This window comes from Ovis canadensis, chromosome 1, assembly GCF_042477335.2.
Source record: "Ovis canadensis isolate MfBH-ARS-UI-01 breed Bighorn chromosome 1, ARS-UI_OviCan_v2, whole genome shotgun sequence".
NCBI lineage: Eukaryota > Metazoa > Chordata > Mammalia > Artiodactyla > Bovidae > Ovis > Ovis canadensis.
Genome location: NC_091245.1, coordinates 18,170,408 through 18,242,496, shown reverse-complemented (window position 1 = coordinate 18,242,496; position 72,089 = coordinate 18,170,408). Strand labels below are relative to the sequence as shown.

Sequence of the window (72,089 nt, the reverse complement as noted above, 5' to 3'; positions counted from 1 at the left end):
TCTTCCACGTTGTCCATTTTATTGGCATACAACTGCTGATAGTAGTCTCTTATGATCCTTTGTATTTCTGTGTTGTCTGTTGTGATCTCTCCATTTTCATTTCTAATTTTATTGATTTGATTTTTCTCTCTTTGCTTCTTGATGAGTCTGGCTAATGGTTTGTCAATTTTATTTATCCTTTCAAAGAACCAGCTTTTGGCTTTGTTGATTTTTGCTATGGTCTCTTTTGTTTCTTTTGCATTTATTTCTGCCCTAATGTTTAAGATTTCTTTCCTTCTACTAACTCTGGGGTTCTCCAATTCTTCCTTTTCTAGTTGCTTTAGTTGTAGAGTTAGGTTATTTATTTGACTTTTTTCTTGTTTCTTGAGGTATGCCTGTATTGCTATGAACTTTCCTCTTAGCACTGCTTTTATAGTGTCCCACAGGTTTTGGGTTGTTGTGTTTTCATTTTCATTAGTTTCTATGCATATTTTGATTTCTTTTTTGATTTCTTCTGTGATTTGTTGGTTATTCAGAAGCATGTTGTTCAACCTCCATATGTTGGAATTTTTAATAGTTTTTCTCCTGTAATTGAGATCTAATCTTAATGCATTATGGTCAGAAAAGATGCTTGGAATGATTTCGATTTTTTTTGAATTTATCAAGTTCAGATTTATGGCCCAGGATGTGATCTATCCTGGAGAAGGTTCCATGAGCACTTGAAAAAAAGGTGAAATTCATTGTTTTGGGGTGAAATGTCCTATAGATATCAATTAGGTCTAACTGATCTAATGTATCATTTAAAGTTTGTGTTTCTTTGTTAATTTTCTGTTTAGTTGATCTGTCCATAGGTGTGAGTGGGGTATTAAAGTCTCCCACTATTATTGTGTTATTGTTGATTTCCCCTTTCATACTTGTTAGCATTTGTCTTACATATTGCGGTGCTCCTATATTGGGTGCTTATATATTTATAATTGTTATATCTTCTTCTTGGATTGATCCTTTGATCATTATGTAGTGGCCTTCTTTGTCTCTTTTCACAGCCTTTGTTTTAAAGTCTATTTTATCGGATATGAGTATTGCCACTCCTGCTTTCTTTTGGTCTCTATTTGCATGGTATATCTTTTTCCAGCCCTTCACTTTCAGTCTGTATGTGTCCCTTGTTTTGGGTGGGTCTCTTGTAAGCAGCATATAGAGGGGTCTTGTTTTTGTATCCATTCGGCCACTCTTTGCCTTTTGGTTGGGGCATTCAACCCATTTACGTTTAAGGTAATTATTGATAAGTATGATCCCGTTACCATTTACTTTATTGTTTTGGGTTCAGGTTTATACACCCTTTTCGTGTTTCCTGTCTAGAGAATATCCTTTAGAGTTTGTTGGAGAGCTGGTTTGGTGGTGCTGAATTCTCTCAGCTTTTGCTTGTCTGTAAAGCTTTTGATTTCTCCTTCGTATTTGAATGAGATCCTTGCTGGGTACAGTAATCTGGGCTGTAGGTTATTGTCTTTCATCACTTTAAGTATGTCTTGCCATTCCCTCCTGGCCTGAAGAGTTTCTATTGAAAGATCAGCTGTTATCCTTATGGGAATCCCCTTGTGTGTTATTTGTTGTTTTTCCCTTGCTGCTTTTAATATTTGTTCTTTGTGTTTGATCTTTGTTAATTTGATTAATATGTGTCTTGGGGTGTTTCGCCTTGGGTTTATCCTATTTGGAACTCTCTGTGTTTCTTGGACTTGGGAGATTATTTCCTTCCCCATTTTAGGGAAGTTTTCAACTATTATCTCCTCAAGGATTTTCTCATGATCTTTCTTTCTGTCTTCTTCTTCTGGGACTCCTATAATTCAAATGTTGGAGCGTTTCATATTGTCCTGGAGGTCTCTGAGATTGTCCTCGTTTTTTTTTAATTCGTTTTTCTTGTTTCCTCTCTGATTCATTTATTTCTAGTATTCTATCTTCTATTTCACTAATCCTATCTTCTGCTTCCGTTATTCTACTATTTGTTGCCTCCAGAGTGTTTCTGATCTCATTTATTGCGTTATTCATTATATTTTGACTCTTTTTTATTTCTTCTAGGTCCTTGTTAAACCTTCCTTGCATCTTCTCAATCCTTGTCTCTAGGCTATTTATCTGTGATTCCATTTTGATTTCAAGATTTTGGATCATTTTCACTATCAATATTCAGAATTCCTTCTCAGGTAGATTCCCTACTTCTTCCTCTTTTGTTTGGTTTGGTGGGCAACTCTCCTGTTCCTTTACCTGCTGAGTATTCCTCTGTCTCTTCATCTTGGTTATATTGCTGCGTTTGGGGTGGCCTTTTTATATTCTGGTAATTTGTGGAGTTCTCTTTATTATGGAGCTTCCTCACTGTGGGTGGGGTTCTATCAGTGGCTTGTCAAGGTTTCCTGGTTAGGGAGGCTTTTGCTGGAGTTCTGGTGGGTGGAGCTGGGTTTCTTCTCTCTGGAGTGCAGTGGAGTGACCAGTAATGGGTTATGGGACATCAAAGGTTTTGGAATAATTTTGAGCTGCCTGTATATTGAAGCTCAGGGGAGTGTTCCTGTGTTGCTGGAGAATTTGAGTAGTATGTCTTGTTTTGGAACTTGTTGGCCCTTGGGTGGAGCTTGGTTTCAGTGTAGGTATGAAGGCATTTGATGAGCCCCTATTGCTTAATGTTCCCTGAATTCAAGAGTTCTCTAATGTTTTCAGGCTTTGGATTTAAGCCTCCTGCTTCTGGTTTTCAGTTTTATGTTTACAGTAGCCTCTAGACTTCTCCATCTATACAGCACTGATGATAAAACATCTAAGTTAAAGATGAAAAGTTTCTCCACATTGAGGGACACTCAGAGAGGTTCACTGAGTTACAAGGAGAAGAGAAGATGGAGGGGGTAGTTAGAGGTAACTGGAATGAGATGCGGTGAGATCAAAAGAGGAGAGAGCAAGCTAGCCAGTAGTCACTTCCTTATGTGCGCTCTATAGTCTGGACCACTCAGAGGTATTTACGGAGTTATACGGGGAAGAGAAGAGGGAGGAAGTAGACAGAGGTGACCAGGAGGATAAGAGAGAGGAATGAGAAGGAGAGAGACAAATCCTGCCAGTAACCAGTTCCTTAGGTGTTCTCCACCGTCTGGAACACACAGCGATTCACAGAGTTGGATAGAGAGAGATGGGGGAGAAAAGAGACAGAGGCCACCTGCTGGAGAAAAAGGAGAGTCCAAAGGAGGAGAGAGTGGTCAAGCCAGTAATCTCGCTCTCAGGTAAACTTGGGTAGTGAAGTTTGGGTTTTTAAATGTACAAAATTGACAACAAAAACCTAAGAGCAAAGATTAAAAATCTAGAGTAGAGGTTGGATTTTCAAAAATACAATATTAAAGAAAAGAAGCAGAAGGAAAAAGGAAGAAAGAAAAAAAATAACAAGAATTATTTTAAAAAAAAGAAAAACAACAACAACAAAAAAAAACCACCAACAACCATCCAAAGACTATATATGGTGTTTGCCTTAAAAAAAAAAGTCTTTTTTTTAAAAATAGTAATAGTAGGTTATAGAAATAAAAATTAGAGGAGAAATAGAAGACTTAACAATTAAAAAAAAAGTTAGAAAAAAATACCAAAAAAAAAAGGAATGATTTTAAAAATAGTAAAAATATATCTGGCCCTTCTCTGATGTTGTGGGCCATGTGTGATCACTTCCAAGGTGGTTCCCTCTGTTTAACTTCTTCTGTTTGCTGGTTTTTTAGGCTCACTAGTTCAGTCGCGCTGTGGGGAGGGGGGATGCTGCAAACAAATAGCACTGTCGTGTGCACACAGTGTCTCAGTCCCGCTTGACCTGTCCCTTCTCGCGGCGCACAAACCACTCCGGCTCTACAATGCTCAGCCGGGAACCATCTGGGGCCGGCCCTAGGCTGCGTGCACTTCCCCGGTCCAAGCTGCTCAGGTTCGGCGCTCAGGCTGCCCTCAGAGGCACAGATTCGGCTGGGACTGCGCTTTGTGCCCTTCCCAGGTCCGAGTAGCTCAGGAGTTTGGCGAGCGCGATCCCTGCGACTTGTCGCCTTTTCTGCCGCTGCTGCTCAGCTTTCTGGGTGAACCACTGGTGCCCCCCGTGAGGCAGATGGTGACTGTCCAGCACCCCCAGAAGTCTTAGCAAAGAAGCCTGCTTGCAGTTAGGTAAGTAAAGTCTCTCCAGGTCTGCAATTGCCCCTTTCCAGTCCTTACGGCTCTGGCTGCCTGTCCCCGGCGGGGGATGGTCTGCAGCCGGCTTTTTCCGTTCCGTCCTTTGTTCTGTGCTTGGTCCTGGCGGTGTCTTATGTTCGAGCTTTTCGCGTGGTAGCTATCCCACAGTCTGGTTTGCTAGCCCAAGTTAGATCGTTCTGGTTGCGCGTGGGGCGTTCCTGCCCGATTCTTACAAAGCACTGCAGCCCGCACCTCCCGCGCGTCCCTGCCCTGCCCCCACTTCCCAATGGTGGATGCAGGCGTCTGTGCTGCTTTTCTGCTGGGGGAGTTACTGTTGGGCTTGCAATCTCTTGGTTTTAATTATTTATTTATTTTTCCTTCCTGCTATGCTGCCCTCTGTGTTTCCAAGGCTCGCCACAGACTCGGCAGGGAGAATGTTTCCTGGTGTTTGGAAACCTCTCTTCTTAAAATTCCCTTCCCGGGACGGGCTTCCCTTCCCAGGACGGAGCTCCCTCCCCACCTCCTTTGTCTCCTTTTTCATCTTTTATATTTTTTCCTACCTGTTTTTGAAGACAATGGTCTGCTTTTCTGGTTGCCTGATGTCCTCTGCCAGCCTACAGAAGTTGTTTCGTGGAGTTTGCTTGGCGTTGAAATGTTCTTTTGAGGAATTTGTGAGGGAGAAAGTGGTCTTCCCGTCCTATTCCTCCGCCATGTTTTTCTCAATTTCAGAATTTTTTTTTAATTACACTTTTTATGCCCTTTATATATTTCTGTCTCTACCATGACTTCCCTGGTGGCTCAGATGGTAAAGCGTCTGTCTACAGTGTGCAATACTGTGGAGTTTCTGTTTTGTTTTACTGTTTGTTTAAAATATTTTTAATTGAAAAAGTTTTTTACATTTATTCTTTGGTTGCTTTTCGTATTGTTCTTTTTCCTGCCATCAGTTCAATTCAATCGTTCAGTAGTGTCCAACTCTTTGTGACCCTATGGACAGCAGCACGCCAAGCTTCCCTGTCCATCATCAACTCCTAGATCTTGCTTAAACTCATGTCCATCGAGTCAAGGATGCTATCCAACCATCATCTCATCCTCTGTTGTCCCCTGTCCTCCTGCCTTCAATCTTGCCCAGCATCAGGGCCTTTTCTAATGAGTCAGTTCTTTGAATCACATGCCCAAAGTATTGGAGTTTCAGTTTCAGCATCAGTCCTTCCAATGAACGTTCAGGACTGATTTCCTTTAGGATGGACTGGTTGGATCTCCTTGCAGTCCAAGGGACTCTCAAGAGTCTTCTCCAACACCACAGTTCAAAAGCATCAATTCTTCGGCACTCAGCTTTTTTATAGCCCAACTCTCACATCCATACATGACTACTTGGAAAACCATAGCCTTTACTAGATGGACCTTTGTCAGCAAAGTAATGTCTCTGCTCTTTAGTATGCTGCCTAGTTTGGTCATAGCTTTTCTTCCAAGGAGTAAGCATCTTTTAATTTCATGGCTGCAGTCACCATCTGCAGTGATTTTGGAGCCCAAGAAAATAAAGTCTCTCACTGTCTCCATTGTTTTCCCACCTATTTGCCATGAAGTGATGGGACTGGATGCCATGATCTTAGTTTATTGATTGTTGAGGTTTAAGCCACCTTTTGACTCTCCTCTTTCACCTTCATCAAGAGGCTCTTTAGTTCTTTGCTTTCTGCGTAAGGGTGGTGTCATCTGCACATCTGAGGTTCCTGATACTTCTCCTGGCAACCTTGATTCCAGCTTGCACTTCATCCAGCCTGGCATTTTGAATGATGTACTCTGCATATAAGTTAAATGAGCAAGATGACAATATATACCCTTGATGTACTCCTTTCCCAATTTGGAACCATTCCATTGTTCCATGTCTGGTTCTAACTGCTGCTTCTTGACCTGCATACAGATTTCTCAGGAGGCAGGTCAGGTGGTCTGGTATTCCTATCTCTTTCAGAATTTTCCACAGTTTATTGTGATCCATACAGTCAAAGGCTTTGGCATAGTCAATAAAGCAGAAATAGATGTTTTTCTGGAACTCTCTTGCTTTTTTGATGATTCAACGGATGTTGGCAATTTGATCTCTGGTTCCTCTGCCTTTTCTAAATCCAGCTTGAACATCTGGAAGTTCACAGTTCATGTACTGTTGAAACCTGGCTTAAAGAATTTTGAGCATTACTTTGCTAGCATGTAAGATGAGTGCAATTGTGCAGTAGTTTGAACATTCTTTGGCATTGCCTTTCTTTGGGACTGGAATGAAAACTGACCTTTTCCAATACTATGGCATTAATACTAAATTTTCCAATTTGCTGGCATATTGAGTGCAGCACTTTCATAGCATCATCTTTTAGGAGTTGAAATAGCTCAGCTGGAATTCTGTCACCTCCACTAGCTTTGTTCATAGCAATGCTTCCTAAAGACCCCTTGACTTCTTCGCATTCCAGGATGTCTGGCTTAGGTGAGTGATCACATCATCGTGGTTATCTGGTCATGAAGACCTTTTTTTATAGTTCTGTGGATTCTGGCCACCTCTTCTTAATATCTTCTGCTTCTGTTAGGTCTATACCATTTCTGTCTTTATTGTGCCCATCTTTGCATGAAATGTTCCCTTGGTATCTATAATTTTCCTGAAGAGATCTCTAGTCTTACCCATTCTATTGTTTTCCTCTATTTCTTTGCATTGATCAATGAGGAAGGCTTTCTCACCTCTCCTTGCTATTCTTTGGAACTCTGCATTCAAATGGGTATATCTTTCCTCTTCTTTACTTTTAGCTTCTCTTCTTTTTTCAGCTATTTGTAAGGCCTCCTCAGGCAAGCATTTTGCCTTTTTGCATTTTTTTTTCTTGGGATGGTCTTGATCACTGCCTCTGTACAATGTCACAAACCTAGGTCCATAGTTCATCAGGCACTCTGTCTATCAGATCTAATCCCTTGAATCTATTTGTCACTTCCACTATATAATCGAAAGAGATTTGACTTAGGTCATGCCTAAATGGTCTTGTGGTTTTCCCCACTTTCTTCAATTTCAGTCTGAATTTGGCAATAAGGAGTTTACGATCTCCGCCACAGTCAGTTCCTGGTCTTGTTTTTGCTGACTTCTCCATCTCTGGCTGCAAAGAATGTAATCAATCTGATTTCAGTATTGACCATCTGGTGATGTCCATGTGTAGAGTCTCCTTTTGTGTTGTTGGAAGAGGGGGTTTGCTATGAATAGTGCATTCTCTTTGCAAAACTTTATTAGCCTTTGCCCTGCTTCATTTTGTACTCTAAGACCAAATTTGCCTATTACTCCAGATATCTCCTGATTTCCTACTTTTGCATTCCAGTCCCCTTAGATGAAAAGGACATCTTTTTGGGGTATTAGTTCTAGAAGGTCTTGCAGGTCTTTATATAACTGTTCAACTTCAGCTTCTTTACTGGTTGGGGCATAGACTTGGATCACTGTGACAGTGAATGGTTTCCCTTAGAAACAAACAGAAAGCATTCTGTCATTTTTGAGATTGCACCCAAGTACTGCATTTTGGACTCTTTTGTTGACTATGAGGGCTACTCCATTTCTTCCAAGGGATTCTTGCCCACAGTAGTATATATAATAATCATCTGAATTAAATTCACCCATTCTAGCTCATTTTAGTTCACTGATTCCTAAAATGTCAATGTTCACTCTTACCATCTCCTGTTTAACCACTTCCAATTTGCCTTGATTCATGGACCTGACATTCCAGGTTTCTATGCAGTATTGCTCTTTACAGCATTGGACCTTGCTTCCATCACAAGTCTCATCCACAACCGGGTGTTGTTTTCACTTTGGCTCTGTCTCTTAATTCTTTCTGGAGTTATTTCTCCACTGATCTCCAGTAGCATATCGGGCACCTACCAACCTGGAGAGTTCATCTTTCAGTGTCCTATCTTTTTGCTTTTTCATACTGTTTATGGGGTTCTCAAGGCAAAATACTGAAGTGGTTTGCCATTCCTTTTTCCAGTGGATCATGTGTTGTCAGAATTCTCCACCATCCGTCTTGGGTGGCCTACACGGCATGGTTCATAATTTCATTGAGTTAAACAAGGCTGTGGTCCATGTGATCAGTTTGATTAGTTTTCTGTGATTGTGGTAGATTTTCCTGCTGTAATTATTCTTTAACATATATAAATTATTTTATATTCCTCTAGTTAACTTTGCTGTTCTATTCTTTCTTTCTTTTCTTTCTGTTTTTCATGATGTTTGTTAGTTTCTTTTTTTTATGTTCCTAAATTCCATATATATGCATTAGTATACTGTATTGGTGTCTTTCTTTCTGGCTTACTTCACTCTGTATAATAGGCTCCAGTTTCATCCACCTCATTAGAAATGATTCAAATGTATTCTTTGTAATGGCTGAGTAATACTCCATTGTGTATATGTACCACAGCTTTCTTATCCATTCATCTGCTGATGGACATCTAGGTTGCTTCCATGTCCTGGCTATTATAAACAGTGCTGTGATGAACATTGGAATACATGTAGAACTGCCTTATGACCCAGCAATCCCACTACTTGGCATACACACCGAGGAAACCAGAATTGAAAGAGACACGTGTATCCCAATGTTTGTTAGTTTCTTTTGTTTTCTTTGGTTTATTCCCCAGTTGGCACCTTGCTTTGGTTTTGTTTTCTGGTTTGTGTTTTAGTTAGTTTTGTTTCTAATTGGTTGATATTATTTTTGGTTTCCTTTGCTTGCCAGGTCAATCTCCTGTATTTTCTTTTCTTTGGACTGTTTTGGTTTTGTTTGTGTATGTGTGCTCCATTGTTTTTGTTATTATTTGTCTGATTTTGTATTTACCACTTGTCTGGCATTCACCTTTTGCTTCTTTTTTTGTTTGTTTTTGTGTGTTTGCTTCAATCCCCTTTAATGCTGTAACAAATGACTTGTAGAGTCTGGTTCCCCAGCCAGAGATTGGACCTGAGTGGGAGCACTGAGTCCAAGACCCTAGACTGCCAGAGAATGCCTAACCCCAGGGAGTATTAGTTAGTGAGAACTCCCATGAAAGCCTCCACTTGTATACAAGACCTGGAGTCACCCAACTGCGGCAACACCCAGTGCAGGATGCCTCACCCAAACAATAAGCAAGACACAAACCCAATCATCAGTGGACAGGATTATCACCACACACAGCCCTGCCCATCAGGAAAAAAAAAAAAAAAAAAACCTCACTTCCTCCCTCCAGAACACAAGCACAAGTCACATCCAACATGAAGCCTACATAAACCACTGGCCCAAACTTACCCACTGAGGGCAGAAACCAAAAGGAAGAAGGAATACAACCGCAAAGCCTGGGAAAAGGAGACATCACACACAGTAAGCGAGAAAAAATTGAAAAGGCAGAGAAATATTGAGCAAATGAAGGAACAAGGTAGAAACTCACAAGACCAAATAAACTAAGAGGAAATAAGCAAACTACCTGAAAAAGAATTCAGAGTAATGATAGTAAAGATGATCCAAAATCTCAAAAATAGAACAGAGTAAATGCAAGAATCAATTAACACATTTAACAAGGACCTAGAAGAAAACACAAGAGAAGGAAAAGATCTACAAAAACAAATCCCAAAATCATTCCCTCTAAGATCAAGAACAAGACAAGGTGCCCACTCTCACCACTATTATTCAACATGGTTTTGACAGTCCTAGCTATGGCAATCAGAGAAAAAGGAGGGGGTTCAGCATGGGGAATATGTGTATACCAGTGGCGGATTCATGTTGATGTATGGCAAAACCAATACAATATTGTAAAGTAATTAACCTCTAATTAAAATAAATAAATTTATATTTTTTAAAAAAAGGAATCCAGATTGGAAAAGAAGAAGTAAAATTCTCACTGCTTGCAGATGGCATGATACCATACATAGAAAACCCTAAAGATATTACCAGAACATTACTAGAGCTAATCAGTGAAGTTAGTAAAGTCTCAGGAAACAAAATCAATACACAGAAATCACTTGCATTCCTATAAACTAACAATGAAAAGTTAGAAAGAGAAATTAAGGAATCAGTCCCCTTTACCGTTGCAACAGAAAGAATAAAATATCTAGGAATAAGCCTACCTAATGTGACAAAAGTGGCCACAGGGATGGAAAAGGTCAGTTTTCAATCCAATCCCAAAGAAAGGCAATGCCAAAGAGTGCTCAAACCACTGCACAATTGCACTCATCTCCAGTCAGTTCAGTTCAGTTCAGTCGCTCAGTCTTGTCCGACTCTTTGTGACCCCATGAATCACAGCATGCCAGGCCTCCCTGTCCATCACCATCTTCCGGAGTTCACTCAGACTCACGTCCATCGAGTCCGTGATGCCATCCAGCCATCTCATCCTCTGTCTTCCCCTTCTTCTCCTGCCCTCAATCCCTCCCAGCATCAGAGTATTTTCCAATGAGTCAACTCTTCACATGAGGTGAAGTACTTTGCCAAAGTACTGGAGTTTCAGCTTTAGCATCATTCCTTCCAAAGAAATCCCAGGGTTGATCTCCTTTAGAATGGACTGGTTGGACCTCCTTGCAATCCGAGGGACTCTCAAGAGTCTTTTCCAACACCACAGTTCAAAAGCATCAATTCTTTGGCGCTCAGCCTTCATCACAGTCCAACTCTCACATCCATACATGACCACAGGAAAAACCATAGCCTTGACTAGACGGACCTTAGTCGGCACAGTAATGTCTCTGCTTTTGAATATGCTATCTAGGTTGGTCATAACTTTTCTTCCAAGGAGTAAGCGTCTTTTAATTTCGTGGCTGCAGTCACCATCTGCAGTGATTTTGGAGCCCAAAAAAAAATAAAGTCTGACACTGTTTCCACCGTTTCCCCATCTATTTCCCATGAAGTGATGGGACCAGATGCCATGATCTTCGTTTTCTGAATGTTGAGCTTTAAGCCAACTTTTTCACTCTCCATTTTCACTTTCATCAAGAGGCTTTTTAGTTCCTCTTCACTTTCTGCCATAAGGGTGTTGTCATCTGCATATATGAGGATATTGATATTTCTCCTGGCAATCATGATTCCAGCTTGTGCTTCTTCCAGTCCAGCATTTCTCATGATGTACTCATCTTACACGCTAGCAAAGTAATGTTCAAAATTCTCCAAGCCAGACTGCAATAGTATGTGAACCATGAACTTCCAGATGTTCAAGCTGGTTTTAGAAAAGGCAGAGGAACCAGAGATCAAGTTGCCAACATCTGTTGAATCATCAAAAAAGCAAGAGAGTTCCAGAAAAACATCTATTTCTGCTTTATTGACTATACCAAAGTCTTTGACTGTGTGGATCACAATAAACTGTGGAAAATTCTGAAAGAGATTGGAATACCAGACCACCTGATCTGCCTCTTGAGAAATCTGTATGCAGGTCAGGAAGCAACAGTTAGAACCAGACATGGAACAATGGACTGGTTCCAAATTGGGAAAGGAGTACATCAAGGCTGTATATTGCCACCCTGCTTATTTAACTTATTTGCAGAGTACATAATGAGAAATGCCAGGCTGGATGAAGCACAAGCTGGAATCAAGGTTGCCGGGAGAAATATCAATAACCTCAGATATGCAGGTGACACCACCTTTATGGCAGAAAGCAAAGAAGAACTAAAGAGCCTCTTGATGAAAGTGAAAGAGGAGAGTGAAAAAGTTGGGTTAAAGCTCAACATTCAAAAAACTAAGATCATGGCATCTGGTCCCATCACTTCATGGCAAATAGATGGGGAAACAGTGAGAGACTATTTTGGGGGGCTCAAAATCACTGCAGATGGTGACTGCACCCATAAAATTAAAATACACTTACTCCTTGGAAGAAAAATTATGACCAATCTAGGCAGCATATTATAAAGCAGAGATGAGACATTACTTTGCCAGCAAAGGTCCATCTAGTCAAAGCTATGGGTTTTCCAGTAATCATGTATAAATGTGAGAGTTGGACTACAAAGAAAGCTGAGTGAAGAAGAATTGATGCTTTTGAACTGTGGTATTGGAGAAGACTCTTAAGAGTTCCTTGGACTGCAAGAAGATCCAACCAGTCCATCCTAAAGGAAATCAGTCCTGAATATTCATTGGAAGGACTGATGTTGAAAGTGAAACTCCAATACTTTGGCCACCTGATGAGAAGAGTTGCCTCATTTGAAAAGACCCTCATGCTTGGCAAGATTGAAGGCAGGAGAAGGGGACAACAGAGGATGAGATGGTTGGATGGCATCGCCAACTTAATGGACATGAGTTTGAGGAAACTCCGGGAGTTGGCAATGGACAGGGAGGCCTGATGTGCTGCAGTCCATGGGGTTGCAAAAAGTAAGATATGACTGACGGACTGAACTGAACTGAATGTGACAAAAGAGCTGTATACAAAAAACTATAAGACACTGATGAAAGAAATCAAAGAAAACATAAACAGATGGAGAGATATTCCATGTTCCTGGGTTGGAAGAATCAATATTGTGAAAATGATATTACCAAATGCAATCTACACATTCAATGTGGTCCCTATCAAATTACTAATGGTATTTTTCACAGAACTGGAAAAAAATCTCACAATTCATATGGAAACACAGAAGATCTAAATAGCTAAAACAATCTTGAAAAAGAAGAATGGTGCTGAAGGAATCAACCTTCATGACTTCAGATTATACTGCAAAGCTATAGTTATCAGGACAATATGGCATTGACACAAAAACAGAAATATAGACCAATGGAACAACAGAAAGCTTAGAGATAAATCCATTCACCTATGGGCACCTTATCTTTGACAAAAGAATCAAGAATATACAATGGGGCAGACAGTCTCTTCAATAAGTGGTGCTAGGAAAACTGGACAGCTACATGTAAAAGAATGAAATTAGAACACTTCTTAACACCACACACAAACATAAACTCAAAATGGATTAAAGACCTAAATGTAAGACCAGAAACCATAAAACTCTTAGAAGAAAATATTGGCAGAACATTATATGACATAAATCACAGCAAGACCTTCTATGAACCACCTCCTAGGGTAATGGAAATAAAAACCAAAATAAACAAGTGGGACCTAATTAAGCTTAAAGCTTTTGCACAGCAAAAGAACAAGATGAAAAGACAACCACAGACCACAGAATGGGAGAAAATAATAGCAAATAAAACATCTGACAAAGGATTAATTTCCAAAATATACAAGCAGCTTATGCAATTCAGTAACAGAGAACAAGCCAATCAAAAAGTGGGCAAAAGACCTAAATAGACATTTCTTCAAAGAAGACATCCAGATGGCTAATAAACACATCCAAAGATGCTCAAAATTGCTCATTATTCAGTTCAGTTCTGTTCAGTCACTCAGTCATATCCCACTCTTTGCGACCCCATGAATCACAGCACGCCAGGCCTGCCTGTCCATCACCAACTCCCGGAGTTGACTCAAACTTACATCCATCGAGTCAGTGATGCCATCCAGCCATCTCATCCTCTGTCGTCCCCTTCTCCTCCTGCCCCCAATCCCTCCCAGCATCAGAATCTTTTCCAGTGAGTCAACACTTCACATGAGGTGGCCAAAGTACTAGAGTTTCAGCTTTAGCATAATTCCTTCCAAAGAACACCCAGGGCTTATCTCCTTCAGAATGGACTGGTTGGATCTCCTTGCAGTCCAAGGGACTCTCAAGAGTCTTCTCCAACACCACAGTTCAAAAGCATCAATTCTTCGGTACTCAGCTTACAAAAACAAATCCAAAATATACAATAATTCTTAACACTCAACATTAAGTAAAGAAACAACCTGATGAAAAAATGGTCCAAAGATCCTAACAGATGTGTAGCTATTATACATCTATTATATATAACTATCACACATAACTGACACCATATATAACTGTCACACATAACTGACACCATCTTGGGCCCTTACAGTTTCTCCTGTCTTTCCACTAATCCTAACCAGGACTGTACTGTGTAGTAAATGGCTCCTTTGTCATCATGGACTTTATAGTTAATAGATATTGTTTAATAATCATTAGGACCAAGAGGACTCTATGCTCTGTTAGTCTCTAAATAATGAAAACCTTCACAGCATATTCCCAGGACCCATAAGACTAATTATCCATTCATAAATCTTGGCTTAGGAATGCACGTTCTCTTTCCAAGCACCCACCCCCATACCCTAGGCTAAATATACAATTGTCCCAATTGCCCCTTGGTGGAGACAGAGTACAGCTGCAAACGCTTCTAGGTCATTGATCGCTGGATGACAATCCCACCCTGTGACAACTTGTCAATAAACTGATTCACTGCTTATATAGAGCTGTTTGCCTCACTTTTCAGTCTCAAGATGCCTTCTCAGTTCAGTGGGCACTTTTCTTTCCCTTTGTCCTCCAACAACAAACACTCCACCCAAGAAGATATACAGATGGCAAATAAGCATAGGAAAAGATGCTCTGTATCATATGTCTTTAGGGAAATAAAACAACAATGAGATGCCACTGCACACCTGTTAGAATGGCCAGAATCCAGAACACTGACAACACCAAGTGCTAGCAAGCATGTGGAGCAGCAAGGGCTCTCATTCATTACTGGGGGAATGCAAAAATGGTACAGCCACTTTGGAAGACTGTTTTGTGACTTCTTACAAAGCTGAATGTGCAGCCCATCAGTCACATATATTGGTGTCTATCCCAAGCTGTTGAAAACTTATTTTTACACAAAAACCTTCACATGATGTCAATATCAATTTTATTCATGACTGCCAAAACTTGAAAGCAACCAAGATGTCCTTCATGGGTGAATGGACAAACTGTGGTATATTCAGACAACAGAGTATTATTTAACACCATAAAAACATGAGCTATCAAGCCATGGAAAGACATGGAGGAAACTTAAGTGCATATGACTAGGTGAAAGAAGTCAGTCTGAAAACGCTACATACTGTGTAATTCTAACTATATGACATTCTGGAACAGGTAAAACAATGGAGACAGGTAAAAAGATCAGATGTTGCTGGGGGAGGTTTTAAAATGTGATTTTTCAATAGCAATAAAACAAATCTGTAATTTTAAAACCTTTGCACAAAAGACAACTTCAGGTACAAATGCCTTCAATCATAAATTCTACTGAATATTTAAAGAAGATACATTAATCTTACACTAACTCTTCCAGAAAAGTATAAAAGATGGAAATACTTCCCAATTCATTTTATATGGTTAGCATATTACTGATATTAAACTTAAGGGTATAGTGAGAGAAGTAAATTATAGCCCATTCTCACTCATTAACATAGATGCAACAAACCTTAAACAGGATATTAATAAACCAAAAATAACTCTTGATATAGTAAAGATATATAGATTATGACCAATTTGGTTTTGTTCAAAGAATGTAAAGGTAGTGTAACACTAGAAAATCAATATTTTTCTATATTAACAAGAAAAAAATCAAATCATCTAAAAACTGTAGGAAACAAGTACCTATACCTCAACATCATTTATAGTTTTGAACTGTGATGTTGGAGAAGACTTTTGAGAGTCCCTTGGACTGCAAGGAGATCCAACCAGTCCATTCTGAAGGAGATCAGCCCTGGGATTTCTTTGGAAGGATGACGCTAAAGCTGAAACTCCAGTACTTTGGGCACCTCATGTGAAAAGTTGACTCATTGGAAAAGACTTTGATGCTGGGAGGGGTTGGGGGCAGGAGGAGAAGGGGACGACAGAGGATGAGATGGCTGGATGGCATCACGGATGCCATCACTGCGATTCATGGGGTCGCAAAGAGTCAGACACGACTGAGTGACTGAACTGAACTGAACTGAATCTTAGGAAAATAGGAATAGATTATATAACAAATATCTATGAAATATCTACAGTAAACATCACATCTAATGATGAAGGAATGAGATTGTTCCCTTTGAGACTAAAACAAGAAAAGAATACCCACTACTATCACTACTTCTATTAATATTACGCTGTACTAGAAATCCAGCCAGTTCAGTAAGGCAATAAATAGAAACAAAAACATAAAGATAAGCAAAATAGAAATGTAATTTTGAACATTCTTAGATATGACTGCATACATAAAAATCTAAAAAATTATTAGAATTAGCAAAGTTGCTAGAAATAGGGCAATACTGTTGTTCAGTTGCTAAGTTGTGTCTGACTCTTTGCGACCCCGTGAACTGCAGCATGTCAGGCTTCCCTGTCCTTCACTATATTCAGGAGATGCTCAATTCACATCCATTGAATCAGTGATACTATCTAACCACCTCATCCTCTGCTGCCCTCTTCTCCTTTTGCCTTCAATCTTTCCCAGCTTCAGGGTCTTTTCCAAAGAGTTGGTCAATATATAGAAATACTAATATTTCTATACCAGCAAAGAACTATAAGATAAAATTTTTTAAAAATACATTTTATAGTTGTGTCAGACTTTATTTTTGGGGGGCTTCAAAATCACTGCAGATGGTGACTGCAGCCATGAAATTAAAAGACGCTTACTCCTTGGAAGAAAAGTTATGACCAACCTAGATAGCATATTCAAAAGCAGAGACATTCCTTTGCCAACAAAGGTCCGTCTAGTCAAGGCTATGGTTTTTCCAGTGGTCATGTATGGATGTGAGAGTTGGACTGTGAAGAAAGCTGAGTGCCGAAGAATTGATGCTTTTGAACTGCGGTGTTGGAGAAGACTCTTGCGAGTCCCTTTGGACTCTTGCGAGTCCCTTGGAGATGCAGCCAGTCCATTCTGAAGGAGATCAGCCCTGACTGTTCATTGGAAGGACTGATGCTAAAGCTGAAACTCCAGTACTTTGGCCACCTCATGCGAAGAGTTGACTCATTGGAAAAGACTTTGATGCTGGGAGGGATTGGGGGCAGGAGGAGAAGGGGACGACAGAGGATGAGATGGCTGGATGGCATCACCGACTCAATGGGCATGAGTCTGAGTGAACTCTGGAGCTGGTGATGGACAGGGAGGCCTGGCGTGCTGTGATTCATGGGGTCGCGAAGAGTCGGACATGAGTGAGCGGCTGAACTGACTGACTGATAGTTGAATAAAAAATTTCAAATACCTAGCAACAAATCTGACAAAGATTGTGCAAAACCCACATACTGGAAATAATAAAACATTGAGTGAAATTTTTAAATTTTTTATTTAAAATTTTTAAATAATTTTATTGATTTATTTTTTGCAGGGCTGGGTCTTCATTACTGTGAGGGCTTTTCTGTAGCTGTGGCAAGTGGGGGCTTCTCTCTAGTTGCGATGTGCAAGCTTCTCATTGCAGTTGCAGAGCACAGGCTCTAAGGCGCAAGGGCTTCAGTAGCTGCAGCAATGGGCTCAGCAGTTGTGGCTCCCGGGCCCGAAAGCACAGGCTCGTCAGTTGTGACCCACAGGCTTTGTTACTCCTTGGCATGTGGGATGATCTTCCCAGATCAGGGATTGGACCCATGTCTCCTGCATTGGCAGGCAGATTCTTCACCACTGAATCACCAGGGAAGCCCGAGTAAAATTTTTTAAACTTAAAAAAAATGGAGGGATGTGTAAATGTTTATAGATTAAAAGACCTAGTTTCAGGAAGATATGATTACTCCCATATTAATTTTCAGTCAATGGACTCCAAATCCCAAAAGAATGTACATTTGTCAGTCAGTCATTTCACAAGTGGAATCTAAGTTTAAATGTAGAAGTGCAAGGGCCCAGGAATAGCCAACACGTGGTTGAAGAAACAAACAAGGTGAATAGACCTGCTCTACTGGATATCATGGGCTTCCGTGGTGGCTTAGAGGTTAAAGCATCCGCCTGGAATGCAGGAGACCTGGGTTTGATCCCTGGGTCGGGAAGATTCCCTGGAGAAGGAAAATGGCAACCCACTCCAGTACTCTTGCCTGGAGAATCCCATGGAGGGAGGAGTCTGGTAGGCTACAGTCCATGGGGTCGCAAAGAGTCGGACACGACTGAGCGACTTCACTTCGCTTCACTTCACTGGATATCATGACCTAATATAAGCTACAGTGATTAAGACAGTGTGGAACTGATACAAAGGATAGACAAATAGACTAATGAAATAAAATAGAAAAGCCAGAGAGAAGCTTGATTTACGACTAGAGGGAAGTGGAGAAAGGATGTTCTTTAAAGTAAACGCTATTCAAGCAAATAGGTATGTATGTGGGGAAGAACTTGACTCCTCTCCCACATCAGACACAAAAAAGTCAGTCTTAGACAAAGCGATAACATAAAAGAACACCTGCATTTCACTGGGGTAAGGAATGATTTCAAAAGCAGAAAACAAGAAAGATTAGCCATTGATAAGTTAAACAGCATTAAATGTAAGATCTGTTCATCAGAAGTTAAAGGGGAGGAAATACTTGAAATACATATAACAAAAGATTCATATTTAGAATATATAAAGAATTCATACAAATGATAAAAGAAAATCCAATAAAAACATGGGTAAGAGACTTCAACAAACACACAAAATAAGAAATATAATTTTCCAGTAAACGTGAAAAAAATTCCTTAACCTCAGTAGTCATTAGGGAAATGCAAATTAAAACTATACCTCCCCCTCAAACTAACCGCAATTTAAAAGTAAAAAAATACCAAATACTGAAGAGGATGTAGAGCAACAAGGGTTCACTGGACACTGTAAGACTTTTAGGGTGTAACCAAAACATAATGGGCATAAAGGAGTCAACCAACACTTATTGAAACCTAACTGTATCAAGTTCTGTGCTAGGAGTAAGACATATAATGCAAGACAGTTCCTTCCACCAAAAATCTAACCATCAGGAATCCCTCACCCCTCAGTGCAAGTACATGTGGGCTTTGGCTAAATGTTAAAATATTTTTATGGGTTTATCCACCCAACTATATTTATAAACTCCTGTTTCTTTGGTGGTCTTAAACGATCCTAGGTAGATAGCCTATTTCACTATGGATACATATCTTTTGAGGGTTCCAGAAGAAACTATACAGGAAGCAAACACAAAAAAATTAAAAGTATTAAAGTCTTTCAGCCTAATACTTGGGTGAAACAGTGGGGAAGAGGCACTGAGCCATTTAACAACATGAAGTGTTATGCTGTGACTTTTACGATTATGGATTCAAACTCATGATATTGCACAGGGAATGCTGCTCAACGTTCTGTAATAACCTAAATGGAAAAAGGACTTTTAAAGAACAGATATATATAACTAAATCACTTTGCTCTATACCTGAAACTAACACAACATTATTAATCAACTATGTTTCCATATAAAATAAAAATATTTTGAAAACCTTGTAACTCTAGCAGCAACTTGAAAGCTTTAATAGAGAGCTCTGGCATCAACATCAGGAAAAAGAAAGATAACAAACAAAAAAAATGATTGTCAAGCTTTGAGTTGAGGTTCAGAGAGGAACGTACGGGGACAACACAATCACCAATCCTATCCAAACACCTCACTTCCAAATTAGGGACGACCTTGGACAACCTCAACTTCTGCCTGTTTAAACATTCTCTACAACAACGTAATTGATCACAAGGATAGAGTCACAGGAATCATAAGCAAAAGTCACAGATCAAGTTGCTAAACTCAGAGAATCGTAAATGTCCCAGGGGCATTCTATATTAACTGACTCATTACTTGCAAGTCACTCATTACTTGCAAGAGTATTAGCTCTGATTTTTATAACACCAAGAATTTATAAATGTTAGAATATAGGCACACAGGCTTAAAACAGATTCAGGATTGAAAATTACCTACTTGCTTACATCTCTACTGTACTGAGTGTGTTTACGTGGATACTATCTAAAAGAACATGACCGTTCTTAGCTATCTACCTCAGAGGGAGGTTCTGCTACTTTAAGGAATTGTTGACTGGGCTTTGGGGTTGAATTCCTTTTAAGGAAAGAAAATTTAACCCTGGGATATATCTGTATTTTATTTTATTTGGGGGTGGGTAGTTTGTTGCTGGTAGTATTTCTTAATTTTTAGCTTGGGGAAGTAGATGTTTTTATAAATATTTTTTTAATTGTTTATCTTCCCATAGTAGAAGTGACAGCCAAAGGGGTCAGAATAAGAGAAAAGGGAAAAAATAGAACCGTTGAAGAGGGCTGCCTAGCCCCAGTCCTGTCCATCAGGAAGTACATTCAGCAGGGCACCAAGACAAAATCACTTAGACTTTCTCCTTTGTTTGTAAAGTCACTCAGGTGTTTTTTGATTGTACAAGTAGCTTTCTGCTGCATTTGGTATGGAGGCAGTCAGGGACTGGCACCCCAAGCCTGTCCCTGCTCTTCTCACAACCCTTGAGCAGGGCTGAACTCAATAATTTTGAGCAAATGTCCCCTTCCCCTGTGAGTGACATGTCTAAAATCTTTTTTAAAAAAACTATAGCTTGCAGATTAAAGGTGAAAGAATGAGGAGGCGTTTTTGCCAAACATGCCAAATGCGTATTAGGGTGTTTGTGTATGTATCTCCCTCAACTGCCTCAGAAATGAGATATCTTTTAATTCTCAGTCCAAAATCAAGAGGGTGGAATGAGAGTGGAGGGATGTTGCAAAAAGCAGGTATAGAGGAAGGTAAAATTACTGTCTTACCCTTCGCCCTGAACCCTACAATCTGAACCCATCCAACATCCTCAGCCATGAAATCAAAAGATGCTTACTCCTTGGAAGAAAAGTTATGACCAACCTAGACAGCATGTTAAAAAGCAGAGACTTTACTCTGCCAACAAAGGTCTCTCTAGTCAAGGCTGTGGTTTTTCCAATGGTCATGTATGGATGTGAGAGTTGGGCCATAAAGAAAGCTGAGTGCTGAAGAATTGATGCTTTTGAACTGTGGTGTTGGAGAAGACTCTTGAGAGTCCCTTGGACTGCAAAGAGATCCAACCAGTCCATCCTAAAGGAGATCAGTCCTGGGTGTTCATTGGAAGGACTGATGCTGAAGCTGAAACTCCAATATTTTGGCCACCTAATGGGAAGAACTGACTCATTGGAAAAGACCCTGATGCTGGGAAAGATTGCAGGCAGGAGGAGAAGGGGACGACAGAGGATGAGATGGTTGGATGGCATCACCGACTCAATGGACATGAGTTTAAGTAAACTCCAGGAGTTGGTGATGGATCAGAAGGCCTGGCATGCTGCAGTCCATGGGGTCACAAAGAGTTGGACACAATTGAGTGACTGAACTGAAGTGAACATCCTCAGGCTGTTATAAGGATATAATCAATAAAGTAACAATTTCAGATTTAAGATATCTGTTTTAGAGAGTTGGCTATAATTCAGGGTAGTCTTTATACATAAGTAAGACACTTCAGAGAGAGACACATTGTCCATAGAGCAAACAGGATTTCTATCCTATAATTAGTCCATGAAGCTGCAAGGTGTGTGTGTATGTCAGTCACTCAGTCGTGTCCAACTCTTGCGACCTCATGGACTGTAGCCTGCCAGGTTCCTCTGTCCATGGGATTTCCCAGGCAAGAATACTGGAGTGGGTTGCTATTCCCTCCTCCCGAGGATCTTCCCGAACCAGGGATGGAACCCAGGTCTCCTGCATTGCAAGCAGCCTCCCGTGTTGCAGGCAGGTTCTTTACCGAGCCCCCAAGGAAGACCCCCACGCTGGGAGCAATGTTGTGTTTTTTCAGCTGTGTGGGTTCTCTGATGCACTGCAATTTAGGAGCTATTATGACTAAACCTCTGACCACACTCTGGGCACTCATGGGCACTCATGGGGCCTCACTCATGACACACTAGTGTGTGTCAGCTGGTGCCAGAGGAAGCTGGAACTGTAGCTTCAGTGATTCCATTGGTGTCTAATAAAATTTGAGCTGTTACTGAAATATTTCCCACAGTCTGGGCAATAATATTTCTCTACTGGGTGGATCAGCTGATGCTTCATAAGGTGTGAGCCCTGAGTAAAATTCCTTCCCCACTTAAAACATAAATACACAGTTCCACACAGGACCACTCACGACTTGCAAATGGCCTTATGTTGTCCTCTTCAGGGGTAGTCATTCCCTGTTGATGTTCCAGAGATGGTATTTCATATTCAGTTTCAAAGTCCTCTCTAATAATCCTGTGCTGAAGGCAAGAATGCACCATCAATCAACTCTTTTTTCAAAAACATAGTGGAATTTTTTTCTGATGATAAAAATAACATATAACAGACCCCATGGATTGTATAGTCCATGAATTCTCCAGGCCAGAATACTAGAATGGGTAGCCTTTCCCTTCTCCAGGGAATCCTCCCAATCCAGGGATCAAACTCAAGTCTCCTGCATTGCAGACAGATTCTTTACCAGCTGATCCACAAGGGAAGCCCAAAAATTACATTTGCTTATTATCGAAAACATGCAGACAGTACCAATATAGATTCCTTCTATATATGCTATTTGATAATCTACTTTCCCCCCCAATGTATAGTGGGCATATTTCCGTGCCTAAAATGTAGCTTTACATCATTTTTCACTTGTATACTGGTATTCTATTATGCAGATTAAAATGAAGTGGTTATGAGCATCTCCTTTGGAATCAGATTGTCAAGAATTCAAATTCCAACTTTACCATCCACTGGCAGTACGACCTTAGACAAATTATTGACTGTCTCTCAGTCCTATTTCCTTTACGTGTGAAAGGGACATTTATAACATCCAACACAAATGTGAAAATCAAATGAAATAATGCCCCAAAAGAAATTTCAGAATACCTAATGCATAATAATGGGTCTTCCTGTTGGCTCAGATGGTAAAGAATATGGCTACACTGTGGGAGACCCAGGTTTGATCCCTGGGTGGAGAAAATCCCCTGGAGAAGGGAATGGCTACTCACTCCAGTACTATTTCCTGGAGAATTCCATGGACAGAGGAGCCTGGTGAGCTACAGTCCATGGGGTTGCAAAGAGTTGGACATGACTGAGCGACTAACACACACAACACAATGCCTAGAAGGAAATTTCAGAATACCTAATGCATAATAATAGCTTAATAGATGATAGGAACTATCTTTGGAAGGATTATATTTTATTTTAAATAATGACCTATCAATGGACACATAGATTATTTCTAATTTTTCCTTAAGAAACAATGACACAATACAATTGATTTTTTCCCATTTGTGTAATTTGGTTTTTAAAGTTTAATCTATGAAATGAAACTCCTGGGTCAAAAGATATCAACAACATAATGTTTCTAACCTCTAACCTCTACCAAAGGTTTCACAGCATTAAAACTGGGAGAACAATAACACATAGATAGTACATGGACAAGGCTGAAGCATAGGAGCCATGCAATGGAGAAAATCAGGAAAAGACGTAGTCTATCTTGTAGGAATGGTTGAATAGCATCATCGACTCAGTGGACATGAACTTGGGCAAACTCCAGGAGATAGTGAGGGACAGGGAGGCCCGGCATGCTGCAGTCCGTGGGTAGGAAAGGGTCAGACACGACTTAGCAACTGAACAACCACATCTTGTAGAAACTTTATTGTACAGGAGAGACAGAGGGAAGAAAGTATAGCAGAACAAGCTCAGAAGTCAGATAGTCTAGATTCAAACCCTTATCTGTCTATATCAGCTGTGTAATCTTGGACAAATAACATTTTCCAAATCTAAACTATTTTAAGATGATAACAATATAAATTTGTTAACTGAGGAATCAGCTAGTATATGTGAAGGGTTTTTTAAAATTTTGGCTGTGTTGGGTCTTCATTGCTGTACATGGACCTTAGTTTTGGTGAACAAATATGTCTACTCTCCATTGTGGTATGCAGATGATAGCATGCAAAAACAGAGAGTTGCACACCAGTTTCATTTATGAATATAGAGAAGAAATTCCTAAGCAAACTACAATCAAAAATTGAAAGCCAGTCGAGTTCTAAAAGAATAATGTCATACCCAAGAAATAGTTAAGTAATGTGGCAAATTTGAAAACTTTCACTGTCTCATTTTCCTTTTCTGTAAAACAAGATGGTAATAATAAAATAGGAGCTAATTCATAGGGATGTAGCATTGAGTTGAACCTAAAGAGCTAAGAACACTGACCGGTATATAGCAAATGCATAGTAAATGCTAATTATTAATATTATCATCATCACCACTTATTACCACCGCTGGAACACAAGGATGGTCTGAATTTAGATAAAGAGAAAAACCCTAACCTTAATCTCTGTCAAAAGTCCTTTCATAAAACTCAACTTTCATTTCTTTTAAAAATACTAAACCACATTGGGAATTTCCTGGAGGTTCAGTGGTTAAGACTCTGTGCTTCCACCACAGGGGGCACAGGCTTGATCCTTGGTTGGGGAGCTAAGATCCCACAAGCCATGTGGCCAAAAAACTAAAACTAAACATAAAAATACTAAGCGGTCTAGAAATATAAATAAGTCCAATACATACCCGTAAAACTACAGAAAAATATCGTTCTTGAAGATACAGGAATACTTCAGAGACATTGAAAATTTGGTTTCAGATCACAACAATAAAACAATTGTCACAGTAACATGATTCTCACTATAAAGCAAGTCTACCTGAATTTTTTTGCTTCCTGATGCATATGAAAGCTGTTTACCCTATACTGTGGTCTATTAAGTTTGCAATGTCACATTATGTCTAAAAAAAAATGTACCTAATTTAAAAATAATGCTGTTGGGGGAATTCCCTGGTCATCCAATGGTTAGGATTCTGTGCTTTTACTGCCAAGGTTGAACTGCCAGGATTGAACTGCCAGGGTTCAATCCCGGGTGGAGAACGAATACCCCACAAGCCACACGGTACACAGCCAAATAATAATAGTAATACTGTTGTGGAACTGGCATCAATAGACTTGCTCAACACAGAGTTGCCACAAACCTTCAGTCTGTAAAAAAAAAAAAAAAAGCAACACCTGTGAATCACAATAAAGCAAAGCACAATAAAACAAGGTGTGCCTGTATCTACTATCATTGTTATTCTGCATTTTCCTGGATCTGTCAGCCAATGCAATAAGTCAGGAATAAGAAACAAAAGGTATAAATATTAGAAAATAATAGGCAAAACTGGCTTTTATTTGCAGGTAATCTAAATAGAAAATCTGAGACAGGACAATGAATTGGGAAAAGTATTGGAATTTCTTTTTTAATTTAGGACAAGCATGGAAACAGTGCTTAGTGAGATGACCCAATGCAAAAGAAAGTAAAAGTGTTAGTCGCTCATTCATGTCCGACTCTTTGCAACCCCACAGACTATAGTACACCAGCCTCCTCTTCCTCTATACCGGAGTGGATAGCCATTCCCTGTTTCAGGGGATCTTCCTGACCCAGGGATTGAATCCAGGTCTCCAGCATTGCAGCCATATTCTTTACCCTCTGAAACACCGGGGAAGCCCAACTCAATACAAAAACAACATACAAAATCTGAGCCTCAGAATCCACACCAACAAAACAGAGATTATGAGATTGTAATCATAAAATAAATGTAAATACAGTATTTAGCAAAATGCTTGTCATATAGTATGCCCTTGATAAATAAATCATTATGAAAATTCAGTCATTTATTTGAAAGCTTGCTCTGGAAATAACACACTTATATACCTAGTATACAATAAAGTTGTTCAGATTTGATTAACAGAAGATACTACGTTTTCATAAATTTGTTTCTTTAAATAACTGGAATATTTACAGCAATAAACAACTGATATTTCACGTAGTTCAGATCATATGCTGAAGGCATTTTGCTGCCATCTGGTGACTGTATCTTTTTAAAAGTGCAGTCAAGTCTGGAAAGCTCTTCACAATACAAACTGCAAACATAACTCTGAATTATAGTAAATCTAGTGGCACATTTTTGTCCAGAGACAAACTGACCTTACAATGTTAGGAAATTCAATTACTAATCAAAGACAGAAATTTGAGAGTCAAAATTACCAAACAACTTCAGAAAATAAAGGAAAGCTCAACTCTCTTTGTTACTGCCCACGGGCCACATTCTAAGGAGACATGGCTAAGAGTTAATCCAGCAAAAGACATAATTATTCTGGGATGGAGAAGATGATGTTGAGACATAAGGGAAGTCTGGTTGATGTGGGCTTTATGATATAAATGCACAAAGCTTGGGCTCTGGAGTTAAGACCTGGGTTTGATTTCTACCGTCATCATCACTTACCAACCATGTGACCCAAAGCAAGTTTCTGATTCTCAGTTCATTTTCTTACCTGTAAAATGTGAAGAGTACCAACTTGGCAAGGTTACTAGGAAAAAATGAAAAGTTCAGTCTGTTCTGCTCCAAAAGTTCAGTCTGTTCTGCTCCAAAAGTTCAGTCTGTTCTGCTACAAATTAGCTCCAAAACTAGTTTCTCAAACACGAACTAGTTCTTTTGTGACTAGCTTATGGGGAAATAATGCCATTATTATTCAAAAGTTGTATTGGTTCATACATAATTTTCCAGAATGTCAATGCTTTGCACTACCAGCTAACAACATCTGAATTTGAATAAACTCACATGACTGAGTGCAGCAAACTAAGGGATAAATGTGTATGATCTATCTTATACATCATAGCTGTTTTTTCCACATTCTTCCTTGTGGCCACAGCTTTGTCATGGATATGAATGATGTGAAGTTTTCCCAATATTTGTGTATCTTTCCTTTATCTCCATAATTCAGCACCTACATCCCTTTTTTATATCCCATTCTTCAAGTTACCTCAGCTTTGTAGGCTAAAGTCCTAAATTCGTCGAGGTATTTATTTATTCATTAGGAGTTTAGCATATCTTTTTAACAATATTAGTATATTTATTAGGATCATCTTTGTATTGCTTTTTCACAGTATTAATTCTTCAACCCAAGAGCATGGGATATCTTTCCATTTCTTTGTATCACCTTCAGATTCCTTCCTCAGTGTTTTGTAGTTTTCTGAGTATAGGTTTTTCATCTCCTTGGTTAAGTTTAATCCTAGGTATTTTAATTCCTTTTGATGCAATTTTAAACAGGATTTTTTTTTACTTTCACTTTTTAATAGTTCATTATTAGCATCTGGAAATGCAACAATTTCTGTACATTAACCTGTATCCTGCAACTCCACTGAATTCCGTTCTAATAGTTTTTGAGTGGAAACTTTAGGGTTTTCTATACAAGTATCATGTCATCTGCAAACAGTGAGTGATAGTTTTACTTTTTCCCTTCCAATTTGGATCCTTTTTTTTTTCTTGTCCAATTGTTAAATTTTTGATATTTACAAATGCACATATAGTGACTTTATCACCACTGCCACCTGGCCAACACAGATTGTAAGCTTTCATCAACTTCAAGGAACATTCCATTTTCAAAGGAATCTAAAACATGAAAAAAATGTGTATTTTAAAAAATCAATAAAATAACATTTTTAACCCTTATAACAACCCTATGACAGAGGTATCACTATTATCTTACTTTTGTAAGTGAGCTAAAGCACAGAGAGGTTAAGTAATTGGACCACCATAGAGTTAATCAGTGTTAGAGCTGATTAACAGAGTTCAAAGCCAGGAGTCTGATTCCAGACCCTTTTAAGTAGCCCTCGACATCAGGGCTCTATACCCAAAGCCAATACAGTATTGTAAAGTAATTAGCCTCCAATGAAAATAAGTAAATCTATTTTAAAAAAACTGCAGACTGTTAAAAAAAATACAAATAAATAAATAAAATACCCAAGCCGCAAACATTTATACTATTCACCCAAGGAAAACTACGTAATGCTGGTCATCATCAGAAAACCTCAAGGCCTCCAGCTAGGTTTTAAGGAATTTGAATACCTATATAAAAGGCCACTAACTTACCACATCTTAAAAATCAGAAATGGTAGTTCATTCTTCTGGCTGTTTGTTCTTTAAACCCTTACCTGGGTACATTTCCCTTCAGAGCATCAACTCTCTTGAGACCCAGTGCTTTCCACTGTTCTAGCCTGGAGAGAAGTGCATCTTTAGAAAACAGGATACATGCATACGGGGAAAGACGGAGGATATAACTTTCCCAGAGCACTGTTTCTAGACCCAGGGGTCAGGAACAAGCTAAGACAATCATGCCAAGCAATTTAAATCACCACTAATTAGTCTTAAATTAAATACTCCACCTTAGACAATCTGGACTTTTTTTCCTTTGAAAACCTTCAGTTAACATCTATCTTCCCCTAAAAAACTGTAAGCTCCCGAGAGCAAGAGCCAGGTTGCTTTTCTCACCACTAACATCCCCAGCACTTGGAATGGTGGGTGGCGCAAAGCTTTAAAACTAAATAAAAACTGAAATTGTCTTTAAAGACACTTACTCAGGCAAATTTACTCTGTAAATCAAGAGCATAAGGAAATGGACATTTTTCTGTAAAAATTGCTAAAGGGACTTCTCTGGTGGTCTTGTGATTAAGACACGGTGTTCCCAGGGCAGAGGGCACACACTCCATCCCTGGTCAGGGAACTAAGATCCTGCATGCCACGCAGCACTGGAAAGAAAAATACTGCTAAGGTTCTGTGGAGATCCAACCAGTCCATCCTAAAGGAAATCAGTCCTGAATATTCATTGGAAGGACTGATGTTGAAGCTGAAATTCCAATGCCACCTGATGTGAAGAACCAACTCATTGGAAAAGACCCTGATGCTGGGAAAGATTGCAGGCAGGAGGAGAAGGGGACGACAGAGGATGAGATCACTGACTCGATGGACGTGAGTCTGAGTGAACTCCGGGAGTTGGTGATGGACAGGGAAGCCTGGCATGCTGCAGTCCATGGAGTCGCAGAGTCGGACATGACTGAGCAACTGAAATGAACTCAAGGTTCTATGGAGTTTTAAAAAAAGACATTCTGCAGGAGCTTAAAAAGAACAGATAGAACAACATAGATCCCTCCAAACTTGAGTCAACTAAATACACCAAAGGTTATCAAATTTATCTACCCCTCATAGCAACCCCCAAAATCTTCTGACATCACACTGTTTTTTGCCGTTCAGTCGCTCAGTCATGTTCGACTCTTTCAGACCCCATGGACTGCAACACACCAGGATTCCCTGTCCTTCACCATCTCCTGGAATCTGCTCAAACTCATGTCCATTGAGTCGGTGATGCTATCCAACCATTTCATCCTCTGTTGTCCCTTCTTACACTGTTTACATATACTTTTTATTACTGTAACATACACATCCACTCTCCCTCAACCAAGTTCCCTGGCTGCCCATGACTGAAACTTTGAAGCCAGAGGTAAACTCAACATCCAGAGCTGACTGGTACAAGGAGCCAGGGCCACTCCAAAACACAGAGCAGGTACTTGATACTGATCAATCAAGAGTCAGCCCGGGGACTCAGAGATAGGGCGGGGAGCCAACCATCTTTGCCCCAGCCAAGTTTTCCTAAATACAAATGAATAAAGCTCTAGGGTAGAAAATCATTTTGTATGTCATTCAAGTAGAAACTGTTTGCCTATGGTACAAGATGAGAACAACACAGCAATCATAAGATACAAAAAAACGGCTATCTAAATTCATCACACATTTTAATCAGAGTATAATTGCTTTACAATGTTGTGTTAGTTTCTACTGTACAACAAAGGGAATCAGCTATATGTATACATATATCCCCTCCTTCTTGAGCCTCCCTCCCACCACCCCCACATCCCACCCCTCTAGGTCATCACAGAGCAACATAAGTTCATCACATTTTAACTACAGAAGTATCCTGGGATCCCCAGATCACTGAACTAGAAATTATATAATTATTGTTAGCATTTCTATTTGAATACTTATGAGTTGAGTTAGTCTCAAGGCTTCACCCCTTGACTGGAACACACCTGACCAACCATCACCTGTGGGTCTTGGATGGCATCTCCCTGTCAAGGGAACTCCGGGACTCCCAGAGCCATGGCCCTTCCCCTCCTACCTTCCCCTCATATTAACTCTACTCTAATCCTGCTTTGTAGTGATGCTGGGAGGGATTGGGGGCAGGAGGAGAAGGGGACGACACAGGATGAGATGGCTGGATGGCATCACGGACTCGATGGATGTGAGTCTGAGTGAACTCTGGGAGTTGGTGATGGACAGGGAGGCCTGGTGTGCTGCGATTCATGGGGTCACAAAGAGTCGGACACGACTGAGCGACTGAACTGAACTGAACTGAACTGAACTGAATCCTGCTTTTGTCCCATGTTTTTATTCTCCTTTTCTGAGTTTGGAAGTCAGAGAAATTTATAATTCCTTCCAGCCCAGGATCTTGTAGACTAGTAAATCAGGATAAGTTCTTAAAGTCCACAGAAAATTTTTACAAAATACACATACTTTCATCAAATCAAAACCTCCAAGATGAAATTGGAAAAACTCTCCAGGTATGTGATGGAAACCCTGATTCAGAGTAGTTAAAATGGTGGCTACAGATTGTTAGTCTGCAGGCAAACTTTATCTGGGAAATACTAAAGGCAATTAAGGGTAAGTGGCAAAGCAATGGGTAATTTCCTCAACACACACTCACCTGAAATGCTCCTCCATACCCATTGCATGTATTAAGCATCCTAGTGAGGATGGAGCAACCGGATTTCATCTACCCCTCCAAAATCTTTATCTACTCATTTTTCTCTTCTCCCAAATCCATCTACCAAACAAGAAAAAAAAAAAAAAAAACCAAGTAGAACACACTAAAGTTTAAATGCCAAACATAAGTTGGCATAGCGTTTGGCTGTCTATAAATTCATGTCCATGAATAGTAAAGTGTGCCATCCTCCCTTACTTCCTAGAAGACATGGGTTCAAAACGTAGTTAACTGTTAAGCATTATTATATTATGACAGGAAGATGGGAAACTAAGACGCCTACCCCTTTCCATAGCTGAAGTCCTACCTGAGCTTCCCAGAGAGGCTGTGAGATAGTTGTGAAGTAAAACATAAACCAGGGTGGGGGACCTTGAGCTAAATTCACCTCTTGCCTTGTTCTACATCAAAATATCCACAAGGAAGACTGAAGACCATTTGTGGCCTAAGAGTTCTCACCTCAAGTTTCAGAAAATCTAACTTCAGAGCTCAAGCAAAATTTCTCCTCTGCCTTTTGTTTAAAAAGCATAGCAAGATTGTGGTACTGTGGAAAAGCAGAGAATAATCCTGGTACAGGTCAAAGTCCATGAAAGGGACAGAATTACTTGTTCATCTTTGTATCCACAGAACTAAATTCAGTGACCTGACTTAATAAATGCTTAATAGATGGACAGATGGATACATGGATGGACAGATGGTTGAATACATGCCAGAATAAGAGATGTGTATGGAACAGAAAACTGCAGTCTCTGAAGGAATTCAGAAACAGGTATGAAACTAACTTCTTCTTGAGGTCTCTTTGTTTTGCCTGAGCACAGAATAAGGTCTCCCTCTCAGCTGTGACCTACCATGATCCAAATCTGACCTTTAAAAGCAAAGGAAGACAAGAAAGAAATGGGAAAAGGGACCACAGCAAGACAAAGGTTAAGGAATCTATTTCCTGACATGCTGGTGCAGAGGAACGATACATGATAAAAATCTAAGAGAACACTTTCAATACCTATTCAACAAAAATTCAGTGTAATAAGCAAACTTGGTATTACAGTTTAACTGGTAGGGGTTTTTTTCTTAGTGGTACATAAAATAATGCATATATAAACTGGACAATTTACTCTTAGGTGCAATCCAGTTTCATTGTGTGCTTAGTCGCTCAGTTGTGTCTGACACTTTGCCCATGGACTGTAGCCCTCCAGGCTTCCCTGCTCGTGGGCTTCTTCAGGCAAGAATACTGGAGTGGGTAGCCATTCCCTTCTCCAGGGGATCTTCCTGACCCAGGGATTGAACCAGGGTCTCCTGCATTGCATGCAGATTCTTTACCATCTGAGCCACCAATTTCATTAGGAGCACCCAGAAGACCATCAGCTTCGGAGCCCATCCACACTTATGCTTAAGCATTGCCTTCTGATGTCTGGATTAAACTGAAGCTCCAGAAATGAGAATTCCTCCTCCTCAGGCCTTGGACATAGATGAACTCAGATAACCCGGTCACTGGCTCAGCACTAGCCAAGCAAAATTATTCTTCAAATAACTTGGTTCTCAAGTTATTTCACTGGTACAAGGCCTGACACAACCTGGATCACCCACTTAGAAAAACAAATTCTAGAGAAAGTGTCTTGTGACCTTAACAGACATTTCTGGTCAGGGTTTCAGGAGAACAGAGGAGGGCTCACCACCCATCAAAGAGAAATTAAAGACAGCAAAGATTATCGTTTGTACAATAAATAGAAAAGACATAGAAACCTTCCTTTTAAAAAACAAGCTATCTGGGGACTTCTTTTAAAAACAGGTCCCGTGGTGAAGGTTTTGTCTTCTAATGCAGGGGGTGCAGGTTCAGTCCCTGCTTGGGGAGCTAAGATCCCACATGCCTTGCAGCCAAAACACCAAAACATAAACAGAAGCAACAATTCCCTGATGGCACAGTGGATAAGAATCTTCCTGCCAATGCAGGAGACACGGGTTCGATCCCTGGTCCAGAAGGATCCCACATGCATTGGAGCAGCTAGGCCAGTGCACCATAGCCACTGAGCCTGCACTCTGGAGCCCAGGAGCTGTAACTACGGAACCCATGTTTCACAACATGAGAGGCCGCCGCAGTGAGAAGCCCCGCGCATCACTGCTGGAGAACAGCCCCCACTCACTGCAACCCGAAGAAGACGCAGCACAGCCAAAAATAAAATGCAGATTTTTTTTTAATCTGCTCTACATAGAAACCAAGAAATGGGATCCCCCACCCTTGCCCTGCCTGCTTGCCTGGATGTCAACTTCAGTTCCTCCCTTCCCCTCAGACTATATCTCATCGATCACCAGGTCTTGCTGATGCCTCCCCCTTAGCATTTCTTACATTTAGGTGCCTCTTTCTGTCCACGTTGCCGCCTGCATATTTATGTCAGTAGAGCGATAGTGTAGATTACTGGTCAAGACAATGGGTTTTGAAATTAGACACCCCAGGGTTTAGAAACCTAGCTTCTGAGTCATCATCTGTGTGTGACCTTGAGCAAACTGCTTACCTGGTTTACACCTCAAGTTTGCCACATATAAAACAAAGATAACAGTAATCTCATAAAGCTGTTGAGAGTATTAAACAAGATAACATCCATAAAGTATTTTGATAATGCTGCTGCTAAGTCACATCAGTAGTGTTCGACTCTGTGCGACCCCACAGACGGCAGCCCACCAGGCTCCTCTGTCCCTGGGATTCTCCAGGCAAGAATACTGGAGTGGGTTGCCATTCCCTTCTCCATTGTCTGAAAGGTAACCAAAGGTAATTAAACCCAGAAGCAAGCTGAGAAAAAAAAAAACAGAACTACTTCTATTACTGCTTCTCGAGTTAGTATCCCCATGCTGGTTCCAAGGGCGGGGAGAATTTCCTGACAGCCAAATGTACATCTTTGTTATAGATAAAGTTAGCTTTAACTCTTGGAGACTCTCACCCCCTTTTCACTAGATGATCATGGTCAGGAAGCCTACAGCAGAGTAAATCTTTCCCTTTTCTCTAGGAAAATAATTTGCACATCATGCCCAGGAAAGTCCAATGGTCTGTTTCAGACTTTTTCAACAGAATTGTTTTAAGTGAAATTCTTACCCAGCACCGTCTCTTCTGGCAATAAATAAGCCACGTCTGACTATTCGCGTAAGTTTCCTTTTCTTACACTTCTACTCTGTCTAGAACAAAAATATTTCAGCTCCTCCAAGTTTCTATTCCCTCTTTTCCTGAATTTATATAGAAGGAGTGAAGAGAATCTGTGGAAAAGAGGTTTCATTTCAAAAATTGTGCCAAAACTTTCCCCTAGAAGAGTTTCTCTTCTTTCTCATTCATGTGGACTGATGGGGCACTATTTCACGGAGCTTCTCCAATTAACTTAAAATACTTGGAAGTAATACGTACAATATTAATATTCTTCAGGCTCTGATGCCCATCTTATGGCTTACAATGGTGAATTATTTGCCAGGAATTAAACATAAATAAGTTTAGTAGGTAAAGAGGTGAAATTTGGCCCTGTGGGGCCCTGAAAGTCAAAGATAATAATTATAAAAGCAGTAAGAAGTGGTGAAATCAATTGTGACATTTGTTCTTCTGAATATATAATTTACAAATAAGTTACAAATTATATAGCGGTATTTCATATAAAATATACACCTCCATTCTACTCATGTATAGTTGAACAGCAGTAAGAACAAAGAGATAGACTATGCATATGAAAATGTCCCTATTTTGTTCCAAGCATTTCTAAGTAATACAGGTAAACTCTCCCAATAAGGGTGAACTGAGAGGAATTCTCTTCCACAGACCACAGGGGTTTCTTTTGCATAGCCCTAGTTTCAGCTTGACCAGCTGATTTCATGAGCAGGCATTAACTACAGATTTATAATATTTTTTCTACACGTATTAACCCCACATTGGCAGAGGATTTCTTTCTCAGGCATAGTCCCAGCTTCATAACCATAATCCCATGTTAGTTCTGTTTTGCCTTCACATACCTGTTGCTGAAGTATTTTGATAATACTTGACCATAAGGATATCTTCAGATCTAGAATTAATCTCTCCCCTGGACTACTGAAACAGCCTTCTAATTGGCCTCCCTGCATGCACATTTACTTGTCTACCTAACTTTCCACATTATTACCAATGTGAGTTTTCTAGAATCTGATTCACTCCCTACTTTAAAATCTTTCTATGGATCCTACTGCCCTCAGAATAAAGTGCAAGCTTCCTAGTGGTACACAAGACCCTTTATTACCTGACCCCTGCTAACCTTCTCAACTTCAGGTCCCATCATTTACTCCCTGGACCACTCTCTACAGAGCCAGACACGAGCAGGATCAGACTGTGAAGCCATTAAGATTTTATCCTATCTGTATTGACAAAAGCCCTCCAGGACAATATGATCATAATTGTATAAATACAACCTCAAAGCAAAACCCTTAAGTGTCAATGATCTCATCAACTAACATTGATTTTTTTTTTTTTGGTTAGAGTTACTCCTATGCATGTTGATATTATTATAAACAATCTCTCTTTATATCAATTTCCCAATTGGTTTGACACAATGCAAAGTAAAAATCACGTCGGAAGCCGTAACATAAAATTTGACCAACTTACAAGATACACACACACATGCCCCCATGGGTAGCATTTCTCTGACTATAATATGGACAACATGATTTACCTCACTTTCCTATATCAAGTTTTTTCTTAATATTTATTTTTAAGTGTATAACTTTCTAAATTTTTTCAAAAGAAAAATGTTTGAAGAATTTAAAAGAATATTAAAATTCTAATCCTAATGTAATTTTAATTCTAACCCAATAGTTACAATAATAGTGTTAATAGTAGCTAATGCTTGTGTTTGTTGTTGCTGCTGAGAGGCTGAATTTCCAAGTCTTGATGGGGAAATAATGTATTGCTATGAATTCTGGGACACACCCATTTAAGAGCATAGGAGCTCTTTCCTGTTTCCACAATGAGCTGAAAACTGCCAATGCCTGCTCTAAGCAAATCCTTCCCTGTGCTAGCTGGGGAAGTTGGATTAAGTCTTCATTTTCCACTTTATGTGTTTGGAGATGGCCTCCTTTCTCTGATATAGTCATGTGAAGAGCGATCTTTTACATAAGGTTCTGAAAATGGATAGATGATACAATCATATTAAAAGCCCCTCCAGCATCTTAAGGAACAAATACAGATTCATACATCCTGATCCTGACCCAGGAAAGTTCTTTACCAATGTCATATATACCCTTTCTCTAGAGAGATATTGACTTCACCTGCATTTAGAAGAGAGTTCTCTGATTTTCTAAAGATATCATTCTCAACTGAAACTTATCTCTTTTTTCCTTTCTTTTTTTAAATTTAAATTCATTTATTTTAATTGGAAGCTAATTACTTTACAATATTGTATTGGTTTTGCCATACATCAACATGAATCCACCACGGGTGTACACGTGTTCCCCCTCCTGAACCCCCCTCCTTCTTCCCTCCCTGTACCATCCCTCTGGGTGACCCCAGTGCACCAGCCCCAAGCATCCTGTATCATGCATTGAACCTGGACTGGCAATCTGTTTCATATATGATATTATACATGTTTCAATGCCATTCTGCCAAATCATCCCACCCTCTTCCTCTCCCACAGAGTCCGAAAGACTATTCTTTACATCTGTGTCTCTTTTGCTGTCTCATACAGGCTTATCATTACCATCTTTCTAAATTCCATATATATGCATTAGTATACTGTATTGGTGTTTTTCTTTCTGGCTTACTTCATTCTGTATAATAGGCTCCAGTTTCATCCACCTCATTAGAACTGATTCAAATGTATTCTTTTTAATGGCTGAGTAATATTCCATTGTGTATATGTACCACAGCTTTCTTATCCATTCATCTGCTGATGGACATCTAAGTTTCTTCCATGTCCTGGCTATTATAAACAGTGCTGCGATGAACATTGGGGTACACACGTCAACTGAGACTTTTCTAATGAAATGGATGTTTTCATTTTTCCAATTAACCTTTACATGAACAATTTCTGATAAAATACAGCCAATTAGTAAATAAACATATGAAAAAGCATTAACAGTGGCAACCGAGGAGAAACAAACGATAGTAACATTCACTTTTCCCTAATGAGTGACAAGCTAAATTGGAAAGCAATTTGGTACATTAAAGTAAAACGTTTAAATACCTTGACCTCTCCTAGGATTTTATCCCATAATAGTAATCCAAAATAATGGAAACATGATTTGCACAATGATGTTTGATGTCCATCCAGTATATAGTAAGTTAAAAGCCACATAGATTAATAAGTATAAGGAAATATCCATTCAATGGAAGAATATTAAACAGTAACTAAAATTTTTATTAGTGGATGAGATTTTCAAATGTTGATTATCAGTGTTCTTGTAGCTGAATGACAATGATGGTTTATTTTAAAAGACTATGCAATGACATGGGAAATGGTTATGACACATTAAATAAGAATAAAGGGTTAAAAGTTATATTGAGCTAGGATTTCAATCCATTCGCTTTTACAGCAAACACATAACCCAGCCATGTATAACCAGTTAACTGTTGAGTTAACATTCGAAATACAGTAGCCATTTGCTAAAATCCGTTAGTTCTTTTTTTAAAGTTTTTTATTATGGCAAAAGTCACACCATATAAAACATACTATTTTAACCACAGTTACCTGTGCAGTTCAGTGGCAATAAGTACATTCATGTTGCTGTGCAACTCTCACCACCATCCATCTCCCTAACGTTAAGGCCTGCCCTCAAGGCCACAGAAGCGGAACCTGGAACCAAGGTCACCTCCGAACCTGACTGAGCCCTTTTGTGCATGAGTGCTAAGTCACTTCAGTCGTGTCTGGCTCTTTATGACCCTATGGTCTGTAGCACACCATCTCCTCTGCTCATAGGATTCTCCAGGCAAGAATACTGAAGTAGGTTGCCATGCCCTCGTCGTGGGGATCTTCCCAACTCAGGGATCGAACCTGCATCTCAGGCAGATTCTTTACCACTGAACCACCAGGCAAGTCTGAGTCATTTTGTAAAGGGGAAAGTGGAAGTGAAGTCACTCAGGAGTGTCCAACTCCTTGCGACCCCATGGACTGTAGCCTACCAGGTTTCTCCATCCATGGGATTTTCCAGGCAAGGATACTGGAGTGGGTTGCCATTTCCTTCTCCAGGAGATCTTCCCAACCCAGGGATTGAACCCGGGTCTCCCGCATTGTAGGCAGACACTTCACCATCTGAGACACCAGGGAAGTCCTACTGCCAAAAGCCCCTCTGATCATCACTAACAAGCTCCAGCTCAGTTCAGTTGCTCAGGCGTGTCCACCTCTCTGCGACCCCATGAATTGCAGCACGCCAGGCCTCCCTGTCCATCACCAACTCCCAGAGTTTACCCAAACTCATGTCCATCAAGTCGGTGATGCCATCCAGCCATCTCATCCTCCGCTGTTCCCTTCTCCTCCTGCCCCCAATCCCTCCCAGCATCAGGGTCTTTTCCAATGAGTCAGCTCTTCTCATCAGGTGGCCAAAGTATTGGAGTTTCAGCTTCAGCATCAGTCCTTCCAATGAACACCCAGGACTGATCTCCTTTAGGATGGACTGGTTGCTGACTCCCAATTAAGCTAAGGTGCCCACTCCAGTAAACACTCTATTGTGCCCCAATCAATTGCCTAACCTTCCAGGAGTAATTTTCTTTGTCTTGAGGTTATAAAAATTGGCTATTTACCCCCTAAAACTGTCAACTCAGGAGGTTGGCCCACTGTGCTCCCAGTGTCCACATCATCTCTGCTCTTTGTTCTTAATAAACTCACTACCTTCTGAAATGCTCTGTGTCTGGAAATTCTTTTCCAATCCATGCTCGGAATGCCTCAACACCTAATTTTTTACCTTCATAAACAGAAACTCTGTCCTCATTAAACATCAACTCCCCATTCCCCTCCCCTACCCCACTCGCACCCTCTTGTCTGGCATCTACCAGTATACTTTCTGACTCCATGAATTTGACTATTTTACGTATCTGCTATAAGTGGAATCAAACAGGAGTAGCCTACACCTAATGTATATTGGAATGCATTTTTAAATTTTATATTTACTTATTTATTTTTGGCTGCGCTGCATCTTTGTTGCTGCACACAGGTCTTCTCTGGTTACTTCGACGGGGGGTTTCTCTCTAGTTTCAGTGCGAGGGTTCCTCATTGCAGTGGCTTCTCTTGCCGCAGTCCATGGGCTCTAGACACACGGTCTTCAGCAGTTGCGGCACAGGGGCCTAGTTTCTCCAAAGCATGTGGGATTTTCCTGGACCAGGAGTTGAACTCATGTCCGCTGCAATGCCAGGGGGATTCTTAACCACTGGACCACTAGGGAAGTCCCTGGAATGCATTTGAATATATGTCCTACAAACAGATATTACCATTTTTCCCTCTATGCTTTAAGTAGGTTCTCATTAGTTATTTTATATATACTAGTATATACATGTTTAAAAAAAAAACTGCTTTAAAATTCACCATTCAAAAAACAAAGATCATGGCATCCAGTCCCATCACTTCATGGCAAATTTGTTGTTCAGTCTCTCAGTCATGTCTGACTCTTTGCAACCCCCATGCATTTGCAGCATGCCAGGCTTCCTTGACCTTCACCATCTCCAGGAGTTTGCTCAAATCCATGTACACTGAGTCAATGATGACATCCAACCATCTTGTCCTCTGTCGTCCCCTTCTCTTCCTAGCTTCTCTTTCCCAGCATCAGGATCTTTCCCAGTGAGTCAGTTCTTCACATCAGGTGGCCAAAGTATTGGAGCTTCAGCTTCAGCCTCGGTCCTTCCAATGAATATTAAGGACTGATCTCCTTTAGGATGGACTGGTTAGATCTCCTTGCAGTCCAAGGGGCTCTCAAGAGTCTCCTCCAACACCACAGTTCAAAAGCATCAATTCTTTGGCGCTCACCCTTCTTGATAGTCCAACTCTCACATCCATACATGACTACTGGAAAAACCATAGCTTTGACTATACTGTTGGCAAAGCAATGTCTCTGCTTTTCAATATGCTGTTTAGGTTTGTCATAGCTTTTCTTCCAAGGAGCAAGCATCTTTTAATTTCATGTTTGCAGTCACTGTCCATAGTGATTTTGTAACCCAAGAAAATAAAGTCTGTCACTATTTACATTGTTTCCTCATGTATTTGCCATGAAGTAATGGGACTGGATGCCATGATCTTCATTCTTGGAACGCTGAGTTTTAAGCCAGCTTTTTCGCTCTCCTCTTTCACCCTCATCAAGAGGCTCTTTAGTTCCCCTTCACTTTCTGCCATAAGGGTGGTGTCATCTGCATATCTGAGGTTATTGATAGTTCTCCCACCAATCTTAATTCCAGCTTATGCTTCATCCAGCCCAGCATTTTCACATGATGTACTCTGCATATAAGTTAAATAAGCAGGGTGACAATATACAGCCTTGACATACTCCTTTCCCAATTTTGAACCAATCTGTTGATCCATGTCTGGGTCTAACATTTGCATTGCAAATAGATGGGGAAAAAATGCAAACAGTGACAGAAAAAGCTCCCAAGCACTTACCAAAGCCAAACTTCCACACAAAAAAAAAAAAAGGTCATGGCCACAGGTGATCTGCTGCCTGCTTGATCCACTACAGCTTTCTGAATCCTGGCAAAACCACTATATCTGAGAAGTATGCTCAGTAAATCAATGAGATGCGCCAAAACTGCAATGCCTGCAGCAGACATTGGTCAATAGAAAGGACACAGTTCTTCTCCACAATAATGCCTGACCACAGGTTGCACAATCAATGCTTCAAAAGTTGAACGAATTGGTCTACGAAATTCTGCCTCACCTGCCATATTCACCTGACCTCCCACCAACTGACTACCACTTCTTAAGCATCTTGACAACTTTTTGCAGGAAAAAATGCTTCCACAACCAGTAGGAGGCAGAAAATGCTTCCAAGATTTCATTGAATCCCAAAGCATGGATTTTTACGCTACAGGAATAAACAAACCTATTTTTCAAAATAGGCAAAAATGTGTCGATTTTAATGGTTCCTATTTTGATTAATAAACACGTGTTTGAGACTAGTTATAATGATTTAAAATTCATGGTCAAAAACTGCAATTACTTTTGGACCAACCTAGTAGTTCCCCAACCAGGGATGGAACACAGGCCCCTAAAGTAGAAGTTCAGAGTCCAAACCACTGGACTGCTGGGGCATTCCTTGCTCTAATCTTTATTATTCCTTTCCTCTCAGTAACTTTGGTTTTAGTTTGTTCATTTTCTAATTCCTTAAATTGTAAAGTTAGGTTGTTAATTGGAGATCACTCTCCTTTTTTTACTGTAGACATTTATAGTTATAAACTTCTCCTTAGCACTGCTGTCACCATATCTGATAAGTTCTTTTCTTTTAATTTTAAAGATTAAGGTATGATTGACATAAGTTTTGACATGTATTTTTGTTTTCATTCATCTCTAAATATTTTCTAATTTCTCCTGTGATTTCTTCTTTGATCCATTGATTGTTTGAGTGTGTTAATTTCCACAAATCTGAGAATTTCCCCATTTTACTTGTTATTGGTTTCTAACTTCATCCTGCTGTGTCAAAGAAGATATTTTGTATGATATCTCAAATTCCCTGAGACTGCATCTATGGCCTAACATACACTCTGTCCTGGAAAATGCCCCACATGCCCTTGAGAAGAATGTTATACTGCTGTTGTTGGGTAGAGCATGCTGTGTACGTTGTTAGGTCTAGTTGGTTGACTGTATTTTGTCTTCTTTTTCCCCCATCTTCTGTCTGGTTATTCTTGTGACTTTCATTCCAAGACAGTTTGCTTTTATTTCAGTTCTTGCCAGCCCACATTCATGCCTATAATTGGCAATACAGTTTTATACCAATTCTTATCTAACCATAAACAGAATCACAAGGAGCAAGATAATTTCTAAGGCTACGTCTATTTTTGGTCTTGCCTAATCATGTGTTTCTTCTGCTTCAAGAACCCTCTTCGCTTAATACTAGAGTTCCCAGACACATTATTATCATCCATTTGATCTTAATTACGTGTGTCATCAGAGCCTGCTCACCGCTGTCTCTTGGACTGTTCTCCTTTGCATCTTCAGACTCTATTCTAATTCAACCTTGAATTTGATAAAATATTTTCCTTAGGTGGAGTCTATGTGCGGTAGTTTTTCTGAATCCTTGTATGTTTGAAAATATTTTCCTTTGAAACAAACCCACAGGTATAGAGAACAAACTAGTGGTTACCAGTGGGAAAAGGATGGAGGGACAATAGAGGGATGGGAGATCAAGAGGTACAAACTATTGGGTGTAAGATGAGCTACAGGAATGTATTGTACAACACAGGGAATGTAGCCAAAATTTTGTAATAACTGTAAATGGAGTATAACCTTTAAAATTGTATAAATACATTTACGGAGGAGAAACAACTAAATTTCTTTTAAAAGAAATAAAAATGTTTTGTTTCATTTTTGTACTGCCAGATGGATCCTGTCCTTGCTGGATTTAGGATTATTTAATCACAGAGCCCATTTCCCTCAGTAGTCTGTAGACATTCAACTACATTTTCTCTTTAATTGTTATAAAAGAAATATCCAGGGCTTCCCCGGCAGTACAGTGGCTAAGACTCTGCTTGGAAATGCAGGGGACACGAGTTCAATCCCTGGTCTGGAAGATTCCACGTGCCTCGGAGCAGCTAAGCTTATGCGTAGCAACTACTGAGCCCATGCACCACAATTACTGAAACCTGCATGTAGAGCCTGCGCGCACAACAAGGGAAGCCACAGCAATGAGGAGCCTACGCACCATAACCAAGGGTGTCTCCCTGCTCACCACAGCTTGACAAAGGCCGAGTGCAGCAACCAAGACCCAGCGCAACCGAAAAATAATAGTTATTATAAAATAAAAAGGAAAGAAATATTCAATGTAAGGCAGAGTCTTTTTTCCTTCTGTAGGTAACCTGATCTTTTTGTAAAAGTTTGTAAGATTTTTTTCTCTTGATCCTTAAAATTTAATGTCTTTTTGCCTTTAAAAAAAATCATGCCTAAGATTAGCTGAGCACTTTGCATCTAGAGGCTCCCTTTTCTTAAAATCCAGGAGGTTTTCATCTAAAATCTATCTTTTCCACTTGACTATCTATAGTCATATGCATTTTTCACATATAGGCCAAAGGACTGGAATTTGCCTGGGTTTTTCAATGGCCAAGTACGCCCACATTCAACTGGACAAAGCTGTATTTTTCTATTTGTGCTTTAAGTATGACTTCTCCTTTTTCCTTTTCTACACTCTGTAATTCCTATTATTAGCATGTTCAAGCTTCCCAGTCCTATCATTTGAGTCAGCCATCATTTTTCACTCATGATTTCAATTTCTTTGTATTTTTACTCTGTATCATGAGAATTTTTTAAGTTGAGCATCAATCAGAATGTTAAATCAGTTCTCATCTCTGATCATAGTTCTTAATTAATTTGCCAATTTTTTTTTTTGCTTGCTTGCTCTTTGTTTCATTTTTCGCTGTGCTGCATGGCCTGCGGAATCTTTGTTCCCCAACTAGTGACTGAACCCAGGCCACCGCAGTGAAAGCCCTGAGTCCTAACCGCTGCACTGCCAGGGGATTCGGACAAGTTTTTTAATTTAGAAATTATGTCTTGCAGTGCGGGAAAATCTGTGTTGAAGTTCAGCTGTATCACCCTTAGAGTTCTTACTGTACCTTTGTTTCAATTTATCACTCACGGGCTCCACCTCAAGAGGACCCTCTGTTGTGATTGCTCAGCTTTGTCTCTCTCCTCTAAAATACTGTCCCCCTTAAATGGACGACAATTCATGTGTGAGCTGGAGATTCCCATGTAGGTCTGACAATCCAGCAAAAGGTGAAAGTCATGCAATTTCGTGTTCTGAAAAGCCAATAACAAACTGGCTAGTAATAATGACCGCTCCTTTGCTTTCTGGCCTCTTCTCGGGTATAAGTTAAGACTACTGTTCATCTCTCAGCTGAAATAGGTACCACCCACCTTCCAAGATTGCCAGCAAGATCAGACTTCCCCCAAAGACCATACATAGCAGGAAATAGAGCAAATGAAAAGCTCGATCACTCTCACTTAAAAATTTAACATCATGAGCGAAAGACCTCGTTAAACAAAATTAGAATAAACAACATATATTGAAGAAAGATTTGTAATATACGTTAGAATATAGATACCATTAGCACATAAATAAAGCACACAAGTCAACGGAAATAACCCTATATCCCACTTTTTAGATGAGTGTTCCTTAATTCAACAAACAAGACATACAAATGACCAATACAACATGGAAACATATCCAGATTCACCAGTAAAGAAGTATAGGCATAAGCACCAAGGTATCATTTTTCACCCATTAAACTGGCTCTTCTTTTCTTCAGGATACTAGCAGTGTTGGCAAAGGTGGAGTGAGGAGGATGCTCTCATGTTGGCAGAAGCATATATATATTGATACAACATTTGGGGGGAAGCCATTTGGAAGCAATTTTATGTATAAGAAACCTTAAAGTATCCACACCCTTTGTAGTTAGTGTTGCTTTTGCTTGTCTGGCAACAGCACCTTAATTTTCTTTGAGGAAATACAGACCTGGTAGGATTTTCCATCAGTGCCCTGTGCTCCTTTGCTCAAGAGGAAAGCACATAAGCCAAGCTAAGTCAACCAGATTCTCTTTCTTAGGAATCTGAATCTTGAGACGACGATGATGACTGCTTATAGCAGCAGTAACATCTACTGAATTCTCACTCTGTTCTAGGCACTATATTGTGCATTTTATAGCCTTGTAAACAACTCTTGTCAGTGAGGTACATTACTATGTCTATTTTGCAGATGGAACTAATAATACTAATTATTAGTATTATTACTAATTATTACTAATTAGTATTATTACTAATTATATTATTAGTATAATAATTAGTATACTACTACTATTATTATTACTAATAAGATTACATTACTATGATATTACTACTACTATTAATATTACAATTAATATTATTAGCAGTTACTAATAATATTCACCAAGATCAATAATCACTGAAGATATCTTAAAGATACTGTATTCATTATCTACTGCTGCAAAACAAATTACACCAAAACTCACTGGCTTAAAATGACAAACATTAACCTTGAAGTTAACATAAATCATGAATTCAAGAGGTCCTTAGCTGATGCTTCCTGCTCAGGGTCTCTCAGGATTGCAGTCAAAATGTCAACCAAAGCTGCAGTCATATGAAAGCTTGACTGAAACTAGGGAATTGCTCTCATGATGGCCCACTGACAAGGCTGTTGGCAGGAAGGACCCCACCACCCAGGGCCTCTCCATGGGGCTGCTAGATAGCCTCAAGACATGGCAGCTGCAGGCTTCCCTTAGATCAAATGATCAATGAGAAATCAAGGTGAAAGTCACAGTGTTTTCTGTGCCTAGATTCAGAAGTCACAGACCATTATTTCTGCCATATTTTACTCATCAGATGTAAATTGCTAAGTACAGCCCACATGATATAAGATGGGGTTGGGCTCCACTTCTTGAAAGAAGGATTATCAGAAAAATTTGCATGCATCTTTGAAAACTGCCACAGATACCACCCATTAGTTCTGCTTCATAGATCAGCAGATCTTCCCTGGGTCCCAACCACTCTATGGCTTGTTCAGCCTTTTGTTTCTTTGAATTACATTCCTTGAAAATATTCCCTCACTTTTGTCTTAGTTACTCAAGCCATTTCTGTTGCTTTCTACAACAGCCTTCTTTAAAATACAAAAAAAAAAAAAAAAAACCTGGGATTTCTCTGACATTCCAGTGGTTAAGACTTTGCCTTCCAATGCAGGGGGTGCAGATTCGATCCCTGGTTGGAGATCTAAGATCCCACATGCCTCACAGCCAAAAAGAAAAAAAAAAAAACAGAATATAAATAACAGAAGCAATATTGTAACAAATTCAATGAAGGCTTGAAAAAATTGTCCATATTTTTAAAAATCTTTAAAATATAAAACAAACAACTCTCACCCAGTCTTCCTGGGTGAGAACTCCCACTGAAGTTCTACTTGTCTTAGCCTGGGCCCCCTACAAATCAGAATGTAAGGCAAAGTTTACCTGATCAGTCTTACCTTGGAAGTATAATCCCAGGCAGCAAAAGTGAGGGGGAAAAAAGCAGGGGAGAAAAGAAAGCATATACAAGGCAGTATATTACAAAAGCAGCCACACTTTTCCCAGAACAGGCAACTGCTCGGTCATGCGGAATACCTTTCCAGCAGGTTGTCGAGAACACCACATCCTGAAACAGGAAGGAGGAGGCGTTGATCTGCTGTCTCTCGTTATTCGAGGTTTGTCCCATGGAACACTTATCATCTCACGGAGCATTATGAACTTATTGTGGTGGTCATTTTATAACACATAAAAATATTGAATACTATGTGGTACCCCTGAAACTAAAATAACCTTGTAAATGAATTCTATTTAAAGTTTTTTCAAAAGACAATGGCTAGATGTGATATCCCCAAATAATTTACATAAGGTTAGTAAACCAAGATACAGTCTCCAGTTAAAGCTGCAGTTGATCCTGAGGCTATTTGATAGTCATCATCATTCATTGGGTTTCTTTCACTTTCAACTAGTACTCTGGTCTAGGTTGCTTGCCTAGAGGGGTGACCCAGAGCTGCTTCCTTAGAGGGTGTTAGTCTGCAGTTGCTGTGCCTTTTTCAGGTCATGGATGCGGCAACTGACCATTCATAGTTATCACTGGGCATTGAATTACCGAGAGATGCCCCATGATTCTCCTGAGTTCCAGATATATTGCTTTCTACCCTTATTGTGTAGTAGCAACCCCAAGTCCTAATGCTAATCAAGGCAATTACCACTGCTTCTTTGGCACTTCTTTCTTTACTGCTGGTCCACTGGCATGAGGAGCTAAAACTGCTAAGTGGGGACCACAACTTCAAATATGATGAAATTTTTACTGTGCCCCCTGGAGGAAGTGTTTTCCTCTCCCACTTTTTTTTCAGAGATGGTAAATACAGATTTTCATAATCAGGTCACTAAGATTGATAATGAGAGAGCCAGTCCAACATATACCCCTTTGTTCATGGACCGGCGTATTTTAAGGACACAGGTCCATGAGGCATGTTAAGGACGCAGAAATACATTGATTCAGCACATATACCGTATGTAAGGAACAACACTATAACCCCATAAAGTATTTTCCCTAAGCTGGCGCCTTAGCTGAACTTTTACTTGGTTGTTTCACTGTTACGTCAGACCAACTACTCCTAGGTGATGGGTTATATTTACCAATGAATCATGTGGTGATGAGTCTATTGCCTACTTTCCTTCACTATAAAACAGGGCCCTTAACCTGAGACAGTATGTAAGAGATGAACATGCTGTGAGACATCAGATAATAGTACTGGTGAAGATTATGCAATCAGAGAATGCAAATCTATCAAATCATCGATTTTAGTGAAAAGAAACTGCTGCCTCCTCCAAGATACAAGATATCCAATGTGGTCAATCAGCCATCAGGTAGGTGGCAGGTCTCTCTGGAGAATGATGCCATATCAAAGGCTCTGCAACACTCTCTGAGGCTAGAAATACAAGTATTAAGTCAACCTTGTTGAGAAGAAGTCAGTGTAGTTGAGCCCACACAAAACTCTCATCCATGCCACATGGCCAACATCTTTGGGCTCACCTGGCAAATTCTAGGATGGCCAAGGAGAGAGGCAAGGGTGGAGGGGATGTGGGGAGAGTAGTGGTGATGGTGGTTTTTAAGTCTCTTCTGAAGGATATTAATGTAAGACTCAGTGGTCTGCTCACAGAAGTAGATCCACATAACTCTTCACCAAAACTTCTGGTCTTATTCCTTCCTAGCCATTGATTAATTGACCAAGTCATGGTTCATGGCCCAGAAATTAGCATGTGAAGGTATCTTGGGCTACACCGCTACAGGAAATCATGGCCAAGTGTACCACTTTTAGCTCTGTTCACTGAGAGCATTTGCCTTCACTCTTTCGACTTTCAGGACCATCCCTGAAAGGTCTGTAATCAGGAGCAGTCCTTTTCTGGCATGCCCCAGCAAATCACTGAACCATCAGTGAACGAGCCGAATCTTTTCATCTGCCATCAGTTGTTCATAGGGACCCCTTCAAGATACCGTAGAATAAGCTGCATTGGTGGGTGACGTGAGAGTCTGGGACACCTGTCTTTGTAATTTACTCATGCCTCCTAAATGATTATTTTCATCAGACTTGCAGTGCCTACTCAGTCTTATGACTCAATGGATATGTAACGATTCAGCGAAATCAGTTCACGATAGGCAGCTACACTCACATGGTCTCTTGATGTCCTGTGGTTAAACATTGTCTCTACCAAAGTCTGGTAGCAGGCCAGGAAATATTTTTCAAATTGAGAGTGTCTCTCCAGCACAGAAGTCATAGCCCTGCTTTAAAACCTAGAAATCTGCACAAGACTGTCCACTGGAATTTAGCAGTCTACACAGTGTCCTCACCATAGGCATAGACACCTTGGGCACTATCATATCGGCTGGTCAAATGGCTGACACACCAGAACGGCGGGCATCACAGCCTAGATCAGCTGCCAACCCTCTGTTCCACGATCCTAGTCAAACCAGTGGAGAAGGCAATGGCAACCCACTCGAGTATTCTTGCCTGGAAAATCCCATGGACAGAGGAGCCTAGTGGGCTACACTCCATAGGGTTGCAAAGAGTCAGGCATGACTGAGCACAACACAAGTCAAAACTGGAAGTCTTCTGAGTCACCTGATAAAGGTTAAAGCAACATCCCCAAGTGCGAGAAATGCTATTAATACCATCAAAATACAGCCAAGTGTTGTGCCCCTTTCTCAGCAGTGAGAGGTATGAGGAGCAACAATTTGTGCTTTCCCTTAGAAGGAATGTCTTCTCTAGGACAAGGGGTGGCTAAAACTGTCCACAGGCCAAATACAATCCCCCTCCTATTTTTGTAAATGAAGTTCTACTGGAACACAGCCACATCCATTTGTTTTCCTATTGTCTATGGCTGACTTCACACTATAGTGGCAAAACTGAGTATGGCGATAGGTACCTTATGTCCTGCAAGGGTTAAAATATTCATTAACCATCCCTTTAAAGATAAACTTAGCCAACTCCTGCTCTAAGATAAGAGGGTCCCTAAAATACTTCACCAAGTAGCAGACACCTGAAACTTCATGAAGTTTATCTCCCATCAAGTATTTAGACTACTTGACATTTCCTGCTCATGGGTCTATGAGCAGAAGGCCACTAATACAGTGAATGGGGCTTCCCTGGTGCTCAGGATCCCTGGGTCAGGAAGATCCCCTGGAGAAGGAAGTGGCAACCGCTGCAGTATTCCTGCCTGGGAAGTCCCATGGACAGAGGAGCCTGGTGGCCCACATTCCATGGGGTCACAAAGGAGCTGGACATGATTCAGAGACTAAACAACAATATAGTGAACATCAGGATACTCCGCAAAATTCTTGCAGACTGTATACCAAGTCTACCCTGGTGGCTCAGACAGTAAAGCGTCTGCCTGCAATGCGGAAGACCTGGTTTCAATCCCCGGGTGGGGAAGATGCCCTGGAGAAGGAAATGGCACCCCACTCCAGTATTCTTGCCTGGAAAATCCCATGGACGGAGGAGCCTGGTAGGCTACAGTCCATGGGGTCGCAAAGAGTCAGACATGACTGAGCGACTTCACTTTCTTTTCATATACTAAGTCAGAGAAAAGCAGAGCCAATTAACTTGGCCCAGAGGCAAAAGAGTGAGTATGTGCCTCTGCCTTTGCATGAGTGCAGGTCTGTATTCAGCCCATTCTATGACTGGGAACTACATTTTCTGGAATCCCCTTTCCTATATGGTTCCAGGTTAGAATCTGCCAAATAAGAGAATTCACACAAGATTTGGAAGGTACAGGCAAAGTAGAAACCATTATTCCCTAGTGATTGCAGCCAAACACATGGCTAGAAAAGAATGTCACAGAAGCTTCACATAAACTCTTGAGAAGTGCCCCCTGTGCCACTTCGACTGAGAGGACTGGAGCTTCCCCGAGGCTTCTGGGACTGGCAGCGGTTTCCAGGCAGGCTTTGGAGAACCATGCAGTGCTTGAAGAAGAGATCTGGTGTGTGAGCTTCTCTGACCTTCAGCAACAGTTGCCTTGATTTCCACTCCCCCAGCTTGACTGGCTCTTTCCACAGTTGGGTAAGCTCCTAATTCTGTATTGAAGCTTTTATTCCCAGAATACATCGAATTGCGTCTATCTTCCTAACTAAGCTCTAAAAGTCTTCAATGCTGCAAATAGTTCTGGAATTTGTTTTGCAATCTGTTTGGATGCAAAAGTAGTAATGACCTCATTGATATTGGAAAAGGGGACACTACTAGCAGTCCTTGGCATGCAGTTACTTAAATGATCACCGGTAAGGTATTCAGTTTTTTACATCAAGTATGATATTAACTGTGGGGACGTTTTTGTAGCTGGCCCTTGTCTGATTAAGGAAAGTGAAGTGAAAGTGAAATCGCTCAGTCGTGTCCGACTCTTTGCAACCCCGTGGACTGTAGCCCACCAGGTTCCTCCATCCATGGGATTCTCCAGGAAAGAATACTGGAGTAGGGTGCCATTTCCTTCTCCAAGGAAATCTCCCCAACACAGGGATCAAACCCTGGTCTCCCGCATTGCAGGCAGACGCTTTAACCTCTGAGCCACCAGGGAAGTCCCTGACAATTTCTGGCTTTTTGAGTGATTTTATCATGAAAAGATATAAGGTTTTGAACTGTGCTTTTTTTTTTTCTCCTGTTTTTATTTAGATGATTAAGTACTATTTGTCCATTTTTCTGCTAATGTTGTGTATTACATAAATTTCAGGGTATTAAATCCACTTTCCATCCCTGGGATAAACTTCACTTGGCCATGTTGTATAAGCCTTTTTAAATGTAGCCGAATACCATTTGGTAGTATTCTGTTAAGGACTTTTTACATTTATATTCATTAAGGATATTGTCCTAAGGTTTTCTGTGTTTATGATGTCTTCTGTGCGGCTCTGGTATAAGAGTAACACTGCCTCATAGAATGAAGTAGAAAGTGTCCCATCCTCTCTTATTTTTTGAGAGATTTTGTGAAAAATTGGTAAATATTCTCCATTAAACAATAGAATTTACCAGTGGGAAAAAAATCACCTATAATTGGCTAAAGTCAATGGCCTATAGAAGTCAAAGCTTTGGAAGACCGAGTAGTTACAGTAACAGGATGTTCTGGAATACTCCCTCCAAGGTGAAGCATAGTGATTGCATTAGGCACCTTCAGTCACAAAGAAAGAAGCACATCTTTGCATTGGGCAGGCAACTGGACAGGCTGGTTAGCCCACAAGGCTGCCACAGGGAGGCAGTGTGGTATCTTGCAAAGTTCTTAGGCTTCGGACAAGTCCAAGCGGATCCTGAGCCAATCTCCTCATATGTAAAACGATCATAAAAAACTTCTTCATAAGGTTACGGTGACTATACAATGAGCTAACATGTGAGAAAGCCCTTTCAAGCACACATCCTTGGGTGTGGCCCCCATCACTTTGCAATGTGATGCCAGTCCAATGACAACACTTTCATCGACAGAATAAAAACAGCCCCACAAGGATGGCAACAATTCTAATTTTTGCTAGCGTGTGTAGATACAGAAGCACCTGCTGCTGCTGCTAAGTCGCTTCAGTCGTGTCCGACTCTGTGCGACCCCACAGACGTGCCTATGAAACACTAATGCAGAGTTTAAAGAAGAATGCAACACCCTCCTAACTAGCACTCAAGTCAGAAACAGAATGTGGCCACTTACCTGCAAGATGACACCAGATGAGAGGCAGATGCAGGCAGAAATCAACGGAGCTTCTACCCAGAGCCCTCAGTGGAATAGCCTCGCATGCAGTGAGATTGAGTGCGCACTAACTTTCCCTGAACCTCTAAACTCTGAAAGGACGAGTTGGGGTTGTTCCAAGCTCATCCCACCCCCACTTCTGAGACAGGCAAGTTGTCAACTCTCCTCCTTGTCGGGACAAGTCACACTGAGAACACCAGAGGGCAGCCACTCCCCGCAGATGGTGGTGCCTGGGAAAAACAACAGCAGAAACCAGGGTGCAGTGGGCCACCGTCTCCCAGAGCCCTTCTGGTCCTCCTCCTGCTCAGGCCTGTGCCACACAGCAGAGTGGTGCAGTGTGAAGACCCATGGTGTTGCTAACTGGGAGACCTGGGCTTGAATCCAACTTTGCCACTTCCTATCTGTGACCTTGAGCAAGTGACCTTACCTCTCCAAGTCAATTTCCTCACCTAGAAAAAAAGGGCACAAAAATAACCTGCTTCATAGGGTTACTCTATGACAAGTGAGATGGGTGGGTCCAAATACTGTCCAAAACAGTCATTGTTCTTGGGCATCATAACTGTTCATCTACCTACATTCTCACCAGAGTCCTGGCAGGCAGAGTGGATAAATGTGATTCTCATTTTTCAGATAAAGAAATTGAGACTTAAAGGAACTATCTGACCTGCAGGATAATGATGGCCAGAGTCACTTGATTTTTCTCAGCCTCTCTTTCTACTATTTCACAGTGATGGCAGCTGGCCTGAAGAGTTCAGTTCAGTTCAGTCACTCAGCCGTGTCCGACTCTTTGTGATCCCATGGACTGCAGCACACCAGGCTTCCTTGTCCATCACCAACTCCCAGAGCTTACTCAAACTCATGTCCATCGAGTCGGTGATGCCATCCAACCATCTCATCCTCTGTCATCCCCTTCTCCTGCCTTCAATCTTTCCCAGCATCAGGGTCTTTTCAAATGAGTTAGTTCTTCCCATCAGGTGGCCAAAGTATTGGAGTTTCAGCATCAGTCCTTCCAATGAATAGTCAGGGCTGCTCTTCTTTATGATGGACTGGTTGGATCTCCTTGCAGTCCAAGAGACTCTCAACAGTTTCCTCCAATACCACAGTTCAAAAGCATCAGTTCTTTGGCGCTCACCCTTCCTTATAGTCCAACTCTCACATCCATACATGACTACTGGAAAAGCCATAGCTTTGACTAGATGGACCTCTGTTGGCAAAGTAATGTCTCTGCTTTTCAATATGCTGCCTAAGTTGGTCATAGCTTTTCTTCCCAGGACCAAGCATCTTTTAATTTCAAGGCTGCAGTCACCATCTGCAGTGACTTTGGAGCCCAAATAAATAAAATCTGTCACTGTTTTGTTTCCCCATCTATTTGCCATGAAGTGATGGCACCAGATGCCATGATCTTTTGTTTTCTGAATGTTGAGTTTTAAGCCAACTTTTTCACTCTCCTGTTTCACTTTCATCAAGAGGCTTTTTAGTTCTTCTTTGCTTTCTGCCATAAAGGTGGTATCATCTCCATATCTGAGGTTATTGATATTTCTCCCAGCAATCTTGATTCCATCTTGTGCTTCATCCATCCCAGCATTTCACATGATGTACTCCAATTTAAGTTAAATAAGCAGGAAGACAATATACAGCTGATGTACAGCTTGATGTACTCCTATCCTAATTTGGAACCAGTCTGTTGTTCCATGTACAGTTCTAACTGTTGCTTCTTGAACTGCATACAGATTTCTCAAGAGACAGTAAGGTGGTCTGTTATTCCCATCTCTTTAAGAATTTTCCACAGTTTGTTGTGATCCACACAGTCAAAGGCTTTGGAGTAGTCAATAAAGCAGAAGTAGATGTTTTTCTGAAACTTTCTTGCTTTTTATGTGACCCAATAGATGTTGGCAATTTGATCTCTGATTCTTCTGCCTTTTCTAAGTCTAGCTTGAACATCTGGAAGTCCATGATTCACGTACTGTTGAAGCCTGGCTTAGAGGATTTTGAGCATTTCTTTGCTAGCATGTGAGATGAGTGCAATTGTGTGGTAGTTTGAACATTCTTTGGCATTGCCTTTCTTTGGGATTGAATTGAAAACTGACCTTTTCCAGTCCTGTGGCTGCTGCTGAGTTTTCAAAATGTGCTGGCATATTGAGTGCAGCACTTTCACAGCATCATCTTTTAGGATTTGAAGTAGCTCAACTGGAATCCCATCACCTCCACTAGCTTTATTCATAGGGATGCTTCCTAAGGCCCACTTGACTTCAAATTCCAGGATGTCTGGCTCTAGGTGAGTGATCACACCATCTTGGTTATCTGGGTCATGAAGATCTTTTTTGTATAGTTCTTCTGTGGATTCTTGCCACCTCTTCTTAATAGCTTCTGCTTCTGTTAGGTCCATACCATTTCTGTCCTTTATTGAGTCCATCTTTGCATGAAATATTCCCCTGGTATCTCTGATTTTCTTGAAGAGATCTCTAGTCTTTCCCATTCTGTTTTTTCCCTCTATTTCTTTGCATTGATCGCTGAGGAAGGCTTTCTTATCGTTCCTTGCTATTTATTCTTTGGAACTCTGCGTTCAAATGAGTATATCTTTCCTCTTCCCCTTTGCCTTTAGCTTCTTTTCTCAGCTATTTGTAAGGCCTCCTCAGACAACCATTTTGCCTTTTTGCATTTCTTTTTCTTGGGGATGGTCTTGATCACTGCCTCCTGTACAATGTCATGAACCTCCATCCATAGTTCTTTAGGCACTCTGTCTATCAGATCTAATCCCTTGCGTCTGTTTGTCATTTCCACCCTGAAGAGACTTGCTCCTAAAACCCGTTTGTGATTCTGGTACTCTGAGGTCCAGAGAGGGCAAGTATATTCCCCAAGACTACATGGCGAGCAGGGGGCCCATCTGGCCCTCAAGGAGCCAGTCCTGTGGGCTCCTGGTCTGCTGTCCAGCTGCAGCCCAGACACTCTGATTAGACAGTCTCATTGTTCTGTCCTGATTGATTGTCAGAGGATCCCAGCCTTCTCCTGACTTCCTGACCAGTCTATGAGCTGGAAGAGAAAAGAAGTCTTTGGACTATATATTACTATGGAAAATCATCCATGACATGTTGCTAAATGAAACAATTCAGTTCAGTTTCAGTTCCTCAGCCGTGTCCAACTCTTTGCGACCCCATAGATAACAGGACGCTAGGCTTCCCTGTTCATCACCAACTCCCAGAGTTTACTTAAACTCACACCTATTGAGTCGGGGATGCCATCCAACCATCTCATCTTCTGTCGTCCCCTTCTCTTCCTGCCTTCAATCTTTCCCAGTGCCAGGGTCTTTTCAAATGTGTCAGTTCTTTCTATCAGGTGGCCAAAGTATTGGAGTTTCAGCTTCAACATCAGTCTTTCCAATGAATATTCAGGACTGATCTCCTTAATGATGGACTGGTTGGATCTCCTTGCTGTCCAAGGGAGTCTCAAGAGTCTTCTCCAACACCACAGTTCAAAAGCACCAATTCTTCAGTGCTCAGCTTTCTTTATAGTCCAACTCTCACATCCACACATGGCTACTAGAAAACCCATGGCCTTGACTAGATGGACTTTTGTTGGCAAAATAATATCTCTGCTTTTTAATATGCTGTCTAGGTTGGTCATAACTTTTCTTCCAAGGAGTAAGTGTCTTTTAATTTCAAGGCTACAGTCACCATCTGCAGTGATTTTGGAGCCCAAATAAATAAAGTCTGTCACTGTTTCCATTGTTTCCCCATCTATTTGCCATGAAGCGATGGCACCAGATGCCATAATCTTAGTTTTCTGAATATTGAATTTTAAGTCAACTTTTTCACTCTCCTCTTTCACTTTCATCTAGAGGCTCTTTAGTTCTTCTTCACTTTCTGCCATAAGTGTGGTGTCATCTGCACTCAATGAAACTATGAACCATGCCAGGTAGGGCCACCCAAGAGGGATGAACCATGGTGGAGAGTTCTGACAAGGCGTGATCCACTGGAGAAGGGAATGGCAAACCACTTCAGTATTCTTGCCTTGAGGACCCCATGAACAGTATGAAAAGGCAAAAAAAAAAAAAAAATGAAACAAGTGATCTACAAAACAGTAAGTACCTGACCCCTGTGTCTATTTTGTGTATCCACAGAGGGGAAAGTGGACAGTCATAACATGCTGTGCTGTGCTTAGTCATGCCAGATTCTTGTGACCCCATGAGCTGTAGCCCACCAGGCTCCTTAATCCATGGGGATTCTCCAAGGAAAAATTCTGGACTGGGTTGCTATGTCCCCCTCCGGGGAATCTTCCCAATCCAGGAATCGAACCCAGGCCTCCTGCACTGCAGGTGGATTCTTTCCCATCTAAGCCACCAGGGAAGCCCAAGAATACTGGAGTGGGTAGCCTATCCCTTCTCCAGGGGATCTTCCTGACTCAGGAATCAAACTGGGGTCTCCTGCATTACAGGCAGATTCTTTACCTACTGAGCTACCAGGGAAGCCCAGATGGTGATATACGTAATGGTAAATATGCTTATCTCTAGGTGGTAGAATTACAGGTAAGCTTTGTATTTTCCCCTTGTATCTTTGTGCATGTGTTTCTAGGTTTATCCAATAAGCATATCTTATTTTTGTGATCAAAACAAGTGTGTGTGTTGTTGTTGTTTAGTTAGTAAGTTGTGTCCACTTCTTTTGCGACCCCATGGACTACAGCCCACTGGGCTCCTCTGTTCATGGGATTTCCCTGGCAAGGATATTGGGGTGGGTTGCCATTTCCTGCTCCAGGGATGTGTGTATTATACTATTGTAATTGTCCATTTTTAAAAATTGCTATGTGAAGAGTCAGGGATCTTGGGCTATCTTCCACATTAATTTACTGTGTCTTTGTACAAGTCTCTTAAGCCCCAGGAGCCTCAGCTCCTCCAACTGAAACATAAGAAGGACCCCCTGCCCCTTTCACACAGAGGCCCAGGGCCTTCCTGGTCTGGTTGCCTGGTCACATGGCTCCCTCTTCTCCTCAAACAAGCTTCCAGGCAGGATGACATCTGCCTCTGTCTCCATCTCCCTCACTCTATTCATTAATCCCTCACCTCCCTGTAGCTTGGGTTTTGCCCCCTATTCTCCAGCCCACATTCTCCGTTCTGGTGATGGTGGCCTCCTCACTGCCAAAACCAATGGCCTCCAAGCCTCAATCTGCATCCCTGCTCTCTCTCTCCCCACACCCCTGCCCAATCCCCCAGCATGGGGCTCTCCTGATCCACCTTCCACCTCGGAGCATGATCGTCCCTCGCCCTCTCGGCCTAAAGCTCACCTCAGTTTCTTCATCCCTCTGGTTGCTGCTTCTCCCAGGGGTCTGCTGCGATCCGAGGCCCCCCTCTCTATCTTTGGCCTCCCTGGGATGACCTCGCCCATACCATGGGCCTATCAAGTAGCCTCCATACCATCTCCAGCCCAAACCTGGCCCCTGAGCTCCAGGTCTGATAGCAAATCCCCATGGGGCCCACCTCACCCTCCACACAGCTGGGCCCCTTCTTCCCTCCGTTCCCACCCACATCTCACGAACCTCCTCCATCGCCCACGCTGCAAATAGCTTCCCAGGTGCTGGCCACTCAGAACCGCAAATGTACAGCCTGGACTCTGCCTCTCCTCCTCTCTGGCCACACAGAGTTGTCCCCAGGTCTTGGTCAGCTCGCCTCTAAGGACTTCTCCCACCTACCCTTCTCCCGAGCCCTGATGAAGGCCTCACCGCCACTCCCACAACAGTGAAGCCATGCTTGACGGCTCGCTCACACCCCACAGCTCACCCTGCAAGTGTTCTGCACACCTTCCTGCAACAGCCCAGACCCTCTGAGCACTCCACCTGGGCCCCTCTCTCATTCAGAAGACATCACCATGGCCCTCCATACCGCTCATCTGCAGGGCACCCCTGAACGTCCCACTGGTCTCCAAGCCTTCACTCTCTTTCCCTCCAGCCTGGCCCCAAATGCAGGTTATATCATCAGTATCATTATAACTATTACTGAGTGTTTAGTGTGTGTCAGACACTGAGGGCTTTACCGGTACTCTCATTTATTCATGTGTTCCTCACAACAACTGCCTAAGGAAAATACCTACTGTTGTTATCTCCATTCCAAAGATGAGGAAAGTCAGGTATATAGAGTTGAAGTAACCCACTCACGGTGGTATAGTTAACTATACACCTTACTAAAGTCTTGGAACTGGGATTTGGATACAGAGTCTGATCTGACTGCAGAGCACCTGCCTTTAACCACCATAAGTGAAGTCACTCAGTCGTGTCCGACTCTTTGCGACCCGGTGGACTGTAGTCCACCAGGCTCCTCTGTCCATGGGATTCTCCAGGCAAGAATACTGGAGTGGGTTACCATTTCCTTCTCCAGGGGATCTTCCCAACCCAGGGATCGAACCCAGGTCTCTTGCATTGCAGGCAGACGCTTTAACCTCTGAGCCACCAGGGAAGCCCATTGACCTCTTCTGCCAGAAACATCTAGAGGATAAAGTTCACGTGCCTTTGGGGACCCTCAGACACATCTTTTTCAGTCCTGTCACCTACCGTGCCCAACTGGTGCTTCCTAGCTTTCCATCCTGACTGCCCTCCTTACCTGTTCACTTCCACATTTCAACTCATGTCTTTTTGCCACTGAGTGTTGGTGTGGCTTGACCCCATCTCCAAACGTCAAAGCCCTCCCATCCTTCAAGGCCATCTCAAAAGCTTCTCCCTCCATGCTAAGCAGGTCATGTTGAAAAGCAGCTATGATGGGGGACTGGCCAGCAACTGAGAGACAGGGGACCTGAAAGCCTGATCTTTGCCATTCCAGAAGGTAAGGGGGCGGGCTGGGGGTGGGCTGGAGACCTCACACCACGCCTCACTTTTCTCATGAATAAGATTGTGGGGGTGGGCCGGTGGCGGTCAGGGGGAGGGGTGGAAGGGAGCGGGTCGGGGCGGGTGGCTTCCCTGGTGGCTCAGTGGTAAAATATCCGCCTGCCAATGCAGCAGACACGGGTTTGATCCCTGGTCCTGAAAGATCCCACATGCCTTAAAGCAACTAAGCTACTGAGCCCATACTCTAGAGCTTGGGAGCTACAACTACTGAGACCAAGGGCCACAACTATGGGAGCCGTCTTGCCTGGAGCCTGTGCTCTGCAACAAAAGAAGCCACCAGAATATTCTTATTCAGCATCTTCAGAATATTCTCATGCACCACAACTAAAGAGTAGCTCCCACGAGTTGCAACTGAAGAAAAGCCCTTGCAGCAACTGAGACCCAGCACAGTCAAAAGCAGATAAATAAAAGGTTGCCAGGATAAGACAAGACCATCCTTGGGGGCCCACCTTGCTCTAACAGTCTGAGGCCCTCTGCGTTCACGGCCCCTGGAATGGTGGTGAAGTTGCTCTCTTTAAATCCCTCTAACACTCACACAATGGAGAGAATGTCAGAGCTGGGAAGGGCTTCAGAGAAAAATAATCCCACCCCTGCTCCCTCCCCCTACCCCCACTCCAAGGGATGCTTAGGCCCAGAGAAGGGCAGAGGCCTGGCTAGCCATCGGGGAGTGGTGGAAGGGAGGCAGCGTTCCCTGCTTAACACAGGACCCATCTCAGCAGGTCCCCAGCCCTGCAGAGAAAGGAGGGGAGGAGCCTGGAAGGGCAAAAGCAGCTGAACCTGGCTCTGGGCCGGCTTGGCCTGCCCATCCCCAGGAGGCCTCAGTAGTTTTCCATCCCCAGCAGGCCTGTAGCCTAGGACATGTGCTCCCCTCTCCCCTTACCCCCCACATTCCTCCGCACACTCAGGCAGCAAAGTGGCATTCAGGGCCTGATGGGGAGGGCCAGCAGGGAGGCCCACACACAAAGACTCACAGATACCAGTAAAGCCACAAACATGTAGATCCAGAAAGATAACACACATCCAGATGAGACAAAAGGATCCAGACGCAAACAACACATGCCGAAACAATATGCCCACCCGCCAGACACGTAGACCCATTCTCAGAGGCACACACAGAGATATGCATCCGTGCGCAGGCACACACAGGCACGTTCACACTCGGAGACTCACGTGCACACTGGGCAGACACCCACCCCCCAGCCCCTGCCATGCTCCCTCCTCCCCCTGAGCTCCCATGCTGCTTGTCTACATCAAATATCAGCTAGGGAAAGGGAGAAAATTCCTGAGCTGCCCCAGTCCTGGGAGACAACAAGCGCTAAACAGAACCCAGAGCCCAGCCAGGCTCCCTCGGCCCAGAGAAGGCGCCAGGTTTTAATTCCAGAGAATTCACCAGACAATCCCCACCCTGTTCCCAGAGGCCAGGGTGAGGTTGGTTCTAGAGCATCACCCCTCCATGACCCTTTCTCCAGCCTCTCAGACTCCATCTGTGTCCCCAGCTGTTAAGGGCAGAGCAGAGGGGGCTCCCAGCAGCGGGACATTTCCCTCCAAGCTCCTCTCCACCCCCACACCTGTCTCCCTCTCTCTGCCCCCTTCAGCCCCACATCCGTCCACTCGGGGATTAACTCCACCTCTTCACTGGATCCATCACACTCAAGAACCCAGAAACACAGCTCCATGACCGGACGGACCCACCATGACCGGACGGACCCACTGGTTTACACCCCGTGGGATGCTCCACGGCTGCCGGGTGGCCAGGGCTCCAGCCCACGGACTGCGTTGCATGCACGTGGTGTCCGGTGCTGTCCGCAGAGGTGGCTCGAGTTCCAGCCTCACCCCAGCTGTCTGGGAACCTTGGACCGGTGGCTTCAACTGTTTTGAGCCTCATTTCCCTCATTTATAGAATGGGGACCATGATGCCTCCCAGCTCTCCACAATGTATGTAGGTTATCACGGGGCCTGATTAAGACACCTGGTTTTAACCAAGAACTAGGCTGTGAGACTAGGCTCTAGTGATGCCAGCGTCAGGGTTCCTGTCTGGGTATGCGGTAACTTTTGCTACCCGGGGTGGGGAGTGAAATACCCTGTCCGTAGCAGACGGCTTCCAGCGGGAGCGCCCGCCACTGGGTTCCGCTCCCCACGAACCCACCTGCCCCCCGGCCCCACTCGACCCGGTTCCCACGCCGTCTGGCCCCTGCCGGCGCGGGCTGTCAGCCGGAAGGGATTTAGGATCAGCTGCGTCGGCACAGAGGCCGCCTTGTCCCGGTGGGGACCTCAGGCCGCAGTCGGGCCGCGCGGTCACGTTGCTCGGCGGCCGCGGTGCCAGCGGCCCCCCCCACCCCGCCCCCCGTCCGACCTGGGGCCGCTTCAAGGGCGGGCGCCGGATTTCCCAGCCCTGCGCCCAACGCCCCGCTGGCAGTTTGGGGGCCTCGCAAGGGGGCACAGTTTCCGCCCAGCGCCAGAGGGGGGCGGCTGGCGGGTCCGCTCCACCCCGCCCACCCGCAGGCAGCCGCTGAAGCCCACTCAAGCTGGGTCCCCGGCCCTCCCGCGCAAAGGGCGCGGGCCTGGCCTCCTTCCCGCTTCTCCCAGGCATCTGGAGGATGACCACAGATTTCCCCAGAAAAAGCCTTGGAACCTGGGACAGGATGAACTCAACTGAAGATGGATTGCTGGACCGCGACAGGGCGCGGGGGCGGGGGCGGGCGGGGGGGCGGTGCAGGGAATGGGGTGCGGATGATGCCTGGCTGTGTGTTCGGTGTTGGGACCGGCTCAGAGCGTGCTGGGTCAGGCTGCTGGATACAGTCACACTGTTCTGGGGCTGAGTTGGAAGCCAATCAGATGTTATCAAGTGCAGGGTTGGGATCTGCTGGGTGTTGGGACCCTCTCTGGATGTGGGATCTTCACTGAATTTCTGGATGCAGTTGTAGGGATTCATTCAGGCCAACTGTGCAATGGAAGCCGATCCAGAGGTATGTGGTCCAGGTGTGGGGGTTGTTTCCCTAGTTTCCCAGTCTGGGTGAGGTGTTCCTCTCTAGGTCAGGTTGTTGGGGCCCTCTCTGGTGTGGCTGTTGCAAAATGTTGGGGAATCTTCTCTGGGTGTCAAGGGTCTGGGTTTGGACACCTGCCCAGGCAGATTAGGTCCACGTGTTATCAGCCACTCTAGATTTGTTTGGACAAAATGTTTAGCCCCAGAGCCTCCCACTGGTCTGAAGGCACACCTCCCGGCTCACCATCCTCCCCAGTTCATCGAGACTTCTGTGGGACTAGTTAATGGAGGGCCTGTGGCAGCTCAGCTTGACACCCCTCTTCAGAACCCAGGAACTGAGGGAGACCTGGACTCCAGTTGGGAAGTGGAACGACGGCAGTCTGTCCAGATGTATGTCCTTTGCCTTCTCTATCTTCATTTCCTCACCAAGAAAATGAAGAGTTGGATTTGATATTCTCTGAGGTCCCCTATACTGCCCTCTCCCTGTTCTTCCCTACACACACACACACACACACACACACACACACGGTGATCTCCCACACCCTACGCACACATGCCCTTACACACACACACACACACACACACACACACACACACACGGTACTCATTCCCATCTCCCCACATTGGTTCACATTGGTCTTCCCGCCCAGAATGTGTTCTCTTTTCCCTCTCTAGCCTCTATGAGAAGGCCTTCCTTACCCCAGCCCCACTTTCCAGCCTGATTCTCCTGACTCTCTCCATTCAGCTAGGAGCTCTCTGAAGGCAGGGCCCTATCTTCTCCTGGCCCGCCACTCTGAAGCCTCGTTCTAGATGAACATGGGGCTCAGGGACTCATTCTCAGCTCAGCCACCATCCCAGGTTGGCAGTTGACCCTCTAAGAAGAAGAAGAATTTCTTTAGTCTCTAATACCCCAAATGGTGGGGTGGGCACTAAGCGGATTTAGGCGGCCTGTCTCCTGCCCACACCAATCCTTCTTTCCAGGCCACTGCACCCATGTGACAGTCAGTCTGGGGCACCAGGGAGCCCTCAGAATCACATGGGCCCAGGCGGGTGGCTGGAAACTGACTGCCCAGCCCTAGGTCTCCTGGCAGCTGTGTCCCAAGCAAATGGAAATCAGAAACCCCAGAGGGCAGGCGTGGTCTAGATCACTCACCCTGTTTCCCAGACCAACTTACATAGTTAAGCACGTGAGCATGACCATCTACATACACTCAGATGTGCAAACACACACACACACATGCATGCACACGACAGAACTAAGCCAGATTCTGAGCCAGACATTTCCATCACCAACATTTCCTAGTCCTCAGAACAGCCCTCTGAGAATCACTAGCCCCATCTGCAGATGAGGAAACTGAGGCTCAGAGAGGGGAAGGGACTGAGACCACACAGCTGTCAAATGTGGAATCAGAACTCAAAGCCATGCCCTTTGCACGGCACCACTAGGATGCACACACACACACACACACACGCAACTTTCACACATTTGTGCTCAACTCCTAAACCAGTCATTGAATACCAAAGCTAGCAGGGGACTTAAGAGATCATCTTGTCTATGCCATCCCACTTTACAGAAGGAGGGGAAGGGATTTATTTAAGTTTTCAACACATTTAGGAAGTGGCAGAACCAGGACTCAGATTCACATCTCTGTTGTCACACAGAGTCATGTGTACACACATCCACGCACCGCACAGCTTATCCAGAGACTGTTACACACAAACCCATGTATGTACACATAGACACAGCCAGCCATTCCCACCACACATGTCCCCAGTTTGTTTGTATGTCTGCACATGTCCCTTCATCACACACACATACTCAGTCATATGTGGTCACACACAGCACACATTCACCCACACTCATCACACACCATCCTTTCACTCATCTATCCACTCACTCACATGTATTCACATACCCACGTTCTCTCATTCTCACGCTCGCATGTACCACCCTCCTGTTGCAGAAGAGATGAGTTGACCCTGATCTGGGACCCCACGTAGCTAAGGCTATAGACCCTGGGTTGGGAGCTACGCACTGAGCCTTTAAGAGGGGGTGCCTGCAACCAGCATGGTGTTGTGTGGGTGCACCCTGGCATCACCATCAGTAGTTTGGGGAAGTGTGCACTGCCAGCAGTTCCCCACAGGCCCAGGCAACTTGTCTTGGCCAAACCCAGCAGGTAGCCCCAGAAAGTGCCGAATCATGGGCCAGGAGTGGCCTGGCCAGGCCAGGCTGGCGGCAAAACTGGTCCCAGCTTGCAAGCTAATATTTTTCTTCTGCCTGGAGCCACACTAGGGATGTTCTTCTCTGAAAGGGCCAGACCCTGAGTCATGAGGCCTCTTCCAACACCCACTGAAGATGAGGATCAAGATGCCAGGATTTGGGGGCAAAGCACCCAGAGCTGCTAATGGGATTTACCAAAGTTGGTAAGCCAACTAATGTATATATCTAATACAGACTAATCCCAAACCCTAGTCCATGAACAGAGACAGCTGTCAAAGTCCTCTAACAGATGCTCTGAGCTGGATAGACCAGACACATCAACAAACAATTACAATGCTGGGGCTGAGGGGGCTGTCACATAGAGACAGACATAGCATATGGGAGCTTGGGGCAGGGTGCAGCCACCTTGGACCAGTGGTAGGGCCACACGATCTGGGTCTGAAGTGGTGAGTAGGAATTCACCAAGATACTTTTTTTCAGATGAAAAATTGTGTTTCAGGAATGGAGACCAACATGAGTGCGCACTGAAGTGGAGGAGTAGAGGGTGGGCTAGAGGTACAAGAAATGAGGCCAGTTGAAGTCAGCTATTCAACACGTATTTATCAATATCTACTATGTGGTAGATGATGACACGCAGAATGTACAAGCCTCTCCCTCGAAGAGCTCAAGTTCAAGGGTCCCAAATTCAAGTGCTTTCTGGTGATAAGCAGGTGGTGTAGATGGACAACAGGAGTGTGAACAACAGAGAGTGGTGGGGCTTGTGTCTAATAGGAGAGTCCATGTCCTGTCATTGAAAGCATTTCTGTTCAAGAATATGTGTCAATCCATGACAGTCAAAAACACTGATTTATGGATGGGTTCAGATGATAGACCCAGAATTTGGAGGAAGCCTACATGGGGAGTGAAGGAGTTTGAGCCTCGCCCTGTAGATGGGCCTAAGGCCCGCAGGAGATTCTTGCCATGAAAAGGCATTTGTCACGGGAGCCTCCTGGAGACGCTCTCACACTGTGGTCTCTGGACCAAAAGGGGCTGCGTGCCTGTTGCCCATGACTCCCAATGACAAGGACAACGTTCTGCTTTGCCCCCATCACAACTCTTCCCTGGCAAGGGCCGCTCTGTCCTCACACGCGTGCTCATCCTCGGCCCCTCCTCCTGCCCTACCAAAAATCCTCCTTTCTCTACCCACATCTTGCAGAGAAAAGCTGATGACATTAGGTCCTCCCACATTTCTCTTTCTGACCCAAGCCCCTCACAAAAGGACAGCGCACAGTCACACTCACACACAACCTCTGTAAGGCAAGGGCTTAGACGAGTTGACCAGGAAATGATTCTCTGTGTATTCCACCTCATGGAAATGTCAGAATGGCCTGAAAGATGAGAATGCCTGACTTGGTGTCCTGGTTCCTCTGAAACCAGGAAACTGGTAGCTAGGTTGGCATCCAGGCAGGAGTGGGGAGCTTTGAACTTGGGCTTCAGAAGCGGCTCTCCCACTGGCTAGAGAAGGAGGGCAGCGTGGCCAGGTGCCCAGTGTGGCCCGTCCCCTCCCTGACACATTTGCAGACCCCCACGTGCTTGGCAGTAGAGCCTGGGAGCTGCCCCAGGCACATCCTGGCAGCCCCTCCCACTCCCTACCAGCCACAGCCTCCCTCCTGGACCTTCATTAAATTATTCTGCCCCACTGGTCCCAGGCTCAGACTGCCTTTGATGTGCGTCCTTTTAGCTTCTAAGGCCAAGCCCAGACCCCTCACAACAGGCCAGGATGATGGTCTCTGACAGCTTCCCTAGGGCCCCAGGATGGCAGGACACCAAGGCCTACTCTCATGCCCGCAGGACACACGCCCAGGCCTCCATGGGCAGCCAGAGATTCCCACATTTACATGCAACACTCTTCACTTGCACACTCACCTAGTCCTAGTGGGACCTACCCTGTAGCACAGAAACGTCTCCCCTGCACACTCAAGCACACCCATGTGGACACACTCATGCACACAGATATTTGCACACACCCACCTATAACACTTACAGCACACACACCCCTCACACACTCCCCTCTCACAGGCTCATACCACAGTGCCTGGCTCTCACATGAGGCTCTGGTGCATTCTTCTGCCATCTCACCGAGCTCCTCACCTTCCTCATCATTTGGGGGTCATAACATTGTGACTGTGAACCCAGACAGCCTGGCTTCAGTTCTTAGGGATCCCACTTAAAGCTACGTGTCTGTGGGCAAGTTACTAGCCTCTCTGGACCTCCATTTCTGTTCTTGTCAAAGGGCAATGGTAGTGTGTCTTCCAAGGGCTGTTGTGTGGCTTAAATGAGGTTGTGCACTTATCTGCTTCAACAATGCCTGGCATGTTGTAAGAACTCAACAAACACAGCTGTTGCCGCTTGCCTCTTCCCTTTTCATTTCCTTTTCCTCAGTTGTACCAAAACCATGACTTTTTCTAAAAGTGCCGAGCTTCTTCATGCTTCTGACCCTTTGCTTAGGATGTTCCTTCTATTGGAACCAACTCTGCCCCATTTCTCCCCCTCCCATCCACTTGATGAGCTCCTCTTCAACTTGTTAAACCCTACTTTAGGGGGCCCTGCCCTCCACCAGCAGAACTGATTACTGACCACTTTGCATCCCACCCTGCCCTGAATTGTCCATCTCCTAAACCTGTGAGCCCCTGGAGAACATGGGGCCTCATGAAAGTCATCTCTTTGATCCTGTACCCAGCACTGGCCATGGGTCACTGCAAGCGTTAGTGGTATGTGAGGAAGAAAATTGTGTTACATCATAATGAAGAATCAACAAGAGGCACTTGTGCAACTGATTATTAAAGGTTATGGAAACTATGTAGCCTAGAGGACAGATAGAAACAATCATAATATTCCTGTAATGATAGCTGACTACAGGGAATGGGAACTTTGGGCAAGCTCAGCATTAAGGGCTTTCTGCTTAATGCTTCAGCAATGCTGTGAGGCTGCCCTGGTGACGCATCTATTGCTCTGGGGAGTGAATGAGGGAAGCATGTGGATGCTTCCAATGCATTACTATGCAGGAGCAAGAAGGAACAGAGCAATCTACCTCCAGGAACTTGGACAGACCTCAAAATCACGGTGTTGAGTAAGAAAATTAGGGACCAGAAAGATTTATGGCCCAGTATCATTTTTGCAAGTGAACTCCCCAAGGCATATCTATAAAGACAAACGCTTTTTAAAATATATATTTATGTATTTATTTGACTGCACTGAGTCTTAGTTGCAGCATGCAAGAGCTTCAGTTGCAGCATGTGGGATCCAGTTCCCCAACCAGGGATTGAACTCTGGCCCCTTGCATTAGGAGCACAGCATCTTAGCCACTGGACCACCAGGGAAGTCCCAAGACAAACATATTTTTAAGGACATATTTTTAAAATACATATTGGAGTGGATTCCTAGATTGGGGAAGGAAGTACGGAATAAGAACAGGATCTGGGAAGAGGGGAAAAATTAAACTGGCAGAGAGGACTCAATTCTGTGCACCTGAAGTCCAATCAAACAAAAAAAATCAGATCCATGGGAAGTGTATCATCTTTATCTCTCTTACAGTTGAGAAAATAAACTAGTCATATTGTCTGTCTTTTATTTAGATGTTGATTTTAGGGCATCTAAACAGCATCATTGTTGATTGTTTTCCTTAATGCAAAGACAAGTTTAATTTTCGTCTGATTCTTTCCCTTTCTTCTCTGTCTCCTCCCTGGCAAACCCCCTCTTATTCTTTGGTTCTTACTCTAAGAATCATTCAGTGAGGCCCTGATTGAAGCTTGAACTAGATTGAACCTTGAAACAAGGGCAGACCCCACAACCTTCATACCCTGCATGGGAATGAATGAATGAATGAGTGAATGAGGAAGGGAAGGAAGAGAAACAGAGAGAGAGGTAGGGATGAAGTAACAAGATTCCTCAGAAGCCTGAAGAATGGGTGGACTCTCCTAGAACACTCACTTTTTTTCTCCACCCCTATCCTAGGCGTAAGTCCAGGGCTGGGGCAGGGGGAGAAGGGCAAAGGGCTAAAAAGTAGATGGCTGATCTCTTCAACTCCTCCCATCACGAGGAAGTGTTGCTTCCATTATCAGGAGGCAGCTGGCCCTGGCACAAGTTCCTGGAGCCACAGGTTAGCATCCGTCGCTTCAGGGATTCCCAAATCCCATGTGATGTGAGAGCCCTGCTCTGCACTGGCCCTTGTACCAACAGCAAGCACAATAACTACTGATGCCTTCATCTGTTTATTCCTTTTCAATTCTCACATCAAGTATGCACATTAAAGATTATCCCCATTTTGCTTCTGAGAAAACTAAGACTCGGAGAGTTTAAGAGTCTTAAAGTGACTCAACAAGTACTTTCTGAATACTCGCTCCATATCAACACCTCCAACACTCTGTAGACCTTAACACAGCTGATCCCACCACAGCCTATGAGCTGTGCGGTCGCTGCCGCATCTCACAGTTGATGAGCCAAGATGCAGAGAGGGCAAGTGACTGTCCCAGAGTCACACAGTGAACACGTGGGGGACACGGAAGTTGAGATTAGATGGTCTGGTTCCAGGGCTTCCTTTCCCCACTCCCACGCCATGCTGCATTCTGCAGGGTAAACCAGTCATGTGGAGTGGGCTAGGAGGTGGGGGGTAGGGTACTGGATTCCTTGGCACCTGGGGACCCTGGCTTCCTGCCAGTCAAATGGGGGCCCACTGCAAATGAGGTCAAGGACACACAGGGTCAGTCTACCCATAGCTTCCCCAAGGGCCCCTAAGCCCGGGGAGATGGGAGAGGCCACCTCCCTCTTGCTTTCCCCGCCAGAGCTGAGTGAGCTAATCCTGGGGAGAAGACACATTAGTCCGGAAGAATCAGTCCCAGCCTGCTGTGCTGAGTCAGCAGGAAGTACAGCCCTGGCTCTGCCAGCTACGTGAGCCCCTGCACGGCCACCACGGCTGCCCGCCCACCCTCCCTGCGCGGCCGGCCGTGGGCACGCCCCCATGTGCCTGTTCCTGCTGACCTGCCCACTAGAGCACTCCCCAGCTCAGCAGTCCTGAGCCTCCCGCCCTGCCCCCTTTGCTAGCAACAGACCTGTTTCTCGTGTCATCCCCACTGGCCCCCATAGACAGCCGCCTCCTCCAGCACAGATAATGAGCCCTCACCAGGACTGCCTCAGGAGGAAGGAGGGCTTGGGGGAATATAGGGAGTCTTTTCCCCACATCCAGCCACACTGTCAGGTCCGGAGAGGAGGGCTGCGGGCAGCTCAGGTAATCTAGGGGAGCCTGCTAGCAGTAGTGCCGCTCTCCAGGTAGTCAAAGCCATTCTGCTCGTCATCCCTGCCTCCAGCCTCCCTATTCCTGCCACTATCACCGGGACCCTCACTGTCGCCGCTGCCCGATGGTGAGGCTACTATAGGTTCTCCACTGATGCCACCGCCTGTACCACCACCACTTCCATTGGTCAGTTCTACCAGCTAAGACAAGCAGGTGTCAGCAAGACCATCAAAAAAGTACTGCCACCAATATCATAAGACATCAGTAAAATCACTTTGACTAACAGCATCACACCATTCTTATACCAACTGTACTCACGGTCACCACTATCCAAGGCAGCTGTCATTTTACCACCAAAAATACGACCATCATTTGCAACTCCAGTACCACCCTTGCCTTTACCATGATCACCAACACCAACATCATTTATGCCAACACCATCACCATCACTCTTACCGCTACCATAATCAATACCATCATCTCTGCCACTTTTCCCACCGCCACCATTATGCCTTCTGTCCTCACCGTAACTCTACTCAGCACTACTAAGCTGGACACCACCAATGCCAGCATCACCATCAGCGTAATCACTACCATAACTGTGAACAAGGCCAATGTCACCATAACTTCAGGCAACACCACTAAACATGGTACTACCAACATCTATATACCACCATCTCTATAACTGCGACGGTCGCCACAGAGTGGTCAGCAATACCTTCCCCAACAGGAATACTCCGTCACCCCCAAACTGTCACTACCATCACCTCTTTATTAAGATGAGAAGCATTTGCTCTTTACCTGGGCCTGTTTCTATGCCAGGCAGAACCAAAAACAACTATTGAAGGAAAGCAGAGTTCTTCTAACTTATTGTTCTGACTATATAATCATTTGTCCTCTCACTTCCCATTAATGTCCTCCTCTGAACAGGCTTGATGGTTTGCTAAAATGGTTCATTTAGCGATTCACAGAGGAACAGCCATGCATGCCTGAAAAACAGGAGCGGTTACAGGAGTCACTCCCTACTGTCTGTGACATCAAGGAGTCCAGCTCCCAACACCACACACCTTTTTCCCTCCGCACCTCCCTCAGACATTCTGGGGCTCTGTAGATGTGTCTGTCTGTCCAAAGAAGACTTGATCCCTTCCCTTACCCAACTTTGGTTCTGCTCTAGAAGAACAGAACAGAATGTAGCAAGAGGGCTGGTCTGAGAGCCGTAGATCCCAGCCTTGGTTCCACCACTAACTCTCTGTGTGGCCTTAGCAAACCCACTTCCTTCTCTCTGCCCCAGTTTCCCCACCTGTAAAAGAAGGAACTTCGACTCTGGTGCTTGACAGGTGTTTTGAACTGAGACACTCCTAGGACAAATTTGAGCCCTTTATCCAGAAGGTCCCTTCAAATGAGAAAAACAGAGGCTGCAAGTCATCTCTTGGTGTCTCCAATAGACTCCCCTGACCAGCATGTCCCAGGATCTCCAGGGAGACCTCCTGGAGCCCTGAGATGCTGCTGCCTGGGTGGGGTGGGATGTGAAGGGTTAAGCAGTCAGGGCTGTGCGCGACCAAACCTCTCAGATGAAAGACTGGTCCCAGAGAACGCCATGTGGCTGTTGTGGTTGGCAGGCCAGGGCAATGGGACCAGGCTAGGTCCCGAAGGAAATCCCCTCCTGGTCTCACCAGAACAAAGTGGTGTTTTACGAAAACGCCATTGTTCTTGGGCAAGTCTTTCCCATCTCAACATAAACCAGGAAGCAGTGCTTCCTTTCCTTGGGCGAGACCCCAAGGTCCCCTCCACCGGTCGATGTGGGGGGAGAAGAACAGAGTTTTCCTGCCTGGAGTGATCTGCCACAAAGCCCCTGCCCAGTGATAGCCAAGGCTCCCCAAGGCTGGTGTGTGTATGAGCATGGAGGGCAGGCACATGTGCATGTGTGATGGAGTGAGGAGAGGAGAAGAAGCAAAGGGACACCCAGCCCAGTCTCTTGACTCCAAACAGAACTCTGTAGCAGGAGCCAGACTATGAAAGAGGTATCACTGCCCATCCATCTCCCCGCACCCCTGTGCCCCTCAGGCTTTCTTCCATGCCCATCAGCGTGGCAATCTTGTTTCTGCCTATGGCCTTGGCACGCACTGCTCCCTCTGCCTGGAACCCTCCACCCTTCACACCCTTGCTCCTTCTCATCACTTTGGTCTCTGTCCTAACATCATTGAAGACATAACTGTTGAATTTCTTGCTCAGTGTCTGCCTTTCCTGACTCCATGAGGTCAAGGACAGTTGTGTCCATCTTGCCATTGTTGCATCCCCGGCACCTACCATATGATAACCCCAGTGTGTGTGTGTGTGTGTGTGTGTGTGTGTGTCCCCAACCTTCACATCACCATTTCCACCCCATATAGAAAACATATAGAGGTCACAGCAGCCTCTCAGGCAAGGAAACCAAACTCAAGCTGGAAAATCAGAGGCTTTCAGCCCTTGGAGAGCAAGCATCCTGTCTAAACACTCCATTTTGCAGAAGGGGAAACAGAGGTGTAGAGCCTGGAAGGTCCTGGCCGTTGGTCAGTAGGAACTGCTGAGCTAGACTCCAGGTCTCCTGATGCTAGAGCCATCAGACAGGACTTCTTACCTGCTTTCCATGCTTGGGCACAGCCTGGTGCTATTTCTCTCACCTCTTCAGATGCAAAACCAGGCTTCTGCCACAGCTGAAATGGGCTCAACATGACTTTCCCACCTCCCTGAGAACTGACTTGCTGAAAATCCAAAGATCCAAAGAAATCCCTCCATGGGGCTCGGAAACTTCCTTCTCCCCATCATCACCCCTGAACTTTCCGTCGGTCACGTTTATCAAGAGAAGGGTGAAACCACCCTCTGGGCATCCCTAGTGACCAGGGAGGCACGTTTCTGGCTTTCTGTGCCTTGCCACTTCATTTTTCTCTTTCTTGCAATGAATACTTCTGCTCTTGTTTCTATAGCTTTTGCTTGAACAAGGAAGGCTTATTTGTTTAAATCTTGGTGGATACATAGAGAAGGAATAATAATACCTCTTGCAGGAGTTGTTGGGAAGATTAAACAGGACGCTGTCCCAGCACAAGTAGATGCTTGATTAATGCCAGATTGTTTCCAAAGTCTAAAAAGCTATGTAAACACAAGGAGTTACTTTCTAGGCAAGGAGCATTTACAGACTGTTCCTTTTAAAAATGTGTGTCTAGGCCTTCTGAGGAAAGGAGGCAGAGTCCCTTTTAATAAGAGTTCCCCTGAGGTTGGCTAGGCTGAGAAGTGTT

At 43.2% G+C, this 72,089-nt stretch overlaps 1 long non-coding RNA gene across 2 annotated transcripts; it reads right to left on the bottom strand.

Annotated features, from left to right (window-relative positions):
* Positions 1 to 17,231: 17,231 nt before the first annotated feature.
* On the bottom strand, positions 17,232 to 51,706 carry LOC138931554 (uncharacterized). Of its 2 annotated transcripts, none has more exons than XR_011446606.1 (3): positions 51,442 to 51,706; positions 22,050 to 22,158; positions 17,232 to 17,616 (listed from the first exon to the last, which is right to left on the bottom strand). It is a non-coding gene; the product is annotated as an uncharacterized lncRNA (long non-coding RNA). The 2 variants fall into 2 exon arrangements; XR_011446605.1 differs by lacking the exon at positions 51,442 to 51,706 and adding an exon at positions 26,213 to 26,487.
* Between the last annotated feature and the right edge of the window lie 20,383 nt (positions 51,707 to 72,089).